The sequence below is a fragment of the Vicia villosa genome, linkage group LG2 (genome assembly GCF_029867415.1).
Source record: "Vicia villosa cultivar HV-30 ecotype Madison, WI linkage group LG2, Vvil1.0, whole genome shotgun sequence".
Lineage (NCBI taxonomy): Eukaryota > Viridiplantae > Streptophyta > Magnoliopsida > Fabales > Fabaceae > Vicia > Vicia villosa.
This window is the reverse complement of record NC_081181.1, coordinates 7,579,772-7,640,719: the sequence shown is the minus strand read 5'-3', so window position 1 is coordinate 7,640,719 and position 60,948 is coordinate 7,579,772. Positions and strand designations below refer to the sequence as shown.

At 36.9% G+C, this 60,948-nt stretch overlaps 1 protein-coding gene and 1 non-coding gene across 2 annotated transcripts; both read right to left on the bottom strand.

Annotated features, from left to right (window-relative positions):
• Window positions 1–14,462: 14,462 nt before the first annotated feature.
• Window positions 14,463–15,164, bottom strand: LOC131648513 (protein HOTHEAD-like). The gene has a single exon (XM_058918265.1). The coding sequence runs from the start codon at window positions 15,162–15,164 to the stop codon at window positions 14,463–14,465; it is 702 nt and encodes a 233-aa protein (XP_058774248.1).
• A 3,550-nt stretch (window positions 15,165–18,714) lies between these two features.
• On the bottom strand, window positions 18,715–18,788 carry TRNAI-AAU (transfer RNA isoleucine (anticodon AAU)). The gene has a single exon. It is a non-coding gene; the product is annotated as a tRNA-Ile (tRNA).
• Window positions 18,789–60,948: the final 42,160 nt, after the last annotated feature.

Here is a 60,948-nt window from a genome sequence, read left to right as displayed (position 1 = left end):
GTCCACAATTTGAACTCTAACAATTCATACACACACGAACTGCGTCATTTCACGCTTCCGATGCGCACTCTGATTTCCCACAACAAACAGATTTACCAATTTCATAACCAACTTCCAACTCCTTCTAGTATTCACTAGAAACTCATTGTTCTCTCTTAACATACTCAACCTCTTCATATGCTGTGTCAGCTTGCACACCAGACAAAAGTCTTTGTATTATCCAATCAAAGGCAAAAAGCTAATCCAAACACATCCTTGTTTCACAACACAAGTCCTCATAGATCCTTAAGTGACCAAAATCGCCCTCTCAGTCTGACCATCCGTTTGAGGACAAGACGCCAAACCCAACGCAACTTTGTACCCAAAGTACTTTGCGAACCTTATCAAAATTCTAGAAATGAACCTCGGATCTCAATCTAAACAATACCTTTCGAAACACCATGCAAACAAACAAACCAACAAACAATTTTATCAACATACCACTCGCCCGTACTTCCATTGGTTAATCCATTCTTATCGAAATAACGTGAGCAGACTTCGTCAATATATCCACAATAACCCAAATCACCTCACAATTACTCGATGTCCTTGGCAAACAAGAAACAAAATCCATAGAAATGCTATTCCACTTCTACTCAGGAATGGATAACAGTTACAGGAAACCAGACGACTCCTGACAAGTCAAACACAAATAAACAAATCCCTTCATATCCTTCTTCATTACTTTGCCACTAAAAATGACGTTCTCAAATCTTGATACATCTTAGTAGCATCAGGATGAATACTCAAATCACCACGACACACTTCATCCAAAGTCCCCATTTCAAATCCGAACATTAGGAATACAAACTTGATCATGACATCCCATGACATTGCTCTTATCAATCCGAAGATCGCCATCTTTATCTTTGACTAATAAATGTCATCTTATCAACCCATTCAAATCCGATTTCCGACCTTTTCTAATCTCATCAAGGATACCATAAGTAAGCTTTCACATATAAAGCTCGACACTTGAAGAAGTCGCTTTACGAACCAAACTCAAATCTCACAACTGTTTCAACAATCACAATACTCGAATCATCAACATAGACGTATGCAATGGTTTCTCACATTCAACTCGTTCTGATCAAAAAAATACTTCAAACTCTTGCAGTCACTTACACACACAAATCTCGATCCGAATAATTAGTGCCTTCAAATTCCCCAAACAGAAATAACAACTGCCAACTCCAAATCTTGCGACAGATAAATCCTTTCAAAAATCTTAACTTGCATAAAAGCATAAACCACCCCTTACTCCTTGAACATTCACGTCACTCATCCAAAAACACACACAAGGAAACTTAGCAAACAACTTCTTCTTCCCAACACGGACAAAACAATTCTCAAATACTTAGCATGATCATCTTCACACTGACGATACCTATACCTCAAATCAAACTTGCAAAACAAACAAGCTCAAACCAATTTGATCCATCAAAATATCGATCCTCGAAAGTGGATACTTTTCCTTAACTGTCACTTTTCTCAATTGTCTAAAATTGACACGAAGCCTCATAGAACCTTCCTTCTTAACCAACAAAACATGTGCACCCTACGGCAACACACTCGAACGAACAAACCTCTCCTCAAGAAAATCCTTAAGTCGACTCCTCAACTCTTTCAACTCAAAAGTTGGCATCTAATACGGAACCCTCGACACAACAATAGTTCTAGGAACTAAATCCATCAAAACAGAACTCTCAGACGAAATTCCCCTTTTTCTACGACGAATCACTTAAACCTTCGAGAAACACTTATACAAATGCACAACTATCCGCAATTCCCACAATTGCTCTTTCTCAAGGACATCCAAAGTCGTTGACAACATAAACAACGTCGTACCACCTTGCACCGACTCATTCACCTCCAATATTATCAAACTAGCCAGATAAGCCTATCACGTCCAATACGATTCCGTCTACTATCAACAAGAGATTAAGGGTGATCAAGTCCTCAATTTGTCAATAGGTAGCCGATAATCATAATAGAGTATAAACTATCAGTACTAACATTAATAATATTCTTTTCCAACTTTTGCTCATAGCACAGAAGCACTATGATTCCATAATTCACAAATCTCTCAAGATCATCTGAACCAGCCAACCCGACATCTTGTAGCTACGTACCAAAACACTTCTAACAAATCCCAAGAATAAAATTCCCGAGATCCTACTCAACTCTTCATACTCCTAATTCTCACTCGAGTTCCAAAACGTTTCTAACAACGTCAATAACTCCTACAACAAAGTCTACCACAATACTTTCCTTAATCATTGATCCAACAACGACACTTCACACAAGGCTACTCAAACAACAACTTCATAGTCCATCAGTAGCGTTAGAGCATCACAACTCTCTAAATTCCATTCCTTAGAATTAACCAACATCTACTCCGTGACACTCCAACTTGATAAACAACCAAAGTCTTAAGTCCAAGTCGCCTTCACTTCAGAAAACAACAAAGTCCAACAACACTAGTACTGCTGCCCTCAATAACATACTAACATCTTGCAACTGAAACATATCCGAGAAGCATATGTTCTCCCCCACTTAGCTGCAAACCACTCCTGCATACAACCGACTAGAGGCACAACAAGTACTGAAAGTGCTCCACACACTTATCACATACTAAGGAATTAAACAACATTAGACAACACTGGCCGGACAGACCGACCTGCTCTGATACCACTGATGTAACACCCCAATTCTACCCAAAGCATTTAGGCAAGAAAATATCAGAGTATTTAAAATTTCATACAACACAATTAGGATGTTACACTAAGTAACCAAACAAACACTTTGAAAACAAACGGACATCAGCGATGCCGAAAGCATACATACCTGCCAATAACATGATACATAACACACGGAAGGTATGAACATATATATATACATATAGCTCTCCCTCTCAAAGAGGAGTTTTCCAAAATAAAGTGTTTACAATATACTACAGCATGTTATCACATATACATATTCAAAAGAGTCATATACAAATAAATAACAACAGACTCCCGACTCCCCGGTGTTACGTATCAGAGCGACCGACAATACCAACTGGAGAACTACCTCTTCCAAAGACTCCCAAAGCGGCTAATCTGCAGGATGCCACTCAAGCATCAAATCAGCATAAGGGTGAGAATATAATTCATAAAGAAAGCATGACAAATATAGTAATGCCAACAAGTATCATCAATAATCATACAACAAAGTAATCCACTAAGTCATCCACAATTAATATATAAGTAATGCGACACATGAATGATAACATAAATTATACAGACCGACGATGATGAATGAGACTCGACTATGCATATGCATGTGGTACCAAATCCGGAGTAAAACTCCTCCTTGTCAATATGACAAAAACACCTGCCGAGCAATATGCTGGGACTTTATTCCACTCAGGAAGCCCGCAGGCTGTCGTCATCGAGCACGCAGCTCCCACTGATGACCTCTTGCCACTCAGGCTAATATACATTACCGAGCATTAAGCTCCTACTGGTAACCAAGCGTGCACGCTGTCGTCATCGAGCACGCAGCTCCCACTGATGACCTCTTGCCACTCAGGCTAATATACGTTACCGAGCATTAAGCTCCTACTGGTAACCATGCCCGCAGGCCATCTGTTAACAGCATTCTGCCATTAACGTATTGAAATGTTATGCTGTGCAAATATATGACTCTATTACACGACAACAACCTCATCAACAATATAACACGATCATACACTCACGTTACATCGTTTATATTCTATCCAAAAGGATACATCACCGATTAATAACATCGTTATCAATTACATCACACCATAATTGCCACTCAGGCGTTAATAAGCACACAACACACATTCATCGTCAAAACATACTAGCCACACCGGCATAACTGAACGTATAATACACATATACTCATCAAATTAATATTGGCCATCGGCCCACAACTTCATCAACAAGTTGTAATAACAACAATTCAACAATAGTAATACATCGTTCTCATAACAACAATTACTTGCCATAAGGCCACACATCATGTTAACAACAACAACCAAACATCGTCACATATCCACATCACACCGACTATATTAATCCACACGGATACATCACCAAAATTGCCACTTGGGCGTTCATAGTCACACAACACACATATACCGCCAAATCACACTTAATTAGTAAACATCATTTCACAAAATACATTTATGAATAATCATTCAACCACCAACACATCCTTCCTTATCATAAAGCATACTCAAGGGTTCTCATAATACTTCAAATAGCACATAGAAACGACCTACGGTTCAAAAGATACAACAAAACAAAGTTTGGAAAAACAAAATTTAACACAGTCCGCTTGAGCTCCGCTCAGCGGACCCAGGCAGAGATTTTTCTGCAGAAGGACCTCCGCTCAGCGGACTCCAAGCGGACCCAGGCAGAGATTTTTCTGCAGAAGGACCTCCGCTCAGCGGACCCCCTCCGCTCAGCGGACCTGCGAAAACCTAGAAAAACCAGTTCCGTAACAGACCTACAAAACCCCATCCAAACCTCTCCAAACCTCAAATAAGCTCCCCTACACATCTTACACAATCCATACATTCATTCTAACAACCAATGATCCATGGTTTACTCACCAAATGTCAAAAACCTAATATTTCCTTCATGGGCAAGAAAACATGGATAGATGAAAAACAAACATGATCAACAAGGATATCTAGCATCATACAACACATACACACCACAAAATCAAGTTTATAACATCAAAACTCACAAAACACCCAAACCACCATTGTTGGTCAATCTTAGAAAAAGAGTAAGAACAAGAACAACACAAGCAAAACTACAAGAATCATACAATCTAGATAAACTACATTCACCCCCTTACCTTGGTTGGATTCTTGGCTCTAGCTTGGTTTGGATTTCCACAAATCTCTTCTTCTCTTCTCTTCTCTTCTCTTCACAAGTTTCTTTCTTTCTCTCACAAAATATCTCAAAATATATCTTTTCCTCTCTATATCTCTTTCTATTTCTCTACTTCTCATTTTCCCCCACTCAACTCTCATAAATTCTAATTTTGGCCCAAATGTTACTAAACCTCTAATTCTAGCCCCTTTAACACCAAAACATAATAATTACACACATGGAAGTAATAAGTAAAACATTAGCATAATTAATATTTACCTACTGACTCGACTCAAAAACGGTAAAATTAGGGAAATGTAGCAAACATCACAATTAATCAGAAAAACACATTTACGGGCGTTACAGTGACACTTATGACAAAAAGAACGTACAAAAGAGATACATAGAAAATATGAGATGCATAAGAAGTAAAAGGAGGTTTACCTATTTATAGCTGCCTTATGAGGATTTGAGTGTGTATTCCAAGGGGTGCAGTTACTATGCATAGATAAAAATCTATGCACCGTGCATAGATTATTATGGACCCTTGGATCATTGGATCAAATTCTAGACATCAATTGTTATTACTCAATACTCAATACTCACCACTCAATACCTAATACTCAATACTCAATACTTGATTAAAAACATGATCCAATGGCTTATATAGACTTATGCATGGTGCATAAGGATTTTCCTTATGCATATTAGCCAAAGCCTATTCCAAGTGTGTATTAAGTACAGGTTGCGGTGATTGAAATCTTGGGATTCACTTCTTTCTTATTTATCATCTTGAGGACAAGGTTTCTTTTTAAGCACCAAGGGATGTTAGTACAAGTGCAGATTCCAATCCATAAGTCACAGACAAGCCCAAAAGGATTATGTAGGCCCAATCCATAAGTCATGGACAAGCCCAAAAGGATTATTAATACAAAATTATCATGCTGACAATTTAATCTGTTAGATTTCTTCTAGATGGTATTAGATGTCATAGTCCTCCTCGCATCACTAGGATTGTAGCCGTCATACTCCTTGCATCTCTAGAATTGTGGATCTGATATTTGTAATCTAGCCATTAGATTCAATACACTGTAGCTATATATTGAATGCATTATCTTGAATGAAAAACAACAAATAAATTTATCATCACTTTGTCTTGTTTATTCTTAGTAGGATTCTTCCTTGTCCTACTAATTTCAAGAGATAACTTTAATAGTCTAAAAGATGACTGTCAAACACCCTTATTTAGTCTTTACTGTATGAAGGTCAAATGAGCAGCAAAATCATATGTTTGTTTGAAAAATAACTTTCTTTTTTTTTTTGAATAAGATTAAGATTAAACCAAAACAAACTGATACAAAAGGAGGGGGGACATCGGCCAAAACCCTCTCAATGCGGCGTAAACCTAAAGAATGGCAAACCAAGCCTATTCTTTACAAAATCTGCCCTCAAAAAACTAGGAATGCTACTATAATTAGTGTAATCATTAATCGTTAGACCTATATTCGCTAGAGAATCTGCACAACTATTACCTTCTCTAAAAATATGAGAAGCCACAAAAGACATACTTGTCGTAATATTCACATAGTTAATCCATCTAGTACGGAGATGCCACGGAACAACGAACGACGAAGTGAAAGCACGCACCACCGCTAAAGAATCAGTTTCAAGCCAAATTTTTCTCCACCCTTTCTCATGGGCGAACTCAATAGCTAACATAGCACCGGTGAGTTCGGCGATGAGCGAGTTAGAAATACCGATAAAAGAAGCAAAGGCACCCATGAATCTACCATCAGAATCTCTAGCAATACCACCACAAGCGGAAGGGCCCGGATTTCCTTGAGAAGCACCATCACAGTTAAATTTAATCCAATTACCCGAGGGAGGCTTCCAAATAACTTCCACAATTGTAGGGGCAGCAGGAGGATGAATAGTGACTTTAAACATTTTTAACACCTCAAACTCTTTGATGTTGATGAAAGATGGAATTTTAAAGGCATTACCTGCTAAACAACAAACCGAGACAATACCCGCGATAGAGGAGGCTGTAGCGATGCTTCGGTTCTTAAATCTGACACTGTTACGCGCCATCCAAACAGCATTAAACACATGAATAATCGCCACTTGCAGCAGCATCTTGCAGCTAGCATGCCATTGCCGGTTATACAAAATCAAAATATCCTCCCAAGAGTGGATGCTCATGTGGCACTTGAAAACATTCCCCAGCCATCGCCAAATAGTCGCTGCATAATCATAGTAATAAAAAAGATGAGAAGCGCTCTCTTCAGCCCCATTACAAAGGCTGCACTTGGAAGGTAACGAAAAGGACCGCCGCTTTAATTGCTCGTCGGTAGAGATCTTGTTAAGCAGAATTCTCCAAATCAAAAAGGATTTTGAAGGTGGAATGAATTTGGACCAAACCAACTTCCACCAATCGACTCTGTTACCTGGGCATCTCTTGAAATCATAGGCATCTTTGAGAGTGAGCAGCCCCGAAGCCGTATGATTCCAAACCCGTTTATCCGGTCGTAAATCAAAAGGGATGTGACAATTAATAATTCTGACTTGAACCTCCATTGGAAGATCAGGACTGCTACAAAAATTCCAACCAGAACCCGTGATGAAGGAGCTAACACGAAGATCTTCCGGCAAGGGACTGCTGCCCACCACAGAACACAGCGGGACACCACACCAAGAATCAAACCAGAAACGAATTGACTCGCCATTACCAAGCAACCAAGATGAGTTATCGGTTATGGTAGATATATCCGCTTTAACACTCGACCAAATCGAAGAATGAACATGATAGTTGATGAACTTATTATTCCTCATAAACCGCCTCCTCATGAGAGTGGCCCAATGGTCATCTGAAGAAATAAAATCCCAAGCAAGCTTTAAATTAGTCGCCGCATTAAGATCAAGGAGAGATCTTATGCCAAGACCACCTTCGGAATAAGGCTTGCAAATACTTTTCCAGGCAACCGTTACTGTTTTGCTAACAGCCACATCGCCGCTCCATATAAAATTCCGGGCAGCACGATCAATTCTTCTCAATAACGAAACCGGCCAAGAATAGATGGACATAGAGTGGATTAGCATGCTTTGAATGGAGGACTTGACAAGCTCCACTCTACCGGCGAAGGATAAAAGAGAACCTTTCCAAGAAGCAAGCTTGAGGATAATTTTGTCCGCGATAGGAAGCAGAAACTTCGCACAGGGCTTCCCTTTAAAGATTGGGACGCCGAGATAGGTAAAAGAATTGGTACCAACCTTGAAACCAGTCAACGAAGACAGAATATTCAGCCGAGAAATTGTCATAGCCCCTCCATAAATAAAGGACTTCCCAAGGTTCACGACTTGACCAGAGACTTTAGCATAAGAATCAAAAGCTGCCACCAGCCTACGCGTATTACTAAAACTCCCCTTGCAAAAAATCAAAACGTCATCCGCGTAAAGGATGTGAGAAGGAACCCGACTCGAGTTGATACCCTTGATTAAAGAGAGCTTACCCGAGTCCACCAAAGAACTAATGAGCCTACTGAGGACGTCTTCCGCCAAACAGAAGAGGAGAGGAGAGAGAGGATCTCCTTGACGGACCCCTCGAGTACAGTTGAAGAAGCCTTTAAGAGAACCATTGACCGAGATGGAGATCCAGGCAGAATGAAGAATACTGTGAATCCACTGGCAGAATTTATCATTAAAACTGAATTTCTTCAGAACGTAAAGCAGAAAAGACCAATTCAGAGTATCAAAAGCTTTCTTTATATCCACTTTGAGGGTCACATTACCGCACCAACAATTAGAGTCCAGCAAGTTGTAAGCCTCTGAAGCTAACGCAATGCAGTCCTTAATTTTCCGCCCTTGAATGAACCCACGTTGCTCTTTAGAAACCAACATAGGCATGATCACCGCAAGCCTAGTCGCAATGATTTTAGCAATAATCTTGAACTTGAAATTAGACAAAGCAATGGGACGAAACATGTCCAAAGAATCCGCATTGTCCGTCTTGGGAATAAGGACAAGAACATTAGAATTAAATCCTTGAGGAATCCACCCCGATGTGAAAAACTGAATCACGGCCTCCGAAACCTCCTTCTAATGATCTCCCAAAAAGATTGATAAAAGGATGCTCCGAAACCATCGGGACCCGGAGCGCTGTCACTATTAAGAGAAAATACTGCTTCTTTAATTTCACTCCAAGAAGGGATCAATGTGAGCAAAGAGTTCATTTCCTCCGTCACCAGCCCCGGAATGGTAGAGTCCACTAAGGAAAAATCCTGCAAAATAGAAACATTAGAAGCAAACAGATTTTTAAAATAATCAACCGTGTGCCCAGCAATTAGATTTGGATCCGACAGAGTGTCATTCCCATTCCTGAGGATCGAAATGGGCTTGAAAGCATTCCGAATTTTGGTCATCCGGTGAAAAAAAGCAGTATTCCTATCTCCCTCAAGATGCCATTTAATCCTGGACTTTTCTTTCCAAAAACAATCCTCAATGTCCAAAGCCAGAGATAGTTTATCTTGAGCATCCTTTTCCAGCCTGTTAAAGTCTCCATCCGCTCTCGAGCGATTTTCTTGAAGAGATTTAAGCTCAGCTTCAGCCTTCTGAACATTAAGAGTAATGTTACCGAAACAAGAAAAATTCCAAAGCTTAAGCTCTTTCTTCAGCATTTGGAGCTTTTTACCAAGGACCACCATTGGACACCCCCACACTTTCTGCTTCCAACAGTCTGCAACCAGAGAACTACAGTCTTTGTGAAGCGTCCAAGCTTTAAGGAACCGAAACTGCGATACCACTTTAGAGACACTAATTGAAAAATCAAGAAGAATAGGGTGATGATCAGAGCGAATTTTGGCTAGAGTACAGACAGAAGTGTTAGAGCAGAGAGCCAACCAGTTGTGATTAACAATAACACGATCTAATCGTCTCTCAATGGTGTAAGGTTGCTCCCTCTTATTGGACCAAGTAAAGAGAGCCCCTTTAGTAGGAACATGAAAAAGGTGATTAGAATCTGTCCATAATTGGAAGTCTTTGATAGGACCAAGCGCCGGAGCCAATCTCCCACAATGCTCATGAGCACCGAGAATAGCATTGAAGTCACCTAAAAACGTCCAAGGCAAATCATGCCTAGCTTGAAGAACCCCAAGCGCCGCCCACAATTCCTTCCGTTTGAACAAATTAGTGGAGGCATAAACTGCAGCTGAGGCAATAGTATAGTTATCTAAGACAAAAGAAAAAGCAACAAACTGATCCGAAACTTCCAGGACAGTCGGGTCGAAATCCAACTTACATAAGCACCAGAGAGATGGCAACGAAGAAAGAGTCACAGCAAAAAGCTTATAACCCAATCTGTGAAACCAGTTAGAAGGCATATTGGCGAAATCAGTTTTCGGCTCAGCAATAAAAAGGAAACTAGGTTTGTGACAACGAATTAATCTCTTCAGAGCTAATCTTGACGGGGGATTAGCAATGCCCCTTATGTTCCAATATAGACTCATCATAAGGAAAGGTTCTTTAGGCCTGCTTTGGACCTTGTACCATATTTCTGATTAGAGTTAGGTTGCTTCTGCTTTTTCTTCAAATTGGATAATGCTTTAGAGAAGGTGCCACCACCACTATTTTGAGCAACCTCCTGAGTATCTGCAACTGCCTCCACTGCAGCAAGAGTATCCCAGGAATTCCTGAGAAAAAAACTATCCCCTGAATCAACATCCACCGCTGCAACAACTTTCCTTCCCGTAGCTTCTGTGAATTCCGACTGAGAAGACTCATTTTCTGCCTCCAGATGAGTGACAAAATTAGGAATGCCAGTGGTAATAATGGCTGCATCCACATCATGGTTCTGAGCTGCTGCCACAACATGGTTTTGAGCTGCTGCCTCAACATGGTTCTGAGCCTGGACAACAGGATCCCCAACAACGTCCGGGCTTGAGGCCACTTCTAAAATGATTTCCTGCCCATTGTCTCTAGCGGAATTAGCGACTTCAACATTAGACTTGGCTGCCCTGGACTTCTGAACAAACACCTTGGGCTGCTCCGTCCTCGAAACCAACTTACAGTTATGATTACCATGCCCTGTTTTCCTGCAGTGGGAGAAAAAATCTGGAAGGTTTTCATACTCAATATCTGCAAAGAAAGCGAATCCCTCCCTTTCCACCAAAACATTATAGCTCAGAGGAAGAGTAAGGTCCATATCCACCAACACACGAACATATTGCCCGAATGTGCGTTCCACTCTGGATTTAGCTGCCGTAGAGTCTATGCAAATCGGAGTTCCAACACTGCTAGCGATGGCAAAAAGAATCCTTGGACGCCAATATTCTTGAGAAAGACCAAAAAATCTAACCCACACCTGAGCTGAGTTGTTATTTTGAATAGAGGGATTAAAGTCCCGAGTCCAAGCGAACAATCTCAAGGAACCGGGATTGAGGTTAATAGAGCCTGCTGCTCTAACTCGTCTCACATCTTCAGCACATGAAAACATGAACTCATAGTAGCCTTTACCGAGAGAGAGAACCCCCCAGCCTTTGAGGTCAGACCAAATCGTAGACAATTTAGACCGAAGCGCGAGAACAGTGAGAGGGTTAGCACCTTTGGGCCACAAAATCCTGCCATGAAGATTATTTTTGCAATCCTGTAGCCCAGCCTTGTATTCCTCCTCTGGGATAGTGATTGAAAGTCTATCACCCTTAATTATGGGTTGTGGAAGTTGAGAAAAGGGAATATCACACACCCCTTTGAGAGCTTGAAGAAACGATTTATTCTGGTGTTCTAATGGAACAGTGACATCAGCAACCTTTGGAGAACCCTGAGCAGAACTCCCTTGCACTAATTCTGGAAAAAGAGAAGAAGGATCCGTGGAATCTAAACAAACGAGTAAAAATAGCACCGCAGGATCACTAGACAGAGAGAAATTAGAAAGGGGGTAACGAAACCCTAGCAGAGTTCATCGTCCAAGATCGGTCTCTAAAAATATAGTTAGTTCCCTTTGAAAAATAACTTTCAAACAAAGACATATTTCAAACTTTCATAAAATATTTGAAAAATACATAGACTGTTCGCTTATGTTAAGGTGACTACATTGAACAAATAAATTTAGTGGTTTAAAAAGATTTTTTTTAAAATAAAAAAAGCCCCTTAAAAATTTAGACCAATAAAATTTGAGATATTTTAAAGATGATTTATCTTTTAAATATTAAAAAAATATTAAAGTAAATCTTTTAACTAATTAGTTATTAATTTCAATATCGTAGACAATTTTTTTGGGTTTAAACCGGACATTATCCGTGCATAATTGCAAAGGCTAATCTTTTGAGTCGAGAAAAGTTATAATGTGTAACAAAACTCTCACTCGAAAAAATTTAACACTACTATAAGTCTAGAGCTAGTTTTGAACCCTACACTTCTAATTAAGTTAATAGACAATTGATTTTTCTTGTCTATTTTTTCGTACTTCGTCAATAAAGATTAAGATTTAGCTATTAAGATTTTGATTTTCTACCACTTTTAATATTTTAATTTCCAAAATCTATTTTCAATTTTATTTTTCAATCTTATAAAATAAATAATATTAATTATAAAACCACTCATTTTATTTATAAAATAACACAAGTATTATAAACTTCAAATTCATCAATTTTAGTCGATTCACATCAATTTTTATTGAATGAATACATAATCGATCCAATAACTAATTTAAACTAATTATCCATTTCAATTTTTGATTTGACTCAACCAACCCATCTAGATTTAAAACACTAGATTGATTAATTGAACGAAAAACTAGAAAATACACATACATTATTATACATATCAATACTAATCAAATTTACTCATACACAATTAACAATGAAATATTTTTCTCTTATTTAATTTGTAAGTGATAGAAACTAGAAGAAGAAAACCCCCCTTACATAATTAGTTATTCCAATTTGCCTTTTTATCAAAATTCTCAGTATCCCAATTTGCCTTTTTATCAAATTTGGCATTATCCCAACTATGATATAGACCATCTTTTCTCACTGACCAATATACTTTTTGATGAGCTAATCCACCTTCTTGATCACGATCATATAGAAAGAATAATAAATGGTGTGGATCCCAATTTAATTCACATTTTTTTGTTTCAAAGTTGGATAAAAAGTTAAAAGGTTTTTCAGATTCCAAATTATGAGTCTTTCCATTATCAAAGCTGCAAATCATGGTTACCTCTCCTGAGCCAGAAGGCATGTTATTGACTATGGAAAGAGAGAGTATGTTGATTTTTGATTCATTTAGGTGAGTTTCAACAATGGGTGAATTTGTTGTTGATTCACTCACACTCATTAAATCACGTGAAGCTGTTGAAATATTCAAACACACAAGTATTAAGATTGACACATACACTGAATTTGACATTTTGTTTTTTAGATTTTCACTTCACACACACACATATATAAGACATGATCTATTGATATCAGGTCAGGTGTTCAAATATTTTTTTTACACCAAATCTTGTCTATTCAATTTTGTTAATTTAAAGGTCTATATTTATTTATTAAATTTGGAATTTCTATTTAAAAAATATAATATAATTTTTTTAGGGTTAAATACGTTTTCAGTCCCTATAAATATGCGACCCTGCATTTTTAGTCCATATAAAATTTTTCTCTTCTAAAATTTTTATACATGCAATTTCAGTCCATGCTATTTTCTAAAATTGTAAAAACTGTTTAATTACCCTTTAATTTTTAAATTTTTGAATAATTTTTTTATATATGTTTAGAATACTTTAAAATATTTATTTACCAAATTTTATCTCTATCTAAAGGTCTATATTTATTTAATAAATATAATTTGTTTTCTTTTTAATTGATAAATGAGATTTGTTTTTGAAATTTTATCTCTATCTAAAGGTCTATATTTATTCAATAAATATAATTTATTTTCTTTTTAATTAATAAATGAGATTTTTTTTTTGAAAATTTATCTCTATCTCTTTTCTCTTATTCTTTTTCTACTTGATATTCAAAGTTTTAATTTAAAATAATAATTTTACATATTATATTTTATATATTTTTAAAATTATTCCAATATATATTATGAAAAAAATAAATAAATATTATTATCTCTTTACAACTCATCTTTTATGAAAATTATTCTCTATCTCTCTGTTAAGATGCAAAAACAAACCCTAACAAGGCTTACAAAACTAAGAGAAACAAGTAAACAAACTAAGAAAATAGAATTAAAAGATAACTTTGATTTTCATTCATTGATTTCTAATGTGTCAATGACACTACATATATAATGTTACTAATGGGCCAATAACTAAAATGCCCAAATTCTAGTGGAAACCCAATTCAATAACAATTGAACTAAAATACCAACTAATATAAAACCTTAAATTAATAATTCTAATTAAACTAAAAATATTAACATATAACTAAATACTCTCTATCATTGCCGCAGGGTTCACTTGAACCTTGTCCTCAAGGTTCTAAAATAACTCCCGGATCCCATTGCTTAAACGGATGATGTCTCCCAAATCTAATATACACAGTTTCGATTACTCTTGATGAATTTGATTCCTTTGGCACTTGTTTCATTCTTGTCACCATTGTGATGAAAGATGATACTCTTAACTGTGGCATTCACAAGAACAGTAAGATTCTTGGGATTTCCATCCTCTAGAAGATCAGCAGAGGTATGTCTTTGTCCAAATCCATCAAACACACTCCCAGAAATCTTAGTTCCCTTAAGATGCTCCAAACTATAACCATTGTAAGGTAAAATTCCAGTTTCAAGAAGACTAAACTCAGCAACAGATTGCCACGGTGTGAGGAAATACGGAGGAAAAACAACTTTCGATTCAACCCATTCGTAAGCTTCTTTAACTAACATCTTATCCCAACCAACTTTCTCAACAAACTCATCACTTGTTCTACTATAAAATCCACCATTTATAGCTGATGATCCACCGAGAACTCTTCCTCGTACATTGCCAACATCGTCTTGCGACGTGAATCGTTGTGCTACGGTCATATGGTGGTTGTCATATTGAATAAATGGAAAACCATAGTATCTTCTATCAATCACCAAGGGATTTCCATATGGTGAACCACCTCTTTCTATGAGTAGCACAGAAAAGTTATGTGATAATGTAGCAGCTAATGGACAACCACATGTTCCTCCTCCAACTATAATGTAGTCATATGATTTACCTGCTACTTCTTCAACATCTGTTGTCATACGCCATTGTCTTTTACCTTGTTGTGATCATAAACATTTTAAGATTGAAGAGATCGCCAGAGGCTTCATATTGCTAAAGAAAATTTTCCGATTCATCTTCAAAGCCATTTGATTCCACTGTAAAATATAAATACCATAACACCACATTCTCCACGATTCCCGTGGCCAACAAAAAGCTTTGTCAGGTGGCCATTTCATCACCGAAAAGGAAGCCGACACCGACATACGTGACGAAAGTGCAGGGTTGTTGTCGTGACGATACCACATATGCAAGAAAAACCAGTTTGACAACCACGATTCATTTGCCATGATGCAACACTGCCGGTCTGGTGGCTCTAGTGGTGGTGGAGGATTTTCATTGACACATTAGAAAGCAATCAATGAAAAGAAATGAAATTTATTTTTAGTTTTATCTTTCTTAGTATGGATGAAAGCACCAATTGTTAGGATGCAAAAACAAACCCTAACAAGGCTTACAAAACTAAGAGAAACAAGTAAACAAACTAAGAAAATAGAATTAAAAGATAACTTTGATTTTCATTGATTGCTTTCTAATGTGTCACTGACACTACATATATAATACTCTCTATCACTCTCCCTTCTCATTGTCTCTTTCTATTATAATTTTATTAATTTTATATTTATAGAATTTTATTTTAAAACAAAAATTATTATAATTCCCATTGCGTGGAATTGGGCTAGTTATCCTGGGATCCGTTGCCAAGTGAGGTGCATGCGGGGAGGCTTATCCGGTCCAAGTAGGGATGTAACAATGAATGTTAATACTGTGTTCAAGTGGAACGTAGACAGTATGGTGAATGTAATTCACGGATTGTTACTCATAATAGTACGTTGATGTGTTGGTAATGAATGGAATCCTATAGATGATTGTACTCATTATTGGTTGATAGCAATACTGTTAGTGTGTTATTGCTTATGCATGTTATGCGGTTTGTTGTATTCATGATGAATGATAATCTTCATGGGTTTGATGAAATGATGTTGCATGCTTGGTATTGTGCATGCATATGCATCTTGGTGACACTAATTCTCATTGTGAGGAATTTGGTGTGTATTGTCAATAGCCATGCCCGGGATATGGAAGGTGGGACTAAATTCTATTCAGGTGATAAGGACGAACCGAAGAGATTGTATCTGATTGATGGATTGGTATTGGTCACATGGTTCACTATTTTTGGTACCACATGCATCGTGTCTGTATTGCGTAAATTATAACATGTTAGGATGAATTCCAGTGTTATGGTTTTGTTTGTTATGGTTGTTGCATATGCTGAGATCTATGTTTGTGATTGGTGATAATTGAATAAAATCTGATTTTATTGAATAGGGTGATTAGTTTCTTATGAAATTCTGTTGTCTGGTGAATTTATAATGCTATTTAATCATGATGTAGTCTCACCCTTACTTTGATGATTTTAGATTAAAGTTAAGCGGCTTAGGCTTTGGGAGGATAACTCGTAGAGTTATGCTATTTTTTTATTTACGTGTCGGTGTCATGCTCTGAGACTTGTAACACCGGGGGAACGTTGTTTTGAGTTATTAGACTTTTGAAATTATCTCATTGTTTTGTTTTTGATAATACTTTTGATAATGTAAGGCTGTGACCTTGATGTTTTATTTGTTATTTGAGATATCCGAATCTTAGAATGATTTTCCGCTGTGGTTAAAAACATGTATAAGATCAATTATACGTGACTCTGATGTATGCATGGCATCAATGTTTTGGAAATTATTATTTTAAAATAAATTGTGACGCCTTATTACATGTTTAACTCTGATTTACTTTATAATTATCGGGGGTATTTAGAAGGGTGTTACAGTATAGATGGTTAGGTTTTTTATATGTTTCCCATAATTTTGTTGTGCATAATTTTGTCCAGTTTGCAGGACTGAGTTGTGGAGGAAGAGTGACTAAAGAAATATTTATGGTCATTTGGTTTGCATGTATTTGGATCATATGGAAACAGAGGAATGGTAAGGTTTTCAAAACCATGGAGCAAGGCAACATAAATGGTGTGGAAGCAATTCAGTTACTGTGTTGGAATTGGATAAAGTCGAAGGTCAAAGGTTTTAGCTATGAGGTAAGCCAATGGATTTTGAATCCAAAAGAATGTCTTGGCTGAAGGAGTTCGTAGAACTTGCGATGCTGGTGTTGAAGTTAGTATCTAGATAATGGAATCGTGTTTGGAGATTTTATGTGCTACGCAGGTTATTTTCTATTTTGATTTTGCAGCTGGAGGTTGTATGTTGACTTGCTTTTAGTACTGGTAGAATTCTGGATGCAGATGTTGGCTAAAGGTGGTTTTCAGTTCGGCACAAGTGGTTTTTCAGTTTGGCTAAGGGTGTAGGTTTTGGACAAGCTTGTATCACATCAACTTGATAATGGTAAAGGAGTCGGGGTAGTGCAGTTGGTTGCTAAATGTCAAGTGTGGTTCATAATGTCAACGCTCTTATAATTTCGACAAGAGCTGTTTGATCGATTTTTTGTTTGGTCGGATTTTAGTTATGGTTGAGCTGTTTTCATAATGCATTATATGTTTGATGTGGAAAAATCATAATTTTTTCTTGCCGTTACAATTTGTTATATTTGTTTTACTGTAATGCCACTGCATTGTTGACTCAGCTGAGGGTTGTATGAAGTTAGCTACATTGATGAAATTCAATTGACTTCTTGGAGATGGCTCAAGGATATGGATTCAGTCTGGCGGTTAGTTTGGTTGCGGGAAGTTTTTGTTGTAGTGTTGTGCGGGCGGATTGATCAAATATAGTTTTTTTCCTGAGATTGTCTCCGGTTTGTTAGCAGCAAGGTGGGTTAGCTGCAAGTCTGAGGTTTCCGTCATCTGCTTCCTCGATGTGTCGGTGATTTCACGTGTTTAGGTTCTTCTGCACATGTTGCGGTCTTTATCTAAGCAAATTTGGTTACATGTAATTTTGTAGTGGCTCACTTGTACTGGTGTCTGTCATGTATTTTCTTATTTTTACTTTTATATTGGGAGCTATTTGGGTCTGTTATCGTTTTCTTCAGGATGGATGACTTGATGTTTCAAATTCATAGGATTGTGTCTTTAGCCCTTTCTAGAGGATGATGTATGTTGCTATGCATGTTGGTAGCAGGTGTTCTTGTGGCATCTCTTATGCCTTTAGAGTAATAAAATTGTTCTTTTGCCTTTGCATAAAAATAAATAATAATTAGAGCAATTCTTGCATGGACACGACCCTAAATCCACATTCTTAGGCACAACGAATAAGAAAGAGTTTTTTTTAAATTTATTTTAATTTTAATTTTTGTTTTAATTGGATTCATGGGGTGGTTGAGATTACGAAGGAGAGAGAAAAATCAGTATTTATTTTTTTAATTAATTAAAATTCTGTGATTGGTTGTGTGTAAAATAATTTCTTAGGTATGTGTCCACCTAAGAATTTTCCTAATAAATATGCCTCTGTTATGTTTCCAGGAATTGTACCATATTGGAGAGTTTCTCCTTGTAGAAAAAAAATTAAGAGTATATTTCCTTTTCTATTAAAAATATGGCCCATGCAGGTCTCGAACCTGCGACCTTCGCGTTATTAGCACGACGCTCTAACCAACTGAGCTAATGGGCCATTTGAGAACTTGTAAGGTCTTGCCATATTTATTTATGAAGATATAAAAACTTAGCAAAAACATTGTCGTATATATATACAGAAAAAAAGGCCATCAATAATTGTTAGTTGTGTCACATTGTCTCTCACTTAAGTTTAACTAATAATATTAGTATCCAAAAAAAAGTTTAACTAATAATACATCTCATTGAAAATCTTTCACACTTACTCATAAATCAAAGCTATTCAAAAATGAGTTAGGCGAGTATTTCTCAGAGTCCATTAAGATCCGTGAAGATCATATAAGTGTAAAAATTAGTCATAGACACAAGAAACTTTAAAATATAACATTAATTATAATTATGTTCCTTGTTTATAGACCTGTAATAAAAAAACCATGTTTATACACGCATAATATATAGTTGTAATGCTCATGTGGATAAGGAAAGCAAAAATGCCACGAGATATATATGGGAGAACAAACCAAACTTATGACCCCACATACAATAACCAACAAGAAGAATCACCTACAAGAATACTCGAATGAAGTAGGCTAATAGCTAGTTTTTGTTTGTCATGATGTTTTGATCAATTTTCTATAAATAAATCTTTAACAATTCATTTTAATATACATAATCATTCAAACATGTCTATTTATCATAACTTTGTCATTTATCTTCTTGCTTTACTTTTTCTTATGCATTTTTTAGTTTAGTAGCTCATCTACTATACAAACAATTAATAAAAGATTGACCAATATGACTATTATGTCCTTAGTTAAAAATTTCTTTACAAATAAAAAAGGGCAATTCGGTAACTAACAAAATCACATATCACTTTTTCAACCTTTTAATAATCAAGCGCTAATTGTCGGCCTCTCATTGGTCTAACTTTTTAACTTTTCAATAACCAACTTTTTCTCCCCAACACACTTCTTCTCTCTTACTTAAATTTTCAAATTTCTTTCACATTTCATTTTCCCACACTTTCTTACTTTCATTTTATTTATTTTCATTTAATCACAAAAATTATTAATAATCTATTTTTTTAACTTTAATAAAATTAAATATATATTTATCTCACGGGTCACTATCAATAAAATATTTAATTTATTTTAATCGATCATTACACATTTTCTCTTTCTTAATTAAAATTTTAAATTTCTCTCAAATTTTCTTCCCACACTTTCTTACTTTCATTTTAATTTTTTTTCTCTATTTATGTATCAACTCTAAAAAATAATTTATTTTTTAATTTTAATAAAATTAAAAATATTGCAATATCACGGGTCACTATCAACATAATACTTATTTTATTTTAATCAATCATTGTTTTTATTAGAGAGATAATATCCTTATTTTTAATTTTTTTTCTTTTCTTCATTTCACGAATTTTTTAAAGATTATTAAATACAATTAAATTCATATGATTATTGTCATTTTACATTTGTATTTAAATATATTTTATATCGGATCAAATAAATTTTTTATTTCACGGGTCATTATCAACAAAGTATCTATTTTATTTTAATCAACAATTAATATAAATTGAGAGATAATTTTTATTTTTAAATGTTAAAATTTCATTTTTTTATCTTCATCTTCCAGATTCTTTTTTTACATAATTATTTAATATAATTAAATTTATATAACATTTTTCATTTATAATTAAATCATTTATTAAAAATTTATATGTATCTAATTAATTTCATACAATATTAAATAAGTTTACCCGTGCGGAAGCACGGGTATCTTACTAATAGACGCACGGGTATCTTACTAATAGAGAACAAAAAAGAATCAATTTTCATCCTCTATGAACACATCTTTCACGACATAAATGTCCAAGTCATATTCAACATAATTTGTAGCCACATGGAAAGGATCTTCATATATCTTCATGATGCTTTGATCTTGTCGTCGAACACAATTATTCATTTCTTATATGGCTTTATGAATTATATTCATGAAACAAATGCGTGAATTAGTGCGACGACTAGAAGTACTATGCATATCTCAACATTTTCTCCCTATTTTTTCAAATGATAATGGGTTTTATGATACTCGCTAAACAATATATGTTGATCTTTCAACAATATATAAAAAACTTGACCAATCTTATTTATGTCAAATGATTTTTTTTTTGGTAAAATTTGAGGTATCATTTGACTCTGCCAAGTTAACACTTTGATAACTCGTCATTGCATGTGTCATTTAACATTACTATTTCCTTTTGATTATATCCATATATTAAATTTTATCTTTTAAATGAATTTTATCGGACAATTGTGACATATCTCTTAATTATTCACAAACCATTTTTTTTCCAAATATCATGATTTAAGCTAGATGCACCATCTACAATAAATCATGTTCTATTTTATAGTTAAACATCTAGATTTCATTTATTTAAATCTATTAGTGTAATCATCAATATAATCGTTGGTTTTTCTTCCTACGATAAAATTCTACTTTTGGGATAAAAATTCACATGATGTTCATATTATCATCAAATGAATTTTCTCATTTTACGCACATTTATATTACTAATTTTTTTCCAAAGACACATTTCTATAAAAAAATAATTCATAATGGAAACACATTTAGTACAGACAATTTCTAAATGCACCTCATGGATCTCTTATACACTGTGTAAAATTCCAATTATGCCCCTTTCTTCTATAGATGCACTTCTGGAAGCATCATTATTATCAAAAAATTTGATTCCTTACGTAGGTACATCAGCGAAACTGCGGAAGCATAATAAACTAGTATATATGGGGAAAAATACACATAAATTGAGTTTAGGCACTGTTCCATAGGTGCGTCAACGGAATGACTTAGCGCCACATTATTTCGTAGATGCACCTATAGAAGTATCTGATATAGTTTGACCCAGCTTGATAACTCCCCCATTGTTACATTTCTTCAAACTCTCCATATTCCACACCCTAAAAACCCTACATCATCAATACCTTATTTCACTCCAAAACTCAATCTTTTTGGTGCAACAAATCAAATGGAGCAAGAGAAGTCTCAATTTCAGATAAATAATCATCTTCAACCACTGCATTGCTCACATTATTCATCCTTTTTTTTGTGAAAAAATTTACGCTGCTTCCGTAGATGCATCTACGGAACATGTTGAAGATGAACACTTTCGTAGGTACATCTACAAAACAAAGTCTGTGTTATTTTTCTTGCAGTGTTGTAATTCTGTGTTATTTTGGTAATTGTTTGCAAATAGCTATGGTGCACCCTGATAATACCTCAAGAGAATTAGCTCCTTTAGTTGATGTTTCTACGAGTGTTGAAGGGGTAGTCGTAAAGGCGGTAGATGTCGGCGGTGACTTTAATAGCAAGCAAGACTTTGATAACCATGAAAGCATGCTAACATGGATTCATAGGAATGCAATTAACCTTGATTTTGGTGTGGTAGTAGGAAGATCGAATTATGGTACGACAAGAAGAAACCCTTTTGTAACAATGTTATGCGAAAGAAGCGGGAAATACCACCCTCCACTAAAGAATTATAAAAGAGACGACACAGGTACTAGAAATTGCGAGTGTCCATTTAAAATGCGTTGTTACATGTTGTCATACCCCAATTTTTTACCCTAAGATTATGAATCATTTGCATTTCAATCATCAATCAAGATCTCAATCTTGGAGTTTTATCTTTTGTGTTGTGCTTGTAACACTCCATTTATTTTCATAATTTAATTAAATTAAATTAATTGAATTATGAGGAATTAAGCAATTGGGCTTGAGTTGTGGTTAGTAAGGAAGGGGGTGCATTGGTAGGCCCTATTACTAATTAAAACAATTTTATTCCAATTTTAATAAAATAGGAGGAGTTGTGAAATAGAGAGGGTTACAGCATTTTGGGAAAAGAAGTCTGAACGTGAAAAGAGGAGAAGAGCGAAGAAGTGCGACACGAGGAAGAACGGAGAATCAACCTTCAGGTAAGGGGGGACTCTTCCGTTTATCTTCTATTATGGGATTATAGATGGTATGATAGAATTGATCGTGTTATTCGTATCAATTGGGTTGTGCTTAGGTTGTAGAAATGTTAGGTTTTGGGAGGATTGATGCATAATGATTATATTGATCATGTATTGGTGATAATTGGATGGTTGAATGTATTATAAATGTGTTATAATATGTGTTATTTCACTGTATGCGAAATCTGGTTGGAATGAGATTTGTTTGGTAGTGATTCGGTGAAAGAGGGACGAAATCGCAGGCTGTTTTCTGCTATTCGGAGCGCTGGAATTCGCCAGTTCGTGCCGCGTCCAGGAGTTGGCGCCGCGAACTGCTTGGCAGAAGGCCAGGAAGTTTTGTTGTGTTCAGTACGCGCCGCGAAACCTTGTTTGCGCCGCGAAGGCGTAGTTCCTTCTCGTTCCGCGCCGCGAAACATTGTTTGCGCCGCGAAGGCGTTGTTCCGATTCGTTCCGCACCGCGAATGTGTGTGGCGCCGCGTGCTGTTAGTTGTTGCGACAGGCCATTTTGGAAAAGTTGAAAATGTGTAACTTTTAAACCGTAAACCGGATTTTAGTGCCGTTTCGAGTACAGTGAAGCTAGTCGAATAATTTATATACTCAAATGGTGTTTTGAGTTGTGGCTTGAATTATTTTTAAAACACCCGATTTTATTTGTTGTGGTGGAATATGTTTATAGGTACACTAATGAATGTCTTACCTGTATGATGTTGTGGTTATAACTGGTGTTTATTATACATGTATTGTTGGTATGAAATATGTGTTTTATTGATGATTATGACATTGATCGATGTATGTGGGTGATGAGCATGTTATGGTTGATGCATGCATTCATAATCATTATGTGGCTGGTCCTTGACGATGGTGGATCAGTGGTAGCTAATTCTCATTGTGTGGAATTAGTGAGTGGGTGTTACAGTATCCTTGACGATGGTGGGTCGGTGAGTTGGGTTATCCCATATTTTGGTACCACATGCATGTAGTTGCATTGCATTAGGTTGTTTTGCTATTATAACATGAATGGAAGATTGTCCAATGTTATAATATGTGTTAGTTTGGTTGTTTGCTTACTGATTCTATGGTTTGAATCTGATCATAACTGTGATTGGGTGAATGGCATGTGAAATGATATTTTATTATTTATATCTCATAACATTAGTTAAATGTGAATGAGACTCACCCTTACTGTTGTTATTTTTCAGATTGAGGAGTAGCTCTCGTACTTAGTGAGGATTAGCTCGTCAAGTAGTTCGTTAGAGTCAGTTGGGTCTGTGTCATGCTCTAGTCGTGTAACACTGGGGGCGTCGTTTAGAGTTACTTGTTAAACTCTTTTTATTTTGGATGGATTTGTATGTTGATGTTTTAAGTCTGTGACTTGGCTGTTTGTTATTCAGATGTTAAAGATAATTCCGCTGTGTTAACATGATGAATCTGAATAAATTTGGTTGACGTTCTCCTTTATGGCATGACATGAGTATTATTGTTTAATTAATTGGAAGTTGTAATGCCCTTTTTCATGTTTACTCTGATTATTGTTTATTATTTATGCGGGGTATTAGAAGGGTGTTACAATAGTGGTATCAGAGCATAGTTGGTCGTTTGAGTCAGAGTCTTAGTGTCGGTTGACCCCTCGTATGCGATTAGTGTAAGCTTGACACTGTCGATACTTCTTGTTCTAATAAATATTGTTTGATATTTAGCAGAACAATGGCTGGAAGAGGAGGAAGGAACGACGACGCGATTGCTGAGGCTCTCGGTATGATTGCTGGTGTGTTGGGAGGGAATGCCAATGGAGCTGGAGTTGGTGCTGACAGGCAGCTGAATAGTTTTCAGAGGAACAACCCTCCGTTGTTCAAAGGCACTCACGATCCCGAAGGCGCCCAGAAGTGGCTGAAGGAAATTGAAAGGATCTTCCGGGTGATTGATTGTGACGAAAATCTGAAGGTGAGATATGGTACTCACATGCTGTCTGAGGAAGCTGATGATTGGTGGATGGCTAGTAGGGACGAACTGCAAGCTGCAGGTATTGCAATCACTTGGGCTGTGTTCAAAAGAGAATTCTTGCGGAGGTACTTTCCTGAGGATGTTAGAGGCAGGAAAGAGATTGAATTTTTGGAGCTGACACAAGGTAACCTGACTGTGCCAGAGTATGCGTCCAAGTTTATTGAGCTAGCAAAGTATTATGTCCACTACAATAATGATGAGGCTAGTGAATTCTCGAAGTGTGTTAAGTTTGAGAATGGTCTCCGTGATGAGATTAAACAGGGTATCAGATACCAGAGGATTCGCAGGTTTGTCGATTTGGTTGACTGCAGCCGAATCTTTGAAGAGGACAATATTAAACTGAAGTCGTCGCACTCTCGCGAGTTAGTCGACAGGAAAGGGAAAAAGCATATGGATCGTGGTAAGCCTTATGGTAAGGGTAACCAGAAAGCTGGAGGCTGGAAGAAGCCTAGTGGGGGAGACTCTAGTGCCCCTATTAAGTGCTTCAAGTGTGGAGAACCTGGACATCGCATTCACGAATGCAAAAGTGAGGAAAAGAAGTGCTATAGATGTGGAAAGGCAGGTCACATTGCTATTGAGTGCAAAGGGAACACTGTAACTTGTTTCAACTGCGGGGAAGAAAGTCATATTAGTCCTAAGTGTCTTAAGCCGAGGAAGAATCAAGCTGGTGGTAAGGTGTTCGCCTTATCTGGTTCAGAGACTACTCCAGAGGATCGGTTGATTAAAGGTACGTGTTTTATCCATAGCACTCCTTTAATTGCAATAATAGATACTGGGGAAACTCACTCGTTTATTTCATTGGATTGTGCTAAACGACTGAATTTGGAAATATCTGAGATTAATGGAAGTATGATCATTGACACTCCTGCGTCGGGTTCAGTGACTACTTCGTTTGCTTGTTTGAACTGCCCAATTGATATTTTTGGTAGAGAATTCGGAATGGACTTAGTGTGCCTTTGTTGAAAGTATTTGTGGGTAAATATTTTCTGTAATATATCGTATCCACAGGGATTGGTTAATATCACTGCCGTTCTATAGTTGTTTATTTTGAGTTAAGAAATTTGGTTTGGTTTGTTTTATACTAATAATAATATCAAAAGCAAATAATAAAATAAAAGCAAGTAAAGGACTTTGTGTTAACAAATAAAGAAAGATGTTGAGTCTTTAGGGTTCATCAACCTAATCCTATACAATTATCAATTAATTCACAATAGAACAATCCTTTGAATCATTATCTTCACTTATCCTCAAATAAGATTCCATGTCTGCAAATCAAATTAGATAACTTTTACCGGTATGAGATTCGATCTCTCCAAATCACAATAACGATAATAGTAATTAAGAACGATAATTATGAAAACCCAATTACAATTCCATCTCTGCAAATTGCAATTGAATCAATATAGCAACCTAGGGCAAAAGTTAAATCCTTTCTTTCGATCAAAGATTCAACAATGATGTAAATTAAAAGCAAGGTTTCTTATTGATAATAAATTCAAACAATTGTTCACAGGGATTAATCAATGGTAATGTATATTCATAGGTTAACTACTACCTTAGACTCAACAAGAGGGATTTAGCTCTCCATAGACATGAAGAACATACAATAATCAATGGAGGAATTCATCTTCATCAATGGAATGCCTTCAATTGGTAAAGAATCCACCTTCAATTGTTGTTCTCAGCTTCAGAATCAGATAGCTCTCCTAATTTCGCTCCCCCCAAAGTATATAACCACTTGGAAACTAGGGCTTTAAAACAGAACTTTTGGGCTTTTAACGCCGAGGCCGCGGCGCGGCAACGGGCTGGCGCGGCGCGCCCCTCAAACAGAAGTATTTTCGCGGCGCGCCTAGGAACTCTCGCGGCGCGCCCTTTGTACTTTCCATCTTTTTCTTCAGCCTTTGAGACTTCCAGCTTTCTTTCCTCCTCATGTTCTTCTTAAGTTCTTATTCAGCTCAAAACCTGCAACAATAACACCCACAAGTGATTCGATTTGCTTTACGCACGAACTAAACTTATTCAGTTCAATTCTTAATAAAAACCTATGGATTCATCACATTTTTGCATTGGTTTAGAGAAGAAATCACTTATATTAACACATGAATTTACCATTAATTTACTCCTAACAAACTCTCCCCAACTTAGAGTTTTGTTTGTCCCTAAACAAAATTACTTACCTCCAACAAAGTCTACCGACAATCATGCAACAAGTTTTTCAAAAAGTTTTTCTCAAGTGGTTCAACCCAGTAACTAAGTCAAATACTCCTCTTCTACCTGCAAACTCAGAATATACACATGAAACAAACTTTGAAAGCAAATTAACTCCAGAAGTTCAAAACACTACACAATTGTAATTGAATCAGCACTAATCACTCTCATCAAAAAGTATGATGAATAAAAGAGGGGTTAAACACTCATCCAAACAATTAAATCAACAAAGATCCATATCATACGTTCACCGAATTGCTCGCATCAAGTCTTGTGGAATCTGAGAATCAGAAGGTCTTTCTATGGTTGTAATGTGGTTTAGATTCAAAGAAAAGAAGATAATCAAGGGTTGTTCCTAATATAGGGAAGCATCCAGTTCATAACTTATTTCTTTTTCTCTAAAACTCTAATTCTCTCACCCGTTCATTTTTTTCCATTCGTAGCTTGGTTTTTCTTTTTCATCTCTTTTTTTTTCAACATCCGTTATATTCAAACGGTGTTCTTTTTCCATCAATTTTCTCTCTTTTTTTTTTTCAAGCTACGAATTCTTTAGCCTTTCACCAATTACCACATATACTTACTCTTCTTTTGAGAGTGACTCTCCCCAACTTGGAGATCAACCTGTATTTAGATTATATGAATGCTCCCCTACTTTCTAAAAAGGTCAAAGAGAAAACACATCACCAAATTTTATGGTTGATGGTCCAAAACAAACCTTTTTATTGAGATCAAACTCACCAGGTATTTCCTTGGTGCATATTATGATACTTACCTTGACCTCAGGCTCAAAGAATGGTTAGCAAAGGATCACACTCTCACAGAAGAAGATAATTTTTACGGTGGAGTCGGCTCAAAGAACTCTCAAATTCAAACAAGTGCCTAAATCACTTTCACAGATTTCCACAAACGATGCAACAAACGGTTTAGCATGATACAAACACGTCAAAACAATTGATGGTCTCCTGCATATAGTAAACAATGGAAAGCTTTCCTCACAATGGTTAAGGCTAAGCTGATCCAACAAACAATGTACCATAAAGAACTTCTGTTAAGAATTTACTAACACCTTAAGTTTCATTGCACACATTAAGAGTTTGAGTTCAAAAATTCATACCTGCTTTGTTACTTATTGAAAAAGAGAGTGAAACTCAAAAATTTTTGAACATTCACTTACTACCACTTTCATACATGTTGCTTCATTGTTGATACTTCGCTTGAGGTTCTCGCTTTGTTATGGGACTACTTACTCTAACTGGGAGTACATAACAGTCATAAAAACATAAAATTGAACATAAAAAATGCAAAGAGTAAATCCACCCCCAAACTTAAACTAAACATTGACCTCAATGTTTCGTAACAAGCTCGAGATGGTTGACTCACAGAGGGTATTGCAATATCACTTGCCTCTTCCTAGCTTTCACCAGAAAGGTTCCCTTATTATTTCCTGAAATAAAATAGACAAAAATAAAACATTAGAAGTGTGGGTTACCTCCCACAAAGTGCTTCGTTTAACGTCGCATGGCTCGACGGTCCATTACCCCTTGTTTTATGGAGGGTGTTTCCTTTTCCAACACTCGCTACTTTGTACTTCCATACCCACAAACTCATGAAGATAAAAAGCATGGATAGCTTTTCTCTTCACTTTATCTTCCCCATTCTTATCACTCTCCTTAGCCCTCTTAGGACTTTTGACATCATCATAATTTGGTTTCATTGGAGAAGATATGTTAGAGACTTTTTCTTGGAGGTTTTTGAGGTTTTTGTTTTCTTGTGCACCTTCCGGTATACCAGTTGAATTTTTCTCATTTACCCCTGACCTGTGTTTCTTGACTCCCAGCATCTTCAAGGTTACTTCTTCATCAAATGATTTTAGCGTTAGCGTCCCCTTTTCAATGTCAAAATTACAGCGTCCTGTCGACAAAAAGGGTCTCCCAAGAAGGATCGGAGTTTCTTCATCTTCCGGAATGTCCATGATGTGGAAGTCAACAGGGAAAACAAACTTATCAACTTCTACTAGTACATCTTCCGCTACTCCATAAGATTTCTTAATAGTGTGATCGGCGAACCGTAATTGCGACTTACTTTCACTAATCTTGTCTAATTCAAGCCTTTTGAAAATGGATAAAGGCATTAAACTCACACTAGAGCCAGAATCGAGAAGTATCTTTTTAAATGATATATTCTTGATAGTGCATGGTATCGCCACCGCCCCAGGGTCTTTTCTCTTAATTGGGATTTTTCTTGCTGCAGCGACTATACTACACTTTTCGATTGCAATTTTCGGTTCTCCTTCTAGTGATCTTTTTTTCGCCGACACCTCCTTCATAAATTTCTTATACACAGGTATGTGCTCCAGTGCTTCAAAGAAAGGTAAATTCACTTCTAACTTTTTGAACAAGGACGTAAACTTCCGAATGTCTTTCTCTTTTGAATCCTTCTTTGTCACTCGCAAAGGGAGGGGTGGTTTAATCACCTGTTCAACATCTTTCTTATTTTTTTCTTCAACTGGTTTCATTGGTAGTATTACAACCTCTGGCTCTTTTAGGTTCTCTCTTATTTCCAGATCTACCTCCATCGCTATAGGGTCACCTATCTCCTCTTTCTCTTTTTCCGATTCTAAACCCTTTTGACTCCTTGTTGTAACAGCATTAATTTTCTCCTGGTCTTGCGGTTTTTTTCCGGTTGAGTTTGGTAAGGCTCCTTGTGCCTGTAGAGTAAGTTGATGTGTTATTTGCCCCACTTGAGTTTGCAGGTTTTTAATTGCCGCTTCCTGGTTCTTCTGATTTATTACTGATGTTTGAATGAACTGATTCACTGTCTCCTCCAACTTGGATTGTCCTCCTTGCTGTTGTTGCGGTGGTTGAGTGTATGGTTGGAATGCTTGTTGTTGATACCCTTGATTCGGTGGCCTTTGTTGGTACCCTTGATTGTTATATCTCGGTGGATAACCTTGTTGGTATGGCTGATTTTGATATTGATTCGGCCTTTGTCCTTGGTTATTGTTCATGTAATTCACTTCTTCTTCTTGCACTGGTGGACAGAATCCTGTTTGATGATCTCCCTTGCACAATTCGCACTTAGCAACTTGATATGAATTAGATACCCAGTTCAGCTCCTTGATCTGTTGTGGTAGTTTAGACATTTGTTGTGTCAAAAGTCCCACTTGTGAAGTTAGCAATTTGTTCTGAGCAAGTAGAGCATCACTGTTGTTCAACTCTAACATTCCGGGTTTCTTATCTCTTACCGTTCGATCATGATTGCCTTGACGATCATTTAGAGCCATTCGCTCTATTATCTGAGTAGCTTCTTCAGGTGTTTTGGACATGAGAGAACCACCAGCTGTGGCGTCCAAAAGTGTCTTGTTTGTAGCTGTGAGACCGTTACGGAACATATGGATTTGGTCAACGTCTGAAAAACCGTGTCCTTTGCACTTTCTCAACATAGCTTTATACCTTTCCCATGCTTCATTCAAAGATTCATTACTACCTTGAGAAAATACTGCTATTGCTGTTTTTGCTTCGAAGAATCGGTTTTGAGAATAAAACCTTTCCAGAAATTTTTCTTCCAATGTGTTCCAATTTGTCATCACTACCTCGGGTTGATCCAGATACCAATCCTTTGCCTTAGCTAGCAAAGAGTGTGGGAACAACCTCTTAAATAATGCTTCCTCATCAGCTTGAGCGACACCCGTAGTACCCGCTAACTCATAGAATCGAGTAAGATGCGTGTACGGGTCTTCATGGTCCAATCCGGCGAAAGGACTTGCACAAATCAATTGTATGATACCGGTCTTCAGTTCTGTTGGTCGCCCGTTGGCGGCAGTTCTCGCGAACTGAGGATTGAGTCTTGGACTATTAGCACATGGACCATTAGCAGCCATGTTGCCAACAGTAGGTTGTATAAAAACTTCCGGTTCTTCCTCCGTGAATAGTTCGTGAAAGAAGAATCCTTCTTGCGACTCGTCAATGGTTTCAAGTTGTTGTGACGATGTCGCGGTTGCGTTGTCTCTTGCTTTTGCTATGTTCGCTCTTTTTCGTGCTTTGCTATTTAACCTCCTAGCGGTCCTTTCGATCTCGGGATCAAAAAGAAGTTGATCGCTAGAAACTTTGCTGCGCATACACAATCTTCTGCAAAACTAGCAAACACGTGAAACAACCAAATAGAGAAAATAAAAATTAAAACTCAAAATAAGAACTATTGCAATGCATGCAATATTGACACCAATCCCCGGCAACGGCGCCAATTTGTTGAAAGTATTTGTGGGTAAATATTTTCTGTAATATATCGTATCCACAGGGATTGGTTAATATCACTGCCGTTCTATAGTTGTTTATTTTGAGTTAAGAAATTTGGTTTGGTTTGTTTTATACTAATAATAATATCAAAAGCAAATAATAAAATAAAAGCAAGTAAAGGACTTTGTGTTAACAAATAAAGAAAGATGTTGAGTCTTTAGGGTTCATCAACCTAATCCTATACAATTATCAATTAATTCACAATAGAACAATCCTTTGAATCATTATCTTCACTTATCCTCAAATAAGATTCCATGTCTGCAAATCAAATTAGATAACTTTTACCGGTATGAGATTCGATCTCTCCAAATCACAATAACGATAATAGTAATTAAGAACGATAATTATGAAAACCCAATTACAATTCCATCTCTGCAAATTGCAATTGAATCAATATAGCAACCTAGGGCAAAAGTTAAATCCTTTCTTTCGATCAAAGATTCAACAATGATGTAAATTAAAAGCAAGGTTTCTTATTGATAATAAATTCAAACAATTGTTCACAGGGATTAATCAATGGTAATGTATATTCATAGGTTAACTACTACCTTAGACTCAACAAGAGGGATTTAGCTCTCCATAGACATGAAGAATATACAATAATCAATGGAGGAATTCATCTTCATCAATGGAATGCCTTCAATTGGTAAAGAATCCACCTTCAATTGTTGTTCTCAGCTTCAGAATCAGATAGCTCTCCTAATTTCGCTCCCCCCAAAGTATATAACCACATGGAAACTAGGGCTTTAAAACAGAACTTTTGGGCTTTTAACGCCGAGGCCGCGGCGCGGCAACGGGCTGGCGCGGCGCGCCCCTCAAACAGAAGTATTTTCGCGGCGCGCCTAGGAACTCTCGCGGCGCGCCCTTTGTACTTTCCATCTTTTTCTTCAGCCTTTGAGACTTCCAGCTTTCTTTCCTCCTCATGTTCTTCTTAAGTTCTTATTCAGCTCAAAACCTGCAACAATAACACCCACAAGTGATTCGATTTGCTTTACGCACGAACTAAACTTATTCAGTTCAATTCTTAATAAAAACCTATGGATTCATCACATTTTTGCATTGGTTTAGAGAAGAAATCACTTATATTAACACATGAATTTACCATTAATTTACTCCTAACAGCCTTCCGTTGGAACAACTGGATGTTATCCTGGGCATGAATTGGTTGCAATTTAACCGGGTTCATATCAACTGTTTTACGAAAACGGTTATCTTTCCTGAAGATGTCAGTGTTGAGGACTTAGAGATGACGACTAGACAAGTGGATAAAGCAATGAAGGACGGAGCTGCCGTGTTTATGTTGATTGCGTCCATGGAAGTGAAAAAGAAAGCGGTGAGTAGTGACTTACCGGTAGTATGTGAATTTCCGGAAGTTTTCCCAGAAGACGTAAGAGAATTATCTCCAGAGAGGGAGGTGGATTTTGCTATTGAATTAATTCCTGGAACTAGTCCTGTGTCGATGGCACCTTATCGTATGTCGGCATCAGAATTGACTGAGTTGAAGAGTCAATTGGAGGAGTTACTTGAAAAGAAATTTATTCGTCCTAGTGTCTCACCGTGGGGTGCACCGGTGTTACTAGTGAAGAAGAAAGAAGGTTCAATGAGGTTGTGTGTGGATTACAGACAACTGAACAAGGTTACTATCAAGAATCGGTATCCCTTGCCGAGGATTGATGATTTGATGGATCAACTGGTTGGAGCTTGCGTGTTCAGCAAAATTGACTTGAGGTCGGGATATCATCAGATTCGGGTGAAGACGGACGATATTCAGAAAACGGCATTTAGAACGAGGTATGGTCATTACGAATATACAGTGATGCCATTTGGAGTAACCAACGCGCCGGGGGTTTTCATGGAGTATATGAATAGGATCTTCCATCCTTATCTGGATCAGTTCGTAGTAGTATTTATTGATGATATTTTAATATATTCTAAGAATGAAGAAGAGCATGCAGATCATCTTAGAGTGGTATTGGAACTATTGAAGGAAAAGAAACTTTTTGCAAAACTGTCAAAGTGTGAGTTCTGGTTAAACGAAGTGAGCTTTCTTGGGCATGTAATTTCTAAGGATGGTATTGCCGTTGACCCAACGAAAGTAGAAGCAGTGTCTCAATGGGAAGCCCCGAAGTCAGTTTCCGAAATCCGTAGTTTCCTTGGTCTTGCGGGTTACTATAGAAAGTTCATTGAAGGTTTCTCAAAGTTAGCGTTGCCGTTAACTAAGTTGACTAGGAAGGGTCAAGCTTTTGTTTGGGATTCGAAATGTGAAGAAGGATTCCAAGAGTTGAAGAAGAGGTAGACTAGTGCGCCGATCTTGATTTTGCCGAGTCCGGCGGAATCTTTTGTTGTTTATTGTGATGCTTCGTTGTCAGGATTAGGAGGTGTATTAATGCAGAATCAACAGGTAGTCGCTTATGCGTCGAGACAACTCAAAGTGCATGAGAGAAACTATCCGACTCATGACTTAGAGTTGGCAGCAGTGGTATTTGTGTTGAAATTATGGAGGCATTACCTATATGGTTCAAGGTTTGAAGTATTTAGTGATCACAAGAGTTTGAAGTACCTCTTTGACCAAAAAGAGCTGAATATGAGACAAAGAAGATGGTTAGAATTTCTCAAGGATTATGATTTTGAACTGAATTATCATCCGGGTAAAGCAAATGTTGTTGCCGATGCATTGAGTAGGAAGTCCTTGCATATGTCTATGCTTATGGTGAGAGAATTGGATTTAATTGAGCAATTCCGAGATTTGAGTTTAGTATGTGAAGACACTCCTACCAGTGTTAAATTGGGTATGCTGAAGCTGACTAGTGGTATTCTTGAGGAAATCCGAGAAGGTTAGAAGACTGATGTAGAGTTGGTTGATAAGTTGACTCTGATTAACCAAGATAAAGGAGGTGAATTCAGAATCGACGAGAATGGTATAATGAGGTTTGGTAATCGTGTTTGTGTTCCTGATGTTGCTGAATTGAGGAAGAGTATTCTTGAAGAAGGACATCGTAGCGGATTGAGTATTCATCCTAGTGCTACCAAGATGTATCATGACTTAAAGAAGCTGTTTTGGTGGCCTGGAATGTAAAAGGAAATAGCTGAATTTGTCTATGCTTGTTTGACTTGCCAGAAGTCGAAGATTGAGCATCAGAAACCGTATGGAGCTATGCAACCGTTATTTATTCCGGAATGGAAGTGGGATAGTATATCTATGGATTTTGTTTCAGGTTTGCCGAGGACGGTGAAGAATTGTGAAGCTATTTGGGTTATTGTGGACAAGTTGACAAAGTCTGCTCACTTTATACCAATGAGAATGGATTACCCAACGGAGAAGCTGGCTCAATTGTATATTGAAAAAATAGTGAGTTTACATGGTATTCCTTCGAGTATCGTGTCAGATAGAGATCCAAGGTTTACATCCAGATTCTGGGAAGGTTTGCAGAAGGCTTTGGGCACTAAGCTGAGATTGAGTTCTGCTTATCATCCGCAGACGGATGGACAGACGGAAAGAACTATTCAATCACTAGAAGATTTGTTGCGTGCTTGTGTGTTGGAAAAGGGCGGTGCTTGGGATAGTTATCTACCCTTGATCGAATTTACTTACAATAATAGTTTTCACTCGAGTATTGGTATGGCTCCGTTAGAAGCTTTGTATGGTCGGAGGTGTAGAACGCCTTTATGTTGGTACGAATCTGGCGAAAGTGCTGTGATTGGGCCGGAAATTGTTCAGGAGACAACAGAAAGGATTTAGATGATTCAGGAGAAGATGAAGACTTCTCAGAGTCGTCAGAAGAGTTATCATGATAAAAGAAGAAGGACACTTGAATTTAAAGAGGGAGATCATGTGTTCTTGAGGGTGACTCCTACAACTGGTGTTGGTAGAGCACTGAAGTCATGGAAGTTGACTCCGCGTTTTATTGGTCCGTTTCAAATTACGGAGAGAGTTGGAGAAGTGGCGTATCGCATTGCGTTGCCACCGACACTTGCGAATCTGCATAATGTATTCCATGTATCGCAGTTGAGGAGATACATTGCTGATCCATCTCATGTGATCCAAGTCGATGATGTACAGGTAAAGGATAATCTGACAGTTGAAACTTTGCCTATGAGGATTGAAGATCGGAAGGTGAAACAATTGCGTGGCAAGGAGATAGCATTAGTCAGAGTAGCTTGGGGAGGACCAGCCGGTGGGAATGTTACGTGGGAATTGGAGAGCCAGATGAAGGATTCCTACCCAGAGTTATTTGCCTAAGGTATGTTTTCGAGGACGAAAACTATTTAGTGGGGTAGAGTTGTAACACTCCATTTATTTTCATAATTTAATTTAATTAAATTAATTGAATTATGAGGAATTAAGCAATTGGGCTTGAGTTGTGGTTAGTAAGGAAGGGGGTGCATTGGTAGGCCCTATTACTAATTAAAACAATTTTATTCCAATTTTAATAAAATAGGAGGAGTTGTGAAATAGAGAGGGTTACAGCATTTTGGGAAAAGAAGTCTGAACGTGAAAAGAGGAGAAGAGCGAAGAAGTGAGACACGAGGAAGAACGAAGAATCAACCTTCAGGTAAGGGGGGACTCTTCCGTTTATCTTCTATTATGGGATTATAGATGGTATGATAGAATTGATCGTGTTATTCGTATCAATTGGGTTGTGCTTAGGTTGTAGAAATGTTAGGTTTTGGGAGGATTGATGCATAATGATTATATTGATCATGTATTGGTGATAATTGGATGGTTGAATGTATTATAAATGTGTTATAATATGTGTTATTTCACTGTATGCGAAATCTGGTTGGAATGAGATTTGTTTGGTAGTGATTCGGTGAAAGAGGGACGAAATCGCAGGCTGTTTTCTGCTATTCGGAGCGCTGGAATTCGCCAGTTCGTGCCGCGTCCAGGAGTTGGCGCCGCGAACTGCTTGGCAGAAGGCCAGGAAGTTTTGTTGTGTTCAGTACGCGCCGCGAAACCTTGTTTGCGCCGTGAAGGCGTAGTTCCTTCTCGTTCCGCGCCGCGAAACATTGTTTGCGCCGCGAAGGCGTTGTTCCGATTCGTTCCGCGCCGCGAATGTGTGTGGCGCCGCGTGCTGTTAGTTGTTGCGACAGGCCGTTTTGGAAAAGTTGAAAATGTGTAACTTTTAAACCGTAAACCGGATTTTAGTGCCGTTTCGAGTACAGTGAAGCTAGTCGAATAATTTATATACTCAAATGGTGTTTTGAGTTGTGGCTTGAATTATTTTTAAAACACCCGATTTTATTTGTTGTGGTGGAATATGTTTATAGGTACACTAATGAATGTCTTACCTGTATGATGTTGTGGTTATAACTGGTGTTTATTATACATGTATTGTTGGTATGAAATATGTGTTTTATTGATGATTATGACATTGATCGATGTATGTGGGTGATGAGCATGTTATGGTTGATGCATGCATTCATAATCATTATGTGGCTAGTCCTTGACGATGGTGGATCAGTGGTAGCTAATTCCCATTGTGTGGAATTAGTGAGTGGGTGTTACCGTATCCTTGACGATGGTGGGTCGGTGAGTTGGGTTATCCCAGATTTTGGTACCACATGCATGTAGTTGCATTGCATTAGGTTGTTTTGCTATTATAACATGAATGGAAGATTGTCCAATGTTATAATATGTGTTAGTTTGGTTGTTTGCTTACTGATTCTATGGCTTGAATCTGATCATAACTGTGATTGGGTGAATGGCATGTGAAATGATATTTTATTATTTATATCTTATAACATTAGTTAAATGTGAATGAGACTCACCCTTACTGTTGTTATTTTTCAGATTGAGGAGTAGCTCTCGTACTTAGTGAGGATTAGCTCGTCAAGTAGTTCGTTAGAGTCAGTTGGGTCCGTGTCATGCTCTGGTCGTGTAACACTGGGGGCGTCGTTTAGAGTTACTTGTTAAACTCTTTTTATTTTGGATGGGTTTGTATGTTGATGTTTTAAGTCTGTGACTTGGCTGTTTGTTATTCAGATGTTAAAGATAATTCCGCTGTGTTAACATGATGAATCTGAATAAATTTGGTTGACGTTCTCCTTTATGGCATGACATGAGTATTATTGTTTAATTAATTGGAAGTTGTAATTCCCTTTTTCATGTTTACTCTGATTATTGTTTATTATTTATGCGGGGTATTAGAAGGGTGTTACAGTGCTCACCTTATCTTTAGGGGGGAATCATCAAGCACCTTTGTTTTAGCTTGTATATATGTTATACTAACCAAAACACCAAAAATATTGCTTTGTTATTTTAGTATGTTTATGTTTTGTAGGTACCAAGTTGAGGGATCCATTAAACAAGGCATTTCCAGCATTTTTGACTGAAAAAATCGATTTACTCCTATAGGAAATCGATTTCTATGCTTCATTTTGCGCCAAATTTTCATTCTGAACAAGAGGAAATCGATTTCTCTATTGGGTAAATCGATTTCATGTAGCAAATTTGGCCAAAAAAGAGAAATTCTCAAGCTTAGTAATATTGGGCACCATTTTCATTTATTGGGAGAATATTCTTGATCTCATAAATAATTCTCTATGTCATCATGTTTGATCAAGGTTTTGTCCATTTTAATGATTTTTATTTTTTGAAAACTGTGTGTAGGAAATCGATTTACTCCTGTAGGAAATCGATTTCCATGCCCTGTTTTGCGCCAGATTTGAAAAGTTGCGTGCAGGACATCGATTTCCTACAGAGGTAAATCGATTTCCATGATGGAAGAATGTTGTTTTTGCCTTTTTAACTTGTTTTTTTGATACTTTTTCTTCTACTAATTTCTTTTGATGGTTACTTGGAGTTGCAAATCTAGAGGTCTAATTCCTCTTTAATTTCAATGGACTTATGGTGTTGAGGAAGTTTTGATAAACTATCCACAATATTAAGTGATTGAATTTGAAGATGGAAGGAACCTTACTCATCTTTTTTAATATAATTGGATCTAGGATGTTGATAGGTTTTAAAGAACCAAATTCATAATATTAGATGAATGATATTAATGATAAATTTGAATTGTTCTTTTATTGTGATTCCATCCTTTTTTTATTTTGGTCGATGAAAATATTTGATATCATTGGAATTCTTTTGAGTTCTTGATAAAGATTAGACCGCTACCTCTTTTCTTTTCATGCGGTATTGCTTTTGGAGAACGATCTACATATAATTTTTTAGCATGCATTAGCACTCAAAGTATTGAACGACCTCGTTGTAGGGTGACTTCTATATAAGTCACTTGGCGATATGCTTAACATAGTTGTCGCCCTCGGTTTTTTACCATACCTCTCGTGGAGAGATACGCGAACTGACTCTTTTTTGTTTCTGCTTTTGTATTTGAAAATCAGAGAGTCGCCACCGACCTTTTATTTTATCCAATTAAGGAAAGGTTTATAAAAGAAACAGAAAAAAGACCTTTAAGAAATTCTGGGTAAGGGGGTAGGTTATACAAAGGGAAGGTGTTAGCACCCTTTGTATCCATGGTTATCCATGGGCTCTTTAATTTGCTTAGCTCACTTGTTTTCAGTCACTTTTCTATTGCCTTGAAATGCTCATATGTGGTTTCAAATACCTTTGTAAATTGACTTTGTAATGATCCTTGTGCGGATGTATGCAAAGTGTTTTTATCTTTCAAAAGATATTTTTGAAAAAAGAACGTTAACTTCGTAATGATCCTTGTTTGGATATATACAAAGTATTGTCTTTTTTGAAAGTTTTATTTTGAAAAACAATGATATATGAGAGATTTGTTTGTTTTGATTTGAGCAAGCAAATTAGGAGGTCTACCCTGAGTTATAAGGTCTTTATCCTATTTCCTTTAAAAATCTATCCTTTCACCGGATATAAACAAAAGTTCGATTTGAAACAGTAGAATTTGATTTTTGATTTTGAAAAGAATGAGAACAGGGATTACCTTAAGAGGTGCAAGTGTGATTGTGTTTAGTTTCAGATATCTTATCTTTGAAGTTAGTGGTCTAACGATTCAATTTTTATCTTTGGCATACACGCAGTTTATATGTGCTGGAATTTAAAATGCGGAAATGTAAAATGCGGAAAGTAAATCTACGCTATTACATCGATTGTGCAGAAAATGTAAACTACGCTATTTACATGAATTTGACAACCTATACACTTGTCTAGGAATTTAAATTGCAAGAAAATAAAAGAAATGTTTTTGGATTTTTTGATAATTGATTTTAATTATAATTAATGCATGATTAATTTAATTAAAATGAGAAAAAAGATGGAAATAAAATTTAAACCTAAAAATTAAGTTTAAAATATGTTCAAAATGCTTTTTAATTAATTTTAAAACAAAAATAATTTTTTTTGGAATTTTTGAAATTGATTTGAAATTCATTAAGTTAATTAATACATAATTATACAAATAATTAATACTTAAAGAGAAAATTATCCTAAATATATACAAAATTAGTTTATAATATATAAACAATATTTAATATAAAGAACAATTTTTTATGATTTTTGGATTGGTTAAAATAATTAAATAGCAAATATATAAATATATACTAATTAATTATGCAAAATATTTAAATTTTGAAGAAAAATAACATATTTTTGTATCAGAAAATAAAATATTATTCTATCAACTTAAAAATATTTTTTGTGTATTTTTTTGGATTTTTGAAACTATTTAAATTAATTTTAGAAGTTAAATCAAAATAAAAATAGAAAATATAAATATGTAATCTTGTGTGGTGCTCACTGAAGGAGCATGGTGTGGTTGCATGATCTGGTGCGTTTGATGTGCTTTCAGTGGAGATCAAGGGCTGGGATTTTGAGTCACATGGTAGCGTGCATGTGCTGCTTGCGTGGGATCTGTCAGCCTGGATGAGTCAACGTGGGACCCATGTGTTTCGTTGCAGCAAATCAAAATCTGCCACGCGTGGTCAAAGAAGTCAACGCAACTGTTCATCATCTTCTTTAAGGATACTTGCGGATTTTGTTACACATTTTCCTGCAGTTTTACCTGCGGATTTTCACCTTCGAATTTCTAGATTTTTAAAACCTGCAAAAAACGCATGAAACAAAAACAACAATGGCCCAGATTTACTAAACAAGACCTCCTGAATTCGATAGTGATGTTAGTTTTTCCTTTTGACCACGTTAAGTATGAAAACGAAAAGGTTGAAGCTTTGAGCTTCAACCATGGCACACCACGATTCAGGGATTTAGGCTCACATGTGTTACGTTGGATATGTTATATTTTACCTCACAAACACATTAGAATTGTTAGTTCTCATTAAATTTAAGTGCATATACGAAAACGAAAATCATATATGTATGAACATGAAGAACGATATACATATGTTCTGGGTATAGTAGGACTTGATTAAGGTCTCATTCCTACTCTTTGGAGTCCTGTGAGGAGATTAGAATTGCTTGAATGAGGCTGGAATTTGAAATTCGAATTTTGCAAGTTTCTTTGATTTTTCTTTTAGAATATGGAATGAGTTTGTGCTATCTCTTTGCTATATTTCGTGTGTGTTACATTGATGAAGTATGCTACCTAATTTATAAGCTACATGGTGCTTAAAAACTAAGCTAAAAGCATTCATTGCTTTGTTGAAACTTTGATTTTTAAATATTAAAAATCTTTGAATATTTGACCAAGTCTTGCTCTTCTTCACTTTTCTTGCCTTGTACTTCAATTTTCTGCAGAAAATTAAAGATTCTTTGGTGAGTCATGCTTAAGATTTAAGCCATGCATTATCCTTCCATTTTCCTTTTTCAATTTAATCTTAAATGGGATAAAATTAAACCAAAAATGGAATAAAAATGATGTGGGCTTTGTCTTGGTCGTGGGAGGCCCATTATATCATGGTAAACATGTTTGAACTATGAAAACTTGGCCCCATTTGGAAAAAATACATTTTTGATCAATGTTGGTTTTATGCATTTTCCCAAAATTTAGCCAACTTCAACAAGGTGTAAATCCCTCAATTTTTGTCATATGAAGGAGATCTTGCACTTTTTGGAAACCTAAAAGAGTCCTCTAACCAATGTCTTTGGTCTCATGTCAAAATGATTTTTGATGCTCCTTGTGTGTCCTTTTGAAAAAAGTGTCTTTTTGTTGACTTTGAAAATGACCTCTAATGTCTTGGTTCATATTTTTCAAATGGTGAACCTAATGACCATGGGACCAATTGCATTTGAAAGATAATTCAATTTCCTTAAAAATGAGCTCTGTTTTGAATTTTTTGGATGAAGGATGAGAGAGTTATGACCAGTCAAAGTTCAGTTGACTTTTTAGGCAAAAACCCTAATTTTGAATCTTAGGGTTTTGTTGATTTCTGATCTTTCCTTGATGAATTATGATCATCCAATGATCAAATGATGAATCCTTTGACAATTTATGGATGTTGACAAAAAATCTCATTTTTGACTGTCTGTTGACTTTTTTGGTCAAACGGGTCGTCTGTTGACTGTTTGAGCTGCTGACGGTGCGTCTGATTGAATTGAAGTTTGAAAATTTGTATGATGGTACTTTGAGATATATGGAGTTCCATGAAATCCATTTGAGGTCCCAAAAACTTGTTTCTCCTGAAAAAACAATAAACCCTAATTAGGGACTGTTTGTGTAGGAGACAGTCAAGCGTACCTGATTTTTGTGCAGTGCTGAGTCTCTGCTAATCATGTGATATTCAGAAGACTTCTAGGACAAAAATCTTGGAATTTTGAAATGCAAAAGTTTGATTTGATTGATGGTGCAAGATACGGAGAATTGTACTGTCAGCAGTTTGACTGTCAACTGACTATTCAGGTATTAATGTAGCAGTTAAAGTGAAAAATCAACAGTCAAAGTTAATTTTCTTTTTGTTGTTTTTGTTTTATGTGAAAGATGAAATTTTATTTACATGACTTGTTAAAAAAACACAGACATAATAAATAACTAATATTTACTGTACGCGAGCAAAATTACCGATAATAACCCTGAAAATCATTTAATGCACAGAAAAATAAATATTTGACTGGCAGAAAACACACAAAATATTATCTTAATAATTAAGCAACAATATGACAAATAGTACAACATTTAATACTGACAGTACAAATATTACATACTATAATGAACAGTACGACGAGTAAACGGTACATTTAAGAAATAGGAGATACGACAAACTTTAAGAATGACGATTGATAACCCATGCTACAAATAATAACATGTAGATGATTGGGAGTGTAAGCATCCCAGGTCGACATTTTTCAGGGCTATGTAGACAGGAGAAAGACATGATTACCACCACAACGGTGATGACCATAAGAAAACACGTTTCTATCCGCTTCGCCATTTTTGCCGGGGGAAGGAGAGAAAATGAATATGAAGTAGAAATTTGAGAGATGAGTTAGAATTTGATGTGAGATTTTATGAAAAAAAGGAGAGGTATTTATAGAATGAAAAGAAGGATAGAGACGTTGGGGGGAATGAAGTGATTTCGTACAAAAGGAAAATTTGAGTGGAAGTAAGATTTGAAAGAAAGTGTATGATAGTGTTGGGAAAAAGAGAGATGTATAGAATAAAGTTAGGATTTGATTTTGAAAGAAAGATTTGAAAAGAGATTTTGAAAATAATGGAATATAGTACAAAAGTTAGTGGGAAACAAAATTAGTAATAATTTACTTGTTACCAGTACAGTCTGAATCTTCGGACTCTGCGCCTGCAAAAGATTTAGTTTTGCACCAATTGCGTCAGTACTATTTATCTGTAAATAAATATCAAATAAATAACGTGTGTGAAGTAATAAACAGTACTTGGCGTTTGCGTAAGATTAAATCCAACAGCTAGCCAAAATATCGTATAAGAAAAATTCTAAAAACTAAGTATTTCATATGTCAGGATATTTATGAAATAAAAATCCATGATTATATGAAACTCCTAATTTTTAGATTGGAGTTTTCTTGAAAAAAGATGCGGGCAAATTTTGGGGTATAACAGTTGCCCCTATTCAATATTCTTAAACCTGAAGAGATTGTCTGAAATCCGAAGGTAGAAGATGATTGAATATTTAGATGCCCTGAAAATTTGCACTTACCTTGATCGGAAGAGATGTTGGAAGTTTGTCTTTGAACGTTGTCTGAGAAATTTTGGTTGGCAGATTGAAACATTACCTGAGATGGGCTTTCAGATGCCATCTGGCAGATGTATTTGATGGTTTGTTCACCAGAATGAATCCATTGATTATATCTTGATGAAGGATTTGAAAGTCTTTGTGTTGATTGTTTCGCAACCGTCCAAGGTTACCACTTTAAGTCTAGGAGGATGATCATTACGGAACTGTCCAAAGTCTTTCCGCTTTAGATTTTGAAAGTTGATCGTTGTGGAACAGTCTGAGGTATCAGCTTTAGATCTTCGATGGTAGATCGTTCTAGAACCGTTTGAGGTATCAGCTTTAGATCTTCGATGGTAGATCATTTTGGAACCGTCTGAGGTATCGACTTTAGATCTTCGATGGTAGATCGTTCTGGAACCGTCTGAGGTATCGACTTTAGATCTGTGTTACTTGTTTTTTTGAGTTGATAAGTGGTTTGGAAAGAGAGACCTCTTCAGAATGAATCTTCGGCTTGATTATATCTGAGAGGACTGCTGGTCTGAATAGAATTCAGTGGAACACTGCATGTGATTGAGAACATCTTTGCTGAAGACATCCGTCTGCCTGAAAAAATCAAGTTAGTGATATGCAATGTTTATGATGCATGTAATGTATGATATTCTCGAACTAAAGGAGAGATATGCATGTTATGTATGCGTTTGTCATAAAACATTATATGTTGTGTATGTATGACGTATGATGTACGATGTATGATGTATGATGTATGATGTATGATTTTGAGCATATCAAGCTTCTAGTTGGGAGAATAAATCCCTGCTAGTCATCTGGACAGGAAGGTATTGTGATTGTTGATGATCTTTTATCTTGTTTGAGTACCCTCGGCCGGGAACCCTTTTTGAGAACCATGGTGCTCTGTTGAAGGATCTTCGACTACCGCTCGGGGATGAAAGATAATTTGAAAGTTTTGATTTTGATGCCCTTTAAAGTGGGAATGAGGAAGATGCATAATCCTCCGATGCACTATCTGACCAAGTCTTGGTGTAGAGATCACACCTTCTGGAGATAGTAATCTGGAACAGCCCTGCTGGGGGAATAAGATTTCTCGAATCAATTCGTTTGGAGAGAAAAATCTTATCGAGGAATTTGCTGAGAAATGTATTTCTCTTGGGGTTTTTTCTTCTGATGCTAGATTCGGGATGGTGTCCAGATGGTTGGGACATTACCTGAATGTTATTCCTGTTTTTCCTGGTAAACATCAATCATATTCAAATGCACATGTTCATTCAAAATTATCATTGGGACGTTTACGTATTCAAAACAGAAAAAGTGAAAATGTTGATTTTGAGCCTAAGCTGCATTGATTTTTGAAAAAGAAACATGATAGGCTGATTAGTACAAGGAGACAAAAATCCTAGTAGTAGGAAATTGTCATAAAGCTTTGGAAAATATTTATAAAGATAAATAGCTATGTGAAAAAAATCCAGTCAAGTTTCAATTCTGCTATTGCCAATCTGTCTTCGAGCATCTCATCCCTCACTTGTTGGAAGAAAGTGATTGGACTGATCGGTGTCTTCGATGTGTTGAATCTTGACGGTGAGTAGGCAGCTGAACGGAACATAGTTGTACGCTTTATTCCCTAACTTTTGCCTAGGCTGCCTTTTCAGGTTTTCAGCCTACCGGGATAGTATTATTTAGTCTCTAATTTTTGCCTGGATCGCCCTTTCGGGTTTTCGATCCACCGAGACGCTCATTTTTTTTTGCCTAAGTTGCCCTTTCAGGTTTTCAACTTAGCTAGCATTTCTTTTCAAGCGAAGTACTTTTTGACTATGTCCGCATTTACAGGGTGTGGGAAATCCTCGCCATCTATAGTGGTAAGCAACATGGCACCGCCGGAGAATATTTTCTTGATTACAAATGGTCCCTCATAAGTGGGAGTCCAATTGCCTCTGGGATCACCTTGTGGTAAGATGATGCGTTTGATAACCAAGCCACCAGTTTGGTATGCCTGACTTTTGACTTTTTTGTTGAAGGCTTTGATCATATGCTTTTGGTACAACTGACCATGACAAATAGTTACGAGCCTCTTCTCATCAATCAAGTTTATCTGGTCTAACCGTGTTTGAATCCAATCGTCTTCGTCTAGATCGGCTTCTTTCATAATCCTTAGGGAAGGAATCTGAATTTCAATTGGAAGAACTGCCTCCATACCATAGACTAAGGAGAATGGAGTTGCCCCTGTTGAAGTACACGCTGATGTGCGATAACCATGAAGAGCAAAAGGTAACATCTCATGCCAGTCTTTGTAGGTTACTGTCATTTTTTGTATGATTTTCTTGATGTTTTTATTGGCAGCTTCCACTGCGCCATTCATCTTTGGTCGATATGGAGAAGAATTATGATGTTTGATCTTGAACTGTGTGCAAAGTTCAGTAATCATTCTGTTGTTTAGATTTGTGCCATTGTCTGTGATGATCCATTCAGGGATGCCATACCGACAAATGAGATTATGCTTGATAAATCGGGCCACAACATTCTTGGTGATAGAAGCAAAAGAAGCTGCTTCTACCTATTTAGTGAAGTAATCAATAGCGACCAGGATAAAACGATGTCCGTTGGAGGCAGTGGGCTTGATTTCTCCAATCATATCAATACCCCACATTGCAAAAGGCCAAGGAGCTGACAGGACGTTTAACGGGTCTGGAGGTACATGTACCTTGTCTACATATATCTGACATTTGTGACAGGTTCGGGAGTCATGATGGCAGTCTGTCTCCATGGTAGACCAGTAATAACCTGCTCTGAGGATTTTTTTAGCCATTGTATGTCCACTTGAATGAGTACCAAAGGCACCATCGTGTATGTCTTCCATAATCTGTTCTGCTTCCTTCTTGTTTACACAACGAAGTAAAGTCGAGTCATGGTTGCGTTTGTATAGGGTTCCATTACTTAGAAAGAATTTGGCAGCAAACCTCCTTAGAAACTTTATGTCGTTAATGGACGCCCCTTCAGGGTACTCCTGAGCTTCGAGATATCTTTTTACTTCATGGAACCATGGTTTTTCTCCCGTTCCTTCGGCATTGATCTCATTGCAATAGGATGGTTCATCTTGTCTGTAAATGGTGATCGTCGGCGCCTCATTGTACCACCTGACTTTGAACATGGATGACATGGTAGCCAAGGCATCATCTAGTTGATTTTCTTCGCGCGGGATGTGTTCAAAAGTGATTTCTTCGAAATAAGGAATCAGACTCAGCACATATTCTTTGTAAGGAATTAGATTCGGGTGCTTCGTGTCCCATTCCTCTTTGACTTGGTAAATTACCAAGGTCGAGTCTCCGTAGACCTCCAGGAACTTGATTCTTAGATCGATTGCAGCTTTGAGACCCAAAATACATGCTTCGTACTCGGCTATATTGTTAGTGTAGTTGAAGAATAATCTGGCAGTGAATGGTGTATAACCTCCTGCAGGGGAAATGATCTAGCTCTGATGCCATTGCCAAGTGCATTAGAAGCTCCATCAAAAACCATAGTCCACCGGGATCCTGGCTCGGGTCCTTCTTCCGGTCCTGGTTGTTTGTAGTCATTAACTAGCATAATGTCTTCGTCTAGGAAGTCAAAGTTCAATACTTGATAATCATCCACTGCTTGATGAGCCAGATGATCAGCTACCACACTTCCTTTGATTGCTTTTTGTGAAGTGTATTGAATGTCATATTCTGTTAAGATTATTTGCCATCTTGCTATTCTTACAGAGAGAGCAGGTTTTTCGAACACGTACTTGATAGGATCCATTTTGGAGATGAGGAAAATGGTGTGATTTAGCATATATTGTCTTAGTCGGCGAGCCGCCCATGCTAAGGCACAACAAGTTTTTTCGAGTAGTGAGTATCTTGTTTCACAATCGGTAAACTTTTTGCTAAGATAGTAGATTGCATGCTCCTTTCGGCCGGACTCGTCATGTTGCCCCAGTACACACCCCATTGAATTTTCTAACACAGTTAGGTACATTATCAGGGGTCTTCCTTCCACAGGTGGTAACAAGATTGGCGGTTTTTGGAGATACTCTTTGATTTTGTCAAAGGCTAACTGGCATTTGTCATTCCACCTTTCCACTTGATCCTTCTTCAACAGTTTGAAGATCGACACACAAGTAGTAGTCATGTGGGCAATAAATCGGGCGATGTAATTCAGACGTCCCAAGAATCCTCTGACTTGTTTCTCGGTACGGGGTATAGGCATTTCTTGAATGGCTTTGACCTTGGCGGGATCAACCTCAATACCTTTGCTGCTGACGATGAAACCTAAGAGTTTGCCGGATCTTACTCCAAAGGTACACTTATTTGGATTCAGTCGCAACCTGTATTTCTTGAGTCTGTCAAACAGCTTATGTAGATGACCCAGATGTTCTTCCTCGGTGTTGGATTTTGCAATCATATCATCGACATACACTTCTATCTCCTGATGAATCATATCATGGAACAGAGCTACCATTGCACGTTGATAGGTTGCTCCTGCGTTCTTTAAACCAAAGGGCATTACTTTGTAACAAAAGGTTCCCCAGGGTGTTGTGAAGGTTGTTTTTTCCATGTCTCCGGGTGCCATCTTGATTTGATTGTACCCTGAGAATCCATCCATAAAGGAGAATACTTTGCATTGTGCGGTATTGTCAACCAGTACATCGATGTGTGGTAAAGGGAAATCATCTTTGGGGCTTGCCCAGTTCAGATCTCTGTAGTCTACGCACATTCTGACTTTCCCGTCTTTTTTAGGTACAGGCACGATGTTAGCTATCCAAGGAGGATAACTTACAACTTTCAGGAATCCGGCGTTGAATTGCTTTTCAACCTCGTCTTTGATCTTTTTTGACATATGAGGCCTACTCCTCCGTAGTTTCTGTTTGACTGCAGTGCTACCTTCTTTGATTGGCAGGCGATGAACCACAATGTCCGTGTCAAGGCCTGGCATATCTTCATAGGACCAGGCGAATATCTCGACGTAGTCTTGCAATATTTGAATTAGTCTTTGCTTGACACTGTGTTCTAAATCAGCCCCTATTTTGACTTCTTTCTTTTCTTCGTTGCTGCCCAAGTTGATAACCTCAATTGGTTCCTCATGAGGCTGTATGGCCTTCTCTTCTTGTTCTAGCAGCCTTGCAAGTTCTCTTGGTACTTCACAATCTTCCTCACTTTTGTCCTCAGTTTGGTAGATCAGATTTTCAAAGTCATGACGGGCAATAGCAGAATCGTTATCGACTGGATCCAAAGTGAATGTGAATCTGCATTTTATTTATGTGGGTGTGTGTGAAAAAACATAGCTATTTGAAAGCAAAGAAAGAAAGAAAAAGGATCACAAAATTTGAATATGCAAACATCCCATGATTTTATTAAATGAACATGATCATGATATGACAAGCCCTTATAAAAGGACCAGTGTGCTTCGGGCAAGGCACACAGCTTTCAAGCTCATGGTTCGATAGTACAGGAACCATTTTTATCTTTGCACAATATACACAAAGAAAACAGGAAATTGCATTTAGTCCTGATCAAAGGAGATCACATCCTCAGCTTTCCAGTTGTTCAATCCATTGTTGTGAGCAGGGAGTATCCAGCTGTTCCAGTTGCAGTTGTCTTTTTCATCTTCCACAACATTGATTTCATTAGTGGGGAAATGAGGCGGTGATCTTTCAGGATAAGTGATATACTCTGCTGGATACGAGAGCCCAGGCTGGGATATCTCTGTTGGCTGAGCGAGATGCTCGATAAGGCCGTCCCATCCAGTCGGGATGATGTTTTGGATAGAGACTTGTGTATCCTGGTGAGGGGTGTATTCTGACAGAAAGTAACCCTCGTTATTTGGTGTTTCCCTGGCTTCTTCAAGAGTAAAATTGTCGTCGTAATGTTCATCCCATCCAGTTGGGACAATGTCTTCCATGGCGATTTGTGAGCTCGGAGGAGCGGAATATTTCACCATAAAGTCATATTTGCCACTTGGCTCTCCTAGCGTATCCCATACTTCTTTAGGTGGATTTTGCTATTGCTGAGTGCTGGGACTTGTGAGACTTTTGTCATTCTCAAATTGATCATCCCATCCAGTTGGGGTAATATCTTCCATAGCAATAAAAGAACTCTGAGGAACAGTATATTGATAATTATATCCGCCGCTTGGATCTCCCAAAGTATCCCACATTCCCATGGGAATGGGTGGAATTTCATCTGGATGTGGCTGAATGATATGGTTCAAGAACACTCCATCGTCTTCAATAACGTTTACTCCTTGGCTGATGAAATGTGACATTAATCCTCCAGGGCGAGGACTTTGATCTTTCTTTTGATTTCCACTATCATAGCCCAGGCCTAGCTTGTCGGACTTGTAAGGTATATTGAGAAGCTGTCCCCATACCGTGCAATCACCTTTTTCGATCACAGCTTTGGCATCTTTGAGAGAAGCCATAGTTGTAGTTGGAGTAGCAGAAATATGCCTGGTGGTAGAGACATCTGGAGAGACCACCTCAAAAGATTGGCAGGGAGTTTTGATGAATTCGTCATCCAACTCAACATATTTGGAATTGCTCAGGTGACTAACCACATATTCCTCTCCGCCATAAACTGTGACAATCTTTCCTTTTACTGGATACTTTAACTTCTGATGCAGGGTAGAAGTTACAGCGTTTGCCCCATGTATCCAAGGGCGTCCAAGTAAACAGGAATATGCTGGGTGAATTTCCATTATGTAAAAGATAGAATCAAAGATCTGAGAGCCTACTCTGATTGGGAGATTCACCTTTTCGTACACTGTTCTTGTTGACCCATCAAAGGCTCTTACCACAACATCGCTTGGTTGTAACACAATTCCTTCAAAGTCAAGCTTTTCTAGTACTGTTTTTGGTAACACGTTCAAAGAAGAACCGTTATCTACCAGCGCATGAGATAGAGTGGTGCCATTACATTCAATGGAGATATGTAGGGCTTTGTTGTGATTTTTTCCAGCAGGGGTTAGATCAACATCAGAGAAACCGAGGCCATTGTTCACGGTTAGATTGGCAACACAATTTTCAAATTGATCGACTGAAATCTCTTGAGGCACATGCGCAGGTTTTAGGAACTTCATCAGAGCTTTGGCATGAGCTTATGAATACTTTAGCAGAGACAGCATTGAGATTTTTGAGGTAGTGTGTCCCAGTTGCTCGACAATATTGTAATCACTCTTGCAGATGATTTTCAATATTTCCTCCATTTCTTGCTTTGATGGATCCTCAACAGTGATCTCCACCGGTATTTGAACCGGTTCAACTTGTGGCTCTTTGCCTCGAGTGTTGACATCTTGATTAGGAACTGGGACTTGGACTGGACCAGCAGCAACATTTGGAGAAATTTCTGGTGAAAAGACCCTTCCACTTCTCGTAATCTTGCTGGTACCCATAATATTATCCATAGTTGGAGCAGTAAAATTCGTGGCCTCTTCAGTCGAGGTACCCTGTTTAACTCCATGGACATAAACATTAGTGTCGTAACCCCACGGGACAGCTTTGTCTGAGGAGTATGGAAATGGAGTTGGACTAGCAATGATTACTGATGCCACTTTGAGTGTAGCAGAAATTTTGAACGGAGCCTTGGCAGAGATTTTGAATGGTAAGCTGGAGATCACTGAGACATCCTCTATTCTCATCCCGTTTGCAAAGACTTCGCATAACACGTCCATAGAAGGGAGCCTCTCAAACATAATGATACGGCGATCCATCCACTTTTGAATTCCCATTCTCAAATTTTCACAACCATTGGGCAGGTATGAGCAATAAAAGCAATCAGGGTCACAACCTGGAAAGTAACCAGCTTGGATTAGCTTTTCTTTGACTTCGAGGAGCGGAGTTGACAATTCGTTCACATCATAGATGTAAACAGTGTCCAGGATAGCATTAACAGTTTTATCATGCTTCGGCATAGGTGCGTGATGACATTTGGACTTTCTGGAGGATCGAACTCAATTTCCCCAACATCTATCATGTCTTGTATTTTATTTTTCAAGGCCCAACAGTGATCTGCGTCATGTCCTGGATAGTTTGAGTGATACGCACATGTTGCATCGGGGCGATAACTCAGAGAGGAAGTGTTGACGTTCTTTGGAGGGTCTTTTAATGTGATCAGATCTGCTTTTAGCAAATGCTGCAATGCCTGAGAGATTGGCATGTTGATTCTGGTGAAATTTCTTCTTGGCGCATCTGGTCGACGCGTATATTTTGGCTGTTGGTCTTTTTTTGAGGTACAGATGCGGAGATCAGAACTGCCCCTACGGATTGGTGCTGCTCACTTTTGCGACCTTTCTGAATTTGCATTGTATTGACCTCATTTCTCCCACTAATGGGCCTTTTTGTAGTACCAGAAGATGATCCTATTTGAATTTTTCCATTCTGAATGCCACTTTCGACACGTTCTCCAGTCAATATCAGGTCAGTGAAACCTGATGATGAACTTCCTAGCAAATGACTATAGAAAGGGCCAGTTAAAGTACCCATGAACATGTCGACCAGCTCGCGATCAGATAAGGGTGGTTGAACCCTTCCAGCCATATCTCTCCACTTTTGTGCATATCCTTTGAAACTCTCTTTTGGTGCCATGGACATGCTCCTTAGTTGAGTACGGGTTGGTGCAAGATCATCATTGTATTGATACTGTTTGTAAAAAGCAGCAGCTAAATCTTCCCAGGTATGAACGTTTGTATTTTCCAGCTGGTAGTACCACTCGAGTTGTGTACCCGACAGACTTTCTTGGAAGAAGTGAATCCACAATTTGTTATCTGTTGTATGAGGTTGTATCTTCCTTATATAGGACCTCAGATGTAGTTTTGGGCAAGAAACTCCATCATATTCTGCAAAGACAGGAACTTTGAATTTTGGAGGGATAACAACATCTGAGACGAGTCCCAAATCATTGAAATCTAAGCCAGGTATTTTTTGTATCTCCATAGCTTTCATACGTTCTTCCAACTGCTGGTACTTGCCATCATCCGGTTCGTCTCCAGAATGATCATCTTCTTCATTAGAAGAGAGAGAGGGTTTGGCAGAACCCTGGTTGCTGTCATTGTCTCCTTGTTAACCATCACCAACTATTTCAGGGATCAGTGGCTTTTTGAACTTTTTGGCTGGGATTTTGATCTTTCTTTTCAGTTGGCTCAAGCCTACAGATCCTTTGGGCTTCTTTTTCTTTTTGATCATCAGGGCTTTCAGTTCTTGTTGCCCCTTTTCCAGCTCCAGAATTGCCACTTGAACTTGGGCGTTCTGTGCTTCGAGATTCTTGATGCTTGTTTCAGATTCCATCTCTTCTGACTGAAATAAACAGCGAGGAGATGAGAAATCCGTCATGTGAACCTATTATGCAATGTGTATGAATGAATGAAATGTATATGCAATGTTTATGAATTAAATGTATATGCAATGTTTTCAAGGATCTTAGAGTTTAGGTTTGTTAAAACAAAGGAGAAACAAACATTAGTTAAACAATTTATTTCTTTTTTTCTTTGCCTCATTCGGGCTTACAAAACAGCAATAAATAAGAAAAATGAAGGATCCCTCAGGTCTCCCATGGACGCTTTCTCTTTGCACCCAGGAATGTGTTGATCTGCTGCTCTTCCTGGAGTTGTCCGGTGAGCTCCCATAATCTCCTCTCATAGTCTTGACAGTATGCTTTGAAGGTGTCTCTTTCCTCTTTTAATTGTACCCAAGATTTCTGCAACTCTTCCAAGTCTGTTGGCATATCCGGATGTAGAATAACTTGAGGTTCGTCTCCTTCGACTTCTGGTTTAATAGTCACAGGTAGAATAGCGGGATATGGCATGATGAGTTTCTGAGCATGAGCCCGCACCCATCTGAGGTAAGGTTCCATAGGAATAGAATTCCATTGCCCCAAAGTTTTGCTTTCTATTCTATAGACACTGCCCCATGCATGTATGAACCTTCGTCGGTGTCTATGGGAATCATCCTCGTAATCAAACACAATGCCACGGATAATCATGTCATGAGGACCATTTCTCCGTGCATATCCGAATTGGCGTAAAGCTAAAGAGGGATTGTAAGTGATGCCCCCTTTGATGCCAAGTAGTGGCACATTAGGGTACTCTCCACAATGATCAATGACAGTAATGTCTCTTTGAAAGAAGTTGTTCCACCGGATATCTGAATGAGACAAAGACATAATCCTGCGAGACCATTGCATTCTTTGTTCATTTCTCAACACTGATCGGGGAAGATGAAATGTAAACCACCTAGCCAGTAGTGGTATACAGCACATAAGAGTTCCTCGTTTCTTCATGGTACGAGTGTGTAGAGAATGTAGAATGTCTCCCAGCAATGTTGGTACAGGGTTACGGGTTAGGAAAAGGTTGATGATGTGTACACTTATGAACTGGTCGGGATTAGGGAATAAAACCAAACCATAGATCAAAAGAGCCACAACCTCCTCAAAAGCTGGATAACTTTTGTTTTCTAGTAGTAATCGAGCCTTTTCCATTAAGAATTTAGCAAGCAAACCCTGGATTCCACTCTTTGTTTCCCAATTGGACTCGATTTCTGACTTTCGCAAATGTAAGGCAGCAGCAATAATTTCAGGTTTTGGAATCCTTTCTAAACCAGTGAAAGGTAATTGATCTCGAACAGGTAATCCAATTAGTTTAGAAAACTCTTCCAAAGTGGGTACTAACTGGTAATCTGGAAAGGTAAAGCAATGATGTTCGGGATCAAAGAACTGGAACAGGACCCGTATCATGTCTTCTTCAAATTTTGAGGTAACCAAATGGAGTAGGTGACCGTTCTTTTCGGTGAATTGAACATTCCTGGGGAATTCTGATACTAAGTTTTTCAGTTCAGATGGCACCGTTGAGATGTTGATTCGGATGTAATCTCTGGTGGCGGGAGCCATTACCTGCAATAACAAAACAAAGGTAAACTCTTTGATCCTTGAAATGATTAGTGAGAAAATGATATGCTTATGATGCTTATGATGTTATAATGTCAAACATGTGGCAAACACAAACAAATCAAACAATAGCCTTAGGTTTAAAGGCTTGCATGAAAACCTGTCCTAGAATAGCATTCGGGTTCTACGATCCTTGAAGGTAACATCTCAATACGGCGCTCGGACGGCCGATCAAAATATTCCTCGAGGATAACTAACTTCGATCAATTTCAAAGCTAGCCACTTAATAGGCCACAAGTCAAGTTCAACTAAAAGGTTCTAAGACAAATTAGTGTTTAATGACATTTCGGAAGCCTAATATACTCCTTGATCGCTTTCAAGGGACATCAGTATAAACCAAAGTATCGCACTAACGGTGACTACCAGATCAACCGTATCGGTACATGCCGTACAGTTTCCTTGGTCTATTGTCACATACTTAAGGTATCTCGAGATTCGGGTTAGAATCTTTCACACAAGCAAAATACCCAAACAAACCTTTGAAAAATAGAGCAATCAAGTCAAACAATTGAAGACATCGAAGTGATCTACTCTCTAAAGGTAACCCCTTTTGAAAACATTTTGTTTTTTTGAAAGAATTCCCCAGCAGAGTCGTCAGTTCTGTCGCCCTCAGTTTTTTACCATACCTCTCGCGGAGAGATACACGAACTGACTCTTTTTTGTTTCTGCTTTTGTATTTGAAAATCAGAGAGTCGCCACCGACCTTTTATTTTATCCAATTAAGGAAAGGTTTATAAAAGAAACAGAAAAAAGACCTTTAAGAAATTCTGGGTAAGGGGGTAGGTTATACAAAGGGAAGGTGTTAGCACCCTTTGTATCCATGGTTATCCATGGGCTCTTTAATTTGCTTAGCTCACTTGTTTTCAATAACTTTTCTATTGCCTTGAAATGCTCGTATGTGGTTTAAAATACCTTTGTAATGATCCTTGTGCGGATGTATGCAAAGTGTTTTTATCTTTCAAAAGATGTTTTTGAAAAAAGAACGTTAACTTCGTAATGATCCTTGTTTGGATATATACAAAGTATTGTCTTTTTTGAAAGTTTTATTTTGAAAAACAATGATATATGAGAGATTTGTTTGTTTTGATTTAAGCAAGCAAATTAGGAGGTCTACCCTGAGTTATAAGGTCTTTATCCTATTTCCTTTAAAAATCTATCCTTTCACCGGATATAAACAAAAGTTCGATTTGAAACAGTAGAATTTGATTTTTGATTTTGAAAAGAATGAGAACAGGGATTACCTTAAGAGGTGCAAGTGTGATTGTGTTTAGATTCAGATATCTTATCTTTGAAGTTAGTGGTCTAACGATTCAATTTTTATCTTTGGCATACACGCAGTTTATATGTGCTGGAATTTAAAATGCGGAAATGTAAAATGCGGAAAGTAAATCTACGATATTACATCGATTGTGCAGGAAATGTAAACTACGCTATTTACATGAATTGGACAACCTATACACTTGTCTAGGAATTTAAATTGCAAGAAAATAAAAGAAATGTTTTTGGATTTTTTGATAATTGATTTTAATTATAATTAATGCATGATTAATTTAATTAAAATGAGAAAAAAGATGGAAATAAAATTTAAACCTAAAAATTAAGTTTAAAATATGTTCAAAATGCTTTTTAATTAATTTTAAAACAAAACTAATTTTTTTGGAATTTTTGAAATTGATTTGAAATTCATTAAGTTAATTAATACATAATTATACAAATAATTAAAACCTAAAGAGAAAATTATCCTAAATATATACAAAATTAGTTTATAATATATAAACAATATTTAATATAAAGAACAATTTTTTATGATTTTTGGATTGGTTAAAATAATTAAATAGCAAATATATAAATATATACTAATTAATTATGCAAAATATTTAAATTTTGAAGAAAAATAACATATTTTTGTATCAGAAAATAAAATATTATTCTATCAACTTAAAAATATTTTTTGTGTATTTTTTTGGATTTTTGAAACTATTTAAATTAATTTTAGAAGTTAAATCAAAATAAAAATAGAAAATATAAATATGTAATCTTGTGTGGTGCTCACTGAAGGAGCATGGTGTGGTTGCATGATCTGGTGCGTTTGATGTGCTTTCAGTGGAGATCAAGGGCTGGGATTTTGAGTCACATGGTAGCGTGCATGTGCTGCTTGCGTGGGATCTGTCAGCCTGGATGAGTCAACGTGGGACCCATGTGTTTCGTTGCAGCAAATCAAAATCTGCCACGCGTGGTCAAAGAAGTCCACGCAACTGTTCATCATCTTCTTTAAGGATACTTGCAGATTTTGTTACACATTTTCCTGCAGTTTTACCTGCGGATTTTCACCTTCGAATTTCTGGATTTTTAAAACCTGCAAAAAACGCATGAAACAAAAACAACAATGGCCCAGATTTACTAAACAAGACCTCCTGAATTCGATAGTGATGTTAGTTTTTCCTTTTGACCACGTTAAGTATGAAAACGAAAAGGTTGAAGCTTTGGGCTTCAACCATGGCACACCACGATTCAGGGATATAGGCTCACATGTGTTACGTTGGATATGTTATATTTTACCTCACAAACACATTAGAATTGTTAGTTCTCATTAAAACTAAGTGCACATACGAAAACGAAAATCATATATGTATGAACATGAAGAACGATATACATATGTTCTGGGTATAGTAGGACTTGATTAAGGTCTCATTCCTACTCTTTGGAGTCCTGTGAGGAGATTAGAATGATTAGAATTGCTTGAATGAGGCTGGAATTTGAAATTCGAATTTTGCAAGTTTCTTTGATTTTTCTTTTAGAATATGGAGTGAGTTTGTGCTATCTCTTTGCTATATTTCGTGTGTGTTACATTGATGAAGTATGCTACCTAATTTATAAGCTACATGGTGCTTAAAAACTAAGCTAAAAGCATTCATTGCTTTGTTGAAACTTTGATTTTTAAATATTAAAAATCTTTGAATATTTGACCAAGTCTTGCTCTTCTTCACTTCTCTTGCCTTGTACTTCAATTTTCTGCAGAAAATTAAAGATTCTTTGGTGAGTCATGCTTAAGATTTAAGCCATGCATTATCCTTCCATTTTCCTTTTTCAATTTAATCTTAAATGGGATAAAATTAAACCAAAAATGGAATAAAAATGATGTGGGCTTTGTCTTGGTCGTGGGAGGCCCATTATATCATGGTAAACATGTTTGAACTATGAAAACTTGGCCCCATTTGGAAAAAATACATTTTTGATCAATGTTGGTTTTATGCATTTTCCCAAAATTTAGCCAACTTCAACAAGGTGTAAACCCCTCAATTTTTGTCATATGAAGGAGATCTTGCACTTTTTGGAAACCTAAAAGAGTCCTCTAACCAATGTCTTTGTTCTCATGTCAAAATGATTTTTGATGCTCCTTGTGTGTCCTTTTGAAAAAAGTGTCTTTTTGTTGACTTTGAAAATGACCTGTAATGTCTTGGTTCATATTTTTCAAATGGTGAACCTAATGACCATGGGACCAATTACATTTGAAATATAATTCAATTTCCTTCAAAATGAGCTTTGGTTTGAATTTTTTGGATGAAGGATGAGAGAGTTATAACCAGTCAAAGTTCAGTTGACTTTTTAGGCAAAAACCCTAATTTTGAATCTTAGGGTTTTGTTGATTTCTGATCTTTCCTTGATGAATTATGATCATCCAATGATCAAATGATGAATCCTTTGACAAAATATGGATGTTGACAAAAAATTTCATTTTTGACTGTCTGTTGACTTTTTTGGTCAAACGGGTCGTCTGTTGACTGTTTGAGCTGCTGACGGTGCGTCTGAGTGAATTGAAGTTTGAAAATTTGTATGATGGTATTTTGAGATATATGGAGGTCCATGAAATCCATTTGAGGTCCCAAAAACTTGTTTCTCATGAAAAAACAATAAACCCTAATTAGGGACTGTTTGTGTATGAGACAGTCAAGCGTACCTGATTTTTGTGCAGTGCTGAGTCTTTGCTAATCATGTGATATTCAGAAGACTTCTAGGACAAAAATCTTGGAATTTTTAAATGCAAAAGTTTGATTTGATTGATGGTGCAAGACACGGAGAATTGTACTGTCAGCAGTTTGACTGTCAACTGACTGTTCAGGTATTAATGTAGCAGTTAGAGTGAAAATTCAACAGTCAAAGTTAATTTTCTTTTTGTTGTTTTTGTTTTATGAGAAAGATGAAAGTTTATTTACATGAATTGTTAAAAAAACACAGACATAATAAATAACTAATATTTACTGTACGCGAGCAAAATTACCGATAATAACCCTGAAAATCATTTAATGCACAGAAAAATAAATATTTGACTGGCAGAAAACACACAAAATATTATCTTAATAATTAAGCAACAATATGACAAATAGTACAACATTTAATACTGACAGTACAAATATTACATACTATAATGAATAGTACGACGAGTAAACGGTACATTTAAGAAATAGGAGATACGACAAACTTTAAGAATGACGATTGATAACCCATGCTACAAATAATAACATGTAGATGATTGGGAGTGTAAGCATCCCAGGTCCACGTTTTTCAGGGCTATGTAGACAGAAGAAAGACATGATTACCGCCACAACGGTGATGACCATAAGAAAACACGTTTCTATCCGCTTCGCCATTTTTGCCGGGGGAAGGAGAGAAAATGAATATTAAGTAGAAATTTGAGAGATGAGTTAGAATTTGATGTGAGATTTTATGAAAAAAAGGAGAGGTATTTATAGAATGAAAAGAAGGATAGAGACGTTGGGGGGAATGAAGTGATTCCGTACAAAAGGAAAATTTGAGTGGATGTAAGATTTGAAAGAAAGTGTATGATAGTGTTGGGAAAAAGAGAGATGTATAGAATAAAGTTAGGATTTGATTTTGAAACAAAGATTTGAAAAGAGATTTTGAAAATAATGGAATATAGTACAAAAGTTAGTGGGAAACAAAATTAGTAATAATTTACTTGTTACCAGTACAGTCTGAATCCTCGGACTCTGCGCCTGCAAAAGATTTAGTTCTGCACCAATTGCATCAGTACTATTTATCTGTAAATAAATATCAAATAAATAGCGTGTGTGAAGTAATAAACAGTACTTGGCGTTTGCGTAAGAGTAAATCCAACAGCGAGCCAAAATACCGTATAAGAAAAATTCTAAAAACTAAATATTTCATATGTCAGGATATTTATGAAATAAAAATCCATGATTATATGAAACTCCTAATTTTTAGATTGGAGTTTTCTTGAAAAAAGATGCGGGCAAATTTTGGGGTATAACAATAGCGCATAATTTTGTCCCGAAATTAAGAAAAGATAAAAAATGGCAGAGATTGCATGCGGTTGGTTTATGACTTTTGAAAGCTTATCGTGTAGTTGTTTTGATTCTATCAATCTTCTGATAAGCTTTCATCGAATTTAAACCTGAGATCATCCTTCACTCACCATAGATCTCCAAAAACTAACAATTGACTACTAACTATTAACTTTTATTTTTATGCTTTTTTCTTATCTAGCTCTTTATTTCTTTTGCTCTTATTATATTGCTCTTTATTTATTATGCTCTAATTATATTTTCCTTTTATTTTTATGCTTTATGCTCTTATTTTCCTATTTCTCATTCATCCTCATGTTTATGTTTCCGTTATTTTTCTTTTGTCCACTTGGACCATACTCTATTTTTATGCCTAAAACATTAATAATAAACTTGAACCATAAAATACTTTAATGTGGATTTTTTTGGACCTTGGTTACCATTCCCCAAGCTTGGAGTTTGAACCTATGGACTAAGAGTTAGGACTTTGCCGTGGCACCTTGGAGATTTCACCTGGGACCTCGTTACTCTGATTATATCTTTGCTTGTCTGGATTGTTTTCTTTTTTGTGTATGCAGGTGTTTCTTTGAAAGCCCTTGATGTTTAATTCCAAGGCATCACGACAAAGAAATCACCTAAATAGAATCGTTACTCAACCCGATTTTCGTCTCGAGTTCTCATGGTTTATTTCCAAGACTTTGCGCAAGTGATTAATGAAGATGCTAAGTTCATGTGAATCCAAGGATTGGTAATTGTGCTTGCTTGGTTGTGGTTTAAAAATCCAAAGGATGAGAAATCTACATTGACTCTTAATGTCAAGTTCTGGCTTCTCGTTTTGGTTAGATCGTTCTTTCCTTAGCTTTTACTTTATGCTTTAGGATAGTCCCTTCATCTCCTCTCATCTTCTTTAATTTTCAAATCTTTTCCCTCTTTTTCCAAAACCTTTGTATGTTTGCAAACTCTTTTAAAAATCTTTTCTTAAACTATCTTTTGCCCTTGGTGGACTTCTTTCAAAAATTTAGACACGACTAATTGTTGTGGTTGAGTGGTGATACCCTACAATCTTGATATTGATTGATATGATGGAATCTTTTCCACTTGAGAGAGTTATAAGCATGCTTGTTGATTTTATCCAAGCTGGAGCCCTTCTTTCATTTGTGATAAAAAAGGGTCCATTTGTTCTCATGTTTCAGATCAATGGCTAAGTATTCTCTCCCATGATGATAAAGTGTTTATTCCTTTTAAAATCTTCCTTTTCAAGTGTTTATCTCTTTTGTCTGTAGTGGCTCTTTTTCAAAGTTTAGACACGATTAATTG

Excerpts from the sequence above, each read along its gene's own strand:
- LOC131648513 (XM_058918265.1), bottom strand. The coding sequence starts at position 15,164 with ATGACAACAGATGTTGAAGAAGTAGCAGGTAAATCATATGACTACATT.